Source organism: Nannobrachium achirus (assembly GCF_963921795.1).
Source record: "Nannobrachium achirus genome assembly, chromosome: 1".
In the NCBI taxonomy this organism is placed as follows: domain Eukaryota; kingdom Metazoa; phylum Chordata; class Actinopteri; order Myctophiformes; family Myctophidae; genus Nannobrachium; species Nannobrachium achirus.
In genome coordinates, this window is record NC_137810.1 from 33,268,856 (window position 1) to 33,340,944 (window position 72,089).

The window sequence follows — 72,089 nt, forward strand, 5'->3', positions numbered from 1 at the left end:
AGTGCCTTTACGCACAAGTATTTTGTCTTTTGTTGATTATGAAAGTTTCTGTCTTTCCTTTCAAAACGTAACTGCAAAATGTACTTAAAAACAAAAAGGTTTAACAAAAGTGCTTTTTATGACGCTAGACTAAATCAACATTTGAAACTTGGAGGCCTTCAAAGTACTTTTAGCTTTTCATTGTCTAAGATGGGCACAACCTATACGACCTTTTTTGAATAAACCAGTGCTATTTTGGATATGATTCAGTTATGGTGAGTCAACACTCAACAGTATATCACACAATGGGTGCTATGGCTCAGTTCCCTTGTTGCAGGTGTTGATGTGAGATACATTCACCACAATGTTTTGTACAGGAGAATAGACTCTTGCATACTAATGACTCTCCATAGAACGTTGTATATGATCGTCTCCAGGAAGTCTTGAAGTGTGCAGTATGTTTAATTTATTGAAGTAATTCTCTGATCATGATATGACTGGTATGAAAACAATTTGGCTTACTCTTAGCCATGATCTTTTGTCTTGCAAGTGATGAACTGCATAACGACAACAAACAAGCAAATGATTTCCTTTAATTTGCATGATACACAAATTGTGAATATTTTACCTATACACATGATCATGGTCATTCTCATGAGTTATAATTAAAGATAAAAAGCACATCGCTATAGTTACACATTACAGTATATTTTAATATTCGGTTTCTCAGGATATTTTAAAATGCTTAATGTAGAAAAAGCTTAATGAGGCAAAGAAAAACTAAATTGAAGATGAGTATGAATCAATGAGTATGACTATTATAGTCAGTATTAAGTACGGTACTTATTGTGGTGGAAAAGAAACAATATTAATCTGTATTCAAAAATAAATCAGCAACGATGAAAATATGAACATGAAGTTTAGCATTTTTAACCCATTACATTATTTCTGGTTTCCTTTATCGTTTTATTTCACAATCAGTTGAGGCTTAGTCTGAGGAAGGTCTCACTGCCGAAACGTTGCTCTAATACATTGTTCTCTTGAACTTGCAAGTGGCAGTGAGCGAGTCTAATCTTTTAAAGATCCATCTGCTTATATAGTACTGTCTTGTCACCAACGCACCTGCTTGAGAGAAACTGGGTATGCGGGACGTCTTATCTTCCTAAATTCAAAAGGAAATCGCAGGATATTACATATTCTTGTTTCCCTTCCACCACAGTTATTACTCAATCACATACACAGAAATACATCAATTCATGTATGCTAATGTATCATTTAATCTATTTCCACATTAAGCGTCCATTATCCAGATATCCAGTTTATCTCCTGATAAACTGCATCAGTTCAAGCCGTACTAAAGGTGTACAAGTGAAGGGAAGGGCTGACCGGAAACTGTATTGTTTAGTGGTTTTACTGTCATTTGGTAAAACATTGTTATAAGGTACCAAGTGTGGCCTGTAAATAATATCAGTCCAGACTTGATAACAGCCATAAGAGGGCCCTGTTTCACCTTATTTTTCCCCATGGCCCCAGAGAAAAGGGGCTGGACAATCATATCTGCTCTGGTTCAGGTGAATGTCCAGCAGCATACAACAGGATTTAAAGCCTGAATTATACTTGAAAATGGCAGAACTAATTGTAGTTCCGCTATTTTAAGGTGTGTGACACCTAGGGTTGGGAAACTGAACCAGAGGAACCGAAATAACCGGATCCAACATTGAGGAATGGGTTCCATCACATTTGGAACCGTTTCTGGAACCGGGTTTTATCACACTGACAGAGCTTTTATGTGGACATCACATCTGCTATACAATTACAATACTGATGGTTCTCAAACTTTTTAATTTCAAGGACCGCCATAACTCTGAGAGGGTACGAATACGGGTCCATTTGGTTCCATGTGTACACTCTCAGAGTTAAAGACGTCTAAGGGTCCATTTGGGAACCCTTAAGGAATCTGAATCGTTAAAATCCTAAAGGATCCTAACCACAGTGCGCCACTAAGTATAAATAGGGCTTCATTCTTGACATGAGACAATCTCACCAGATCATGAGCCACTTTTAGTTGAAGAATTCATGTACAGGATTATTGTTGTGTTGATATGGGAGTCGGAGCCTTATATAGCCGATACTATGTTGATGTCAAACTAGAGTTGTTGCTATTATAAAGAGTAAACCATATATTGTATTGAACCTGTCCTTTTGAAAAAAAATAGTTAGCTAAAGTGTTTGAAAAGACGTGTCGCCAACCACCGTGGCTTAATATGGTCTCAAATTTAAATGTGTCTGGACAGAAAAAAAAGCTGCCATATACTGTACTGTATCTTGTAAATGTGATTGTTCTCAATCTTCTGGTGATCGTGTTTGTCAAAGTGTAATTCGCCTCCTGTGTCGTGGACCGATGCATGAATACTAAATGGTTTTCATCTTACTTGACTGGCAGATATAATCATGGGGGAGCTGGAGGCTTTGTAGGCCATGGACATTTATAGAGATCTCAAGGGGAACGTGAGCTGTGTCCTGTTAATGTTTACTATCCCTGACACGTTCTGGAAGAGGCCATTTCCAAAGGAGTTCAAAGACAGGAACGTATAGCTATACTGGGTTTCAACTGTGAATGATACTAAAGCTCTCTCCCCTCAAGCACCCCTCATTCCCATCTACCTTTCACAATTTTCCTTTGGGTGTTAATCATTTCTGGAGCCTGTTAACTTGAGGAAAGTGCCATAATAACTATGTAAAAACCATCTTCTTTTTCTGTTATTAGACAAAGCATTAGAGGAATGGATGTGAGAGTGAGATTGCTTTTTTCGCGGTAATGATCAGTGGTGGACAAAGTACCCAACCCCAGTACTTGAGTCAAAGTGTAGATACTCCTGTCAAAGTTGCACAGACAGTATTGTACTTGAGTTAAAGTACTGGAGTACTTGCTCTTAAAGAAATACTTAAGCATTCAAACCTACATGCTTTTAAAAAATACAAAGGGACAAATTACAAAGTGCATTTTCTTTTTAATATCAATGCATGGTAAAATGTAATTTAAACGTTCACCCCCAAAATTAACAGATTTCTCAGAAAGGTTAAATAAATATGAATAGTGAAAATAGCACATAATACAAACTCACAAAACATCACGATACAAAGTGTTGTGAGCTTGTAGATGTGCTTTCACTGGGGGGGCTTAATTGGTGAATTTGTATGTACAGCATAAATATAGCCTACAATGTACTTTTTCCCCTTCCTAGAAATGTTGTGGAGTCAAAAGTAACACAATTTCTTGGAAAGTATCAAGAAAACCAAATACTCAAGTAAATGTACTTGGTTACTGTCCACCACTGGTAATGAAGATTGCCCGTTTGAATTCATCACTGGTCTGTAGTGTTAGTGATGTTAAGCGGGAACACTGAGGTCTGAATGTAGATTTATCCACTGGATACGAAAAGATCTGGAAGCGTATCTGTGTTACCTGCCTGTCTGCCAGGTTATAAGCTCATCTTTTGTTTTTATTTAATTTTATATTTCACTGCATAGTATTGTTGATGTACATATCAAAAATGTATTTTGTACATTATTGAATAATCCACATTAAATGTTTTTAACTCGTTGACTCTATGGTATTGACCCACAAAATATCTGGTTGATGTAATATTGTGTGTGTATGCTTTTAACACATTTCTGATGTCCGAACTAATAGCCTATATCGTTGTTGTTGGGTGGAAACCTTGTATGTCCAAAACCGTTAGATAGTGAAAATAGACAATCTACAAGAACACAACGCCTGGTAGATTGCTATTTTCACTGGTTTTGTGCCACAGTCTTGTATGATGAAGCAGAGCTTTACTTTACGAAAGAACGTACACATTTGAAACTTGGAGATACAAGGTTTCTGCCTGGCACTAACGATATGAACACCTATTTTAGAGGTACACATACCCCCCCCCCCCCCCAACACATGCACCTACACCTGACATGCACAAGTACACACACACGCACGCACGCACGCACGCACGCACGCATGCACGCACGCACGCACGCATGCACGCACGCACACACACACACACACACACACACACACACACACTCATGTAAGCACACACCACATATTAACCCCAAAGGTGTTCCCAAAGGAGGCCTAAGTAAGCGCACACACGCATGCGTAGTTGCGCGCACACCGGAACATTAACCACAACAAAAAAATCCTTTCATCTATGTCCCCAAAAGTGGCCTAAGTAAGCATGTGCTGTACTCACGGAGTCACAGTGACCGTACAAGGGCCTATTCATACACATAAACATCATACAAATATTAACCACAACAAAAAATCCCTTTCATGTAGTGGACCATAAGTTAGAAGGGGAAAAGATAAAAGGCAAGGAATAATGGACATGTAATGTAATGTACACATCCTTACATCCTTACATGTAAACCAGTAGGACGCCCTGAGCGCGAGAAGCGACCTCGCCCCTAAAGGGCGCGGTCACGCACATGGGCGTGTGCACGCATCCGCTTGGGTGACAGCAGAATGCTGGGCGAGAGCTGGCTCTTAGGATCAATTTTGACCAAAACAATGCACAGGCCTGATTAGATGTCATCTGACGTCATCTAATCACGCCTCAGCGTGACATGAGGTGTCACGAGGCGTGACGCACACACACAGGATCTGCAGGTTTTAAATGCATGTAAGGAACCTTACACCGCTGGTTCTCAAGCATTTTAATGTCAAGGACCCCCATATTAATGTATTTGGTCGTAGACCCCCATCAGAAAACATTTTTGTACCAAGGCCTGTGTTATTAAAAGAGATTCAAGATTTTTTGAAAATAAGATTTTGCTGGGGACCCCCTGGAACCTCCTCAATGACCCCTGGGGGTTATTCACTGGCACAGACAATGTTGAAGCACATTGAGTCTGTGCTATATGCAGTTGCCTTGACTTGAATGATTCAGATTACTATGGAGTCCTGAAAGGAACATATAAATCACAGAAACCTCGTATCTCCAGGTTTCAAATTTGCACTTTTTTCGTAGAGCAAAGCCCTACTTCACCACACAAGACTGTCGTACAAAAATAGTGAAAATAACAGATCTACAAGCACACAATGCCTCGCTGTCTATTTTCACTATTTTAAATTGTTTTGAAAATAATAACAAAAAAGGAAGGTTTAAATAGGAATGTGTTAGTTCCATCGATCATTAATAAATATGCTCTGAAAATGCACGCTACCCACGCATCCTCTTGAGTCTTATGTGGTCAGATGGGCTTTTGATCCTTTTGATATTTTCAAGTGAGCACCTGATCCAGAATAGGTTGAGGACCACTTTATTTAGTTGGTGTTAAATAATCTGGGTGTGGGTGGTGAGATAATATTGCACTGTTGCAAGAGTCACTCATTTAATTGGCCATTGTTTTCCACCACTGATAACACCAATAGACACCGTAAAAAGCCTGAGTGGTCATTTTACTCTGAGACTGTACAAATGAATGCAACCACATGGATTCCACTTTTACCGTGGGGATGTCTCTTTGCACCAGCATTTTTACAACATCGGAATAAAACCAAAGCATTTATGTATACACACTGTACAGTAGTTGTTCTAATATGAACCCCAACAGAAATAGACTACATAAAACATCACTCAAATAACCTCTATATTGAACTCTGGTTATATTGTGGTTTAAAAATTGCTCTACCCCTTAAATCCCAGACACCTTTAGTTATACAGTATACTGTGGTGGGTTGCTTACCATTTTCCCCACACACTTTTTAAGACATGAACATGGTTGTTTACATCGGTATCGACACACAACGGCATAGGAAATGTAATACTCTCACAAAAGTACTTCCTTGCGTACTTACTGCTTGGGGTCTATTTACAATACCACACAGAGACATGAAAACATCCACCTGTGGAATAAATAGTGTTTACAGTCTAGTGCTCCAGGTGTGCACTTGTGCACTGTGCAATAAGGCTGCGTGCAGAGCCATTGACAGAGAATGTGGACAAGGTCTTTCCACCAGACTGTTGGAGACAACTAGCGGTAGACATCTAACATAACGTAACATGGCCTGACATACTACAAAGGATGTGTTTTAAAAACACCAGCAGCATTGTCCAGACTCCTCCATGAATGGCACTGCTTGCGTGGAATTACAATCCATATGGTTAAAGTGTCTGTAGAAAAAAAAAACACAACAAAACGGTTCACCTGTTCTTTAGGGCCGTGCCAACATAGTTCAATCAATTTATCGGTTGATTTGGTCTTAGTCGACCAATATTTTTTCAGTCGATTATTTTGTGTGTGTGCCCCCCCCCCCCCCCCCCCCATGCACATCTCATAAATTCTAGCAATAACCCTTTAATTATGCCAGTTTATAACTTCCGCTAGCTGGTAGCCATTTTTAAATCAACATTAGAATGTTCAGTTCTCAACCTCACCAACCTGAAAAGGTTGGTCTATGCATGAGTGTTTGCAGTCAATTTTTTTTTACAGTTTTGATGATTAAACCAACTAATCGATAAGTCAAGAAATTCCTACTATTAGTCAGTAATGAATTTCATCAGTCGAGGAGAGTCCTACACTTTGTGGTAGCCAAAAACCCTATATTTGAAAACGTATTGAAACTATTAAGATTATTTATAAGGACTTTAATTATGGACAATCAGACGACCTGTGGCCTGCATGCCTTCTGTCTATGCCATTCGGACATAGCAGCAAGAATGACGAATGATTATAATAACACCCCAATCACTGAAAGTACAGTACAGTACAGTACAGTACAGTACAGTACAGTACCACTCACAGTGAGCCTCCATAAATTCATGATTTATGATGTGGTCCTTGATTTGGTCAGCACGCCATCAGAACATCAAGATTGTATTAAGACTTAAAGAACAACTAGAAGAGAGAGTGAATCAAAAAGCAAGTGGTTTGGGTTGTTTCCAGGGGTGTCACATCACATTCTGGGCCCTGGGTACAAGGATTCACTGCGGGCCCCCCATGAATGTTCTTCATAGGGGGAGGGGATTTAACCCATTTAGAATGGGAACGAAATTATTATGCATTATTTTGTGCTTTAACTATTGAAAAATAGCAGATATACAAGCTCACAGCGCGGCACCGAGTGCCACGCTGCGAGCTTGTAGATCTGCTATTTTTTTTAATCATGTTTCTTTTTGTTTGAAAAACCTATGTTTATGTCAGTGGTGCTCAAACCTTTTGAGGACCCCCAAAATGACATACTTGGCCACGGACCCCCATCTCAAAATATTTAGTTCCAGGGGACCCCCCAGAATCAAACTTTTAGTTACAAATGTTCACTTAAAACATTTTTTGCACACATTTTCATGTTCTTTTCAAAAATAGCAGATCTACAAGCTCAATCTGCTATTTTTCAATAGCTAAATCATAAAATAATTAAGGCCCCCTCCACCTTGGGCCCTAGTAACTCAATCCCAAAATGACATACTTGGTCACGGACCCCCATCTCAAAATATTTAGTTCCAGGGGACCCCCCAGAATCAAACTTTTAGTTACAAATGTTCACTTAAAACATTTTTTGCACACATTTTCACGTTCTTTTCAAAAATAGCAGATCTACAAGCTCAATCTGCTATTTTTCAATAGCTAAATCATAAAATAATTAAGGCCCCCTCCACCTTGGGCCCTAGTAACTCAATCCCACTCCCCCCCCCCCCCCCCCCCCCCTGTGACGCCCCTGGTTGTTTCTCAGACAGAGGAGACGGCATTGAGTGGAACAGTGTGTGTTTGGGGGCCAGCCTTCTCCTTGGGGCTGGGCCTGTCCAGGACGGAGATCTGTGTGACGGTGCTGCTGCTCTCTGTGAACAGTGTGCGTCGTCGCTTACTGTAACGCAGATAGTTCTGTGTTTGCCATTTCCACAGCCTCTTCTTCAGCTCCGCCTGCACCTAGCACACACACAATACATGTGTATATGCACGATTGCTTGTATGTATAAGCCCCTTTTCCACTGCAAGGTGGAACCAGAACTTTCAGGAACCTGAACCTATTTTTTTGGTTCTGGTTTTGTTTCCATTGCACACGGCCCGGTTCCAGACAAGGTTCCTGGAACCTTTTTTAGGTCCTGCTACTGAGGTAGAACTAAACTTTAGTTCTGGGAACCTATGGGTGGGGCCCATAGGTTTTTGGGACCTTCCCGGTTAGGTCTGGTTATATGGAAACGTAAGCAGAACTTGGTCCCGGAACTTCACAGGTTCTTGAAAGTTCTTGGTTCTGGAAAGTTCTGGTTCTAGTTCTGGGTTGGCCCTACAGTGGAAATGGGGCTATGTCACAGTGTTTTTGAGATTCAGTGAGATTGAGACCAGGAGCGCTCGTTTTTGGGCACGAGGTGGAGCAAGCGGTGCTTCCTTACGGGAACTGCCCATAAGTTCCGACATCTCATTAGTCCTACAGGGTTAGGTTTAGGCATAGTTTTACTGAGGTTAGGGTTATCATTCACCAGGTTAACATTCACCAGGTTAACATTCACCAGCGTCGGCAGGTTAGCATTCACCAGGTTAGGTTTAGGCATAGTTTTACTTAGGTTAGGGTTAGGATTAGGTTTAGGCATAGTAGCATTCACCAGGTTAACATTCGCTAGCGTCGGCAGGTTAGCATTCACCAGGTTAGCATTCACCAGTGTCAGCAGGTTAGCATTCACCAGGTTAGTATTCACCATCGTCGACATGTTAGCATTCACTAGGTTAGCATTCACCACCAGGTTAGCATTCACCAGTGTCAGCAGGTTAGCATTCACCAGCGTCGGACTAATGGGCCATGGCACCAGCTCCTTCCGGGGACCCATAAGGTGAACAACAAAACAAGCGCTCCGGTCCCAATCACACTGTAACATATACATTACACACACATGCACGCATGTCACACGTACGCATGCACATACACAAACAGGCAAAAACTGGCCCTTTCACAGCCATGTAATAGAAGGGCAAACGCAGAGAGCACGTTTGATTTTTCTGTACTGTACCACTTAGTCAGCACTGGCTATTGTCTGGTCTGGCTTGTTGGTAGTTGGTACACCTAGCTACATAATCAGACTCGATATTAATTTACGTAATTAGTTGCAGCTGTCTTTATACTGCTATATCATCTGTCAAAAGAGTTAATTGAAAATGAGATGTTGGTGGGGAAAAAATCCATCCTTCATGCTCCAGTCAGCTGAGCCCTCTATTGGAGTGTTGCGCCACCTCCGTTCACTTCATGGGGCCAGGTCTTCTACATACACATCTATCTGGCGAGTAGTGACAAAGCACTTACAGAATGCATTGGAATCTATGAGGGAAAAGTGACATTTCGAGTTACATGAACCACGTGACCGGCACCGTTTCTGACCCTGCATTGGCAGAACTCTCTAAGACAAGGCTCTGGCTCCAGTGTATGGTGGCTGTAGTTATTCTTTCTCTTCTCTATTTTACATTACGTTTACATTTATATAAGGTGTTTTTGTCTCGCCATCTAGCAACCGGAGGTCGGATTAGTGGGACTAAAAGTCTGTACTAGACACCAAATGCCAGGTTAATGTTTTTAACCAATTACATCGATTATACGAGGTCACGTGAGGGGGTTGGCCTTATCTTTCAAAGTTGTTGTGTTCCACTCTGCCTGGTGATTGCGATCGGATGTGTCACCAAATTACGTGGCTACATACATTGCTAGTTATTGAAGACAGGATAAAGGCTATAGCAAATGTTTTTACAAAGCGGAGAGAAAGAAAAAAGGTCACATTCAATTATAGGCTTGTTTGGGTCATGTATTCATTGTGTCAGTGACATAATGTTGTAATCATTGTGTTTATTAATTTATAATCAAACATTTGAAATAAACGTATTGAAACTTGAAAACATCCATGACAGCATGATCAGTTCTTTGTGGAACGGTCCTCACTTACCTCTCCATTCAGGAAACAATAGAGCAAAGCCACCACAAATCCCTGAGGAACAAGACACAAGGCTATTGACTAAAACTTGTTGACTCAGTCATTCTCACACACCCATCCTTTCCAATCAGGTCTCTTTTTCACTTCATCTCTATCTTAGTAATTTTTCTTGCTTCCTCTCACTAGCAGTATGTGGAAGACACTTTATATTTAAAGGACCACCTCTATATCCCTTTTATTTGAATCACTTTCTCTTTGCCTTCCATGTCATGGTAGGCAATTTACAATTTAGGCATTTTTGTAGACTTATCCAGAGTGGCCTTCAAAGTACAATAGCAATGTCAAATAAAAGGATATAATAAAATATGCAAAGGATATGCTACAAAGTAACCAGGATAATAATTCATAAAAACACTGTACCAAGGATCAATCAACATAGTAAACAAGGAAGAACTGCATAATAGTAAATATAACAATGGGATTGTCAGTGTGGTGCTAAACCCCAATTCCAGTGAGCATCTTCTAAAACATAACATGAAACATCAAAAATGTCAGGTCAAGGTTGTCATAATATTTACATTTAACAATTTTATTGGCTCACATCACATTAAAAATATGATTATGCGTTTCAGCACAGAGTCTGAAGTAGTTTTGCTGCAGAAAAACGCATAAGCATTCCTTGAATCCCTGCCCATTTTCACCCCTAGAATACGTGGCCAATCACAGTGGAATATGGGATTGACTGTTGGTTTGACCTTTTCGGAGATTCCCTGCCCATATGCACATCCAAAAAGTGGCTTTCAGAAGCCATCTGACATTCAGACCGGCTGTTCAAAGTAACCATGCAGAGGCCTTTAAGAGGCAGGGTTTTAGACAGCGGTGCAGCAGGGAGGTTATAACACAGCTTGGGAGCCAGCCAGGAAAACAGTGTAGGCTGCTTGGAGTTGTGGCCAGGTTACACATTGTTAACTTGTCATTCTGCATCACATTCACCCAGTTCCAGTGCACTTCTCCATAAAGCATGTGCATGTTACTGTAATCAAGTAGATCTCAACTCCCACACATCTCAATCACGCACGCACGCACGCACGCGTACGCACGCACGCACGCACGCACGCACGCACGCACGCACGCACGCACGCACGCACGCACGCACGCACGCACGCACGCACGCACGCACACACACACACACACACACACACACACACACCTGAAAGGAGCCCAGTCCCAGCTCTATGAAGATGCGTGCCTCTGCTCCGGTGTGTTCTGGCAGGAAGGCGAACACCATGTAATGCATCCCAAACAGAGGGATAAGAAACAGGGTGGACTTGGCCAGTCTCCTGCACACATAGCAGGGTGAAAGAGAGAGAAATATTATGTACTGTATGTGTATTGTATATCAGAGAAGAGGATGCCTGGATCTGGACAGTAACAAGGGCATTCAAGGAATGTCCTGGTAATGTGAGGACATGTTATGAATTCAGGCATTAATGCCTGACGGCGTCGCCGGTTCGATTCCCAATCTGGACGACGGACAACCTTTGCCGCATGTCACTACCTGTCTCTCCCCCAATTTCCTGTTAGTCTACTGTCCAATAAAGGCATAAAAGCCCAATAAACAAATATAAAAAAAATATTAAAAAAAAACTCCAGGGGCTTGAATTACATCAAAGTAGACTACATATCTTTTACTAAATAAAACATTACTAGATATGTAATACAAATGAAAAACAGAACAAAAGACAATAACAATATGGATAATATAACAAAGAAAAGACACAGCAAAAGTATATCGCAACAATAAAAGTCAAAGAAAGAAAAATCTTGGGGGATGGAGTGGAAAGGGCTGCCTGCATAAAGTCACCTCAGGTTTGAGGGAGGGAGAAGATGTGAAATTACACCATTAGCTCAGTCATTAGGGCCTTTGGACAATAAGGTTCTGTGTTCGATGCCAGGCACTCCAACTCATTATGTGATTAGCACGGCTTGGGTAACCAAGTCATGTGTTAAGTACTGAGATTTGATGCTACTGTAGCTAGGTGTTGTGCTCCTCCCAGGGGTCTAGTCCATATTCTGATAGTAATTATTGCTACTGTTTATTCAGTAGCAGTTTCCCCGTCTCTCTAGCTCTTTAAAACTAACAGTAAAATATATTTCCCTGTGAGTAAACAATTTCAACCAATCAGGAGAGACAACCCAGTCATCAGCTTCCAGTTCCAGTTCTGATCATTTGTCTACAATTCCTATTTCACTTTGTATATTAGACAGACATAAGGCAGCATGTAGTCAACACCAGTATAACAAAGAGTTATTTTCTGACACAAACAACAGTAAAGAGTAAATGAGACATTATGATAAAAGAGATCAAATAAGACACAACTTACACACTCTCAACCCAAGTAGAATCAGTCACACAATTAGTAGAATCAGTCACACTAGGAAATGCTAACAAATAAACAGACTTCATACTATAACATTTCAGAGACAATTGTTCAAATGTTGTTCGAGAGCCGATTTTCGCCAAATGTTCACAACACCCAACTCTCAAGCTCACAGCGCAGTTGTGTTTAAGTGATTATCTTGTTTTGGGAAGTTAGGTATTGTCAATGGAAACAATTTATCACAATAGGCAAATATATGCATCCACGAGGGTGTGTGTGTGCCGTGTGCCTATGTGTCACCATGCTTATTGTGTTTGTGGTACTTACATGAAGTGACCGGTGTCATTGCCACCAACACCTGGAGACTTGAGTTTCTGCACCAGGATACGGATCACATTTATGAAGATGACAAAGTTCACCTGCAGCACACAAATGTGGAAGTATCAGATAAACTGTAAGCCTCTGTGGGAAGTGTTACAACCCTGAGGTCCTATGTTCATTTTACGCTTGTGCGTATAGTACATAAACAAGTTTTAACCTTCTGTGTAGGTTTGTGTATGCCTCTCTCTCTCTCTGTTGGCGTGTGACTGTGTGCATGATGGGCTACTGTAACTGTGGGTGGCTGATTGGGTGGGTGAGTGAGGAAATGTTTTTGCAGGTTGTTGCTGGCAGCTTCTAAGGGCAGTCTAGACTCTAAAAAGGTCAGTTTTCTTTCCACTCCACTCGCAGTCAGCCAACCTGTCACACTTTGTATTAAGTTTGTTAGAGGTGTTCATTGGTGGCCTGGTTTTGGTTAGGGCTCCTCCTGTGTTTGATTAGGTAAGTTTAGGTTGTTTTATATTTAGTTTCCTTTAGTTTCTTATTTTGGCTGGCTCCAGCTCACTTGGAAGACACTGATTATTTTATAAAAAACCCTAGAAAGGCTGAACATTAGCTGTTGCAGGTGGTTCTTGGGAGCTGGGAAGAAGGGAGTCCCACTTTATAATGTTACACCATATGTTACCCCTAAGACAGGTCATACAGAAGCCATGATTCAATGAAAGTGCACACTGTATTTCTGTTGTACGGCTTACTAACCAGTAGTGATGCAGTTATAGGTCCTTTTATGAGCCACCATATGAAAGCCACATCTGTGTCATCCCAGCAGCTAGTGAAACAAACAAGAAAGGTATTATTTTATATATTTCAGCTCAGAATAACCACATGCTTAGATTGTCCATACCATTTATTGCTATGATATTACCATTTATGCAATGATATTGCATTTAGTTTGGCGTTGTAGCTCTGCTGTGATGATACAGATTATCTGCTCGAACATGAGACATAATCTGATATCACAGACCCCCCCAGAGCAAGCATGATATAACATGCACATAACATTGAACCTTCAGTTGCATGATTTAAGATATCACATATCATAATCCATACACAACACAGTACAATCCATAAACAAACATATTAACAAGTAACTACATTTCACAGGGAGGAGGCCGAACAGGGAACACACACTTAGAACAGGGAACTGCTTAAACAGACCGCTTGAGATGCATTGTGGGTAAGAGGCCGTATGAGAATTATATTTTAGCCAATGACAATGAACATCTCAGGTGACAGACTGCTCTTGAGGGTGTATGATGAATTAACTTGTTAACGAATGAATGAAGGGGGGTCCGGGGAGATGGCAACAACACATTATGCCTTCCATATACTGTATAAAAGAACGTCCAAATCCCTCTAAGTTGTCAAAAGGGGATGTTTTGTTAGATTTTTGTTTCACTGCAACATCTTCGAGAAGTTGCAATGGTGATCTTGGTTGACAGACACAGAAACACACAATGAGACATGATGGCACAATATCTCTCTCTGTACAGATCACACGCACCCAGCCACACAACCATGCACTTGAACTGGATTACTGTATTTCACGTGAGTGCATCCTTCCATCTATCTTTAAACAGCATTCAAGCCGTTTGAAATGAATGCAGTGGTCAAGCGGAATCCTCACCCCCTGTTATCATAGAAGTTTCGGGTTAGGACCCACACCATTATGATAGTTGTTGGGAGACCTGGAAGGGCACAGGTAGACATACACATGGCAGTTAGACCATTTCGTTGTTGTCGCGTGGAAACCTTGTATGTCCAAAACCGTTTGTTTTGTATTCATCATTTTAAAAATTATTTAAAATAGTGAAAATAGCTAATCTACATGCACACAACGCCTCGTACCGCGAGGCGTTGTGTGCTTGTAGATCTGCTATTTTCAATAGTTTTGTGCGGCAGTCTTGTATGATGAAGCAGGGCTTTACAAAAAAAAGACAAATTTGAAACTTGGAGATACAAGGTTTCTACCGGACAGTGACGAATTGCATATCATATCATATCACATTGCAGTATTGATACTTTTACTCAAGTAAAGAATTTAAGTCCTTTTTCTACCACTGCCATCTGATGACATTGTCAGTGGTGCCTGGGTAATTTCTCGTTTGTTTGGTTCATGTCTTTTTGAAGCTTACCTGTGAAAACCCTGGAGTTTCTTGTGCTCTGTATATCTCCAAAGCATTATAGTTTTACAACTAAAGTCTGTTACGTTTTTGTGACATATATAAGATTTTAAAGATTTGTCAAGATTTTCTTTATATTTTGCAAATAGAAAAAGCAAATATGTCAGATCTACAACACGTCAAGACACGTGACGTGCGATGCATCATGGCCTCGTTGTTATTTTCACTATTTGCATTATTTAACCCATTAAAACCGGGGAAAGCATCTGCGTCATTTTAGATTTTTGTGTTGGCTATTCAAAAAAATATATACTGTATATAAAGTGTCACTTTGTGCACATTTTTGAACATTTTTGAAAAGTTTTGCAAGTGTGAGAACTACAGATTTAGAAGGTATTTGATCAAATCTAACCCCTGGGTGTGTGGATGCATGCTGGTATGGTGAACAGCGGGACGCTCACCCCAGCCGATGAGAGTGTACCACCAGAAGTACTTCTTCTGGGAGACAAAGGTGAGGGCCAGCAGGGTCTGCAGATACATGCCCTCCACCAGCAGCCAGAAGTAGTTGGCCAGGATGCTGAACTGGAAGAACGCCACGGCTGACTTGCAGGACACCTGCAGGACGGCAACACAAACAACCATCATGTCAGCCTGTCCATCTTATCAAACATATCATTTTCCGAATGTCTGTCTGTCTGAGTGAGTGTCTGTCTAACACAATAACAACATGGCAGGGCTTCTGGTACATAACACTGTTATGAAGGGCTAAAATCCTTTTACAGAGAGACAGACACAGACATTTCAGTGTGTGTGTGTGTGTGTGTGTGTGTGTGTGTGTGTGTGTGTGTGCGTGCGTGCGTGCGTGCGTGCGTGCGTGCGTGCGTGCGTGCGTGCGTGCGTGCGTGCGTGCGTGCGTGCGTGCGTGCGCTTTCATGTGCGTGTGTAGGTTTTCATGTGGCTCTGACGTGGCAAAGATCTACTGTTGTGGTCTGGTAATCTGTGTCTGTGCTGCTCCCTGCTGGGTCCCAGTGATGAGCAGACGCTGGACCCTCGTGGCTACACAACGGCCATACTTATATAGCGTGACCTCAAGCGCTCCTATATATAACAGCACAAAAGTTGGATTGAGAAACACTCGTCCTTAATGCTCTCCCAACCTGAACCTTGGCTCATTCACGCCAGGAGCTTCAATCCCACTCGCTGCTCTCAACATTAATAAGCCCCCCATGTGCTACTGAGGCCTGCGCACTGCAGGCAATCTGCTCTAACTCATCATGCGCATCGTCGCTGTCGGGTGGAAACCTTGTACTGTCCAAAAAACTCATTATTATTCTTAAAACATTCAATAAAATAGTGAGAATACTGATATGGAGATACACGGTTTCTGTGTGTTAACTCTGTGGCCTTAATTGTGTATTAATTTAAGAATGAACAAACTAAAAGCATTAGCACAAAGTGTAACCACACAATGGAAGTGCACTGTAATTGTGTTGACATTGATTTGTTGTTCCCTTTTAGTTAGATTTCCAACTCCATTACTTGTCCATACGTGGCCATTAAGGCATGCCATTAAGTGTCCATTAAGTCCATTATGTGTACTCACAGTACCACTCCTTAAATAAAATCAGTATGACAAAATGACTTTAAAGCTTCAGCCTCAGTCGATGATGCCGTTATTATTTAGGTGGAGCAAATACATATGTATTGGTTATTATGATTATGATTTTTTTTCGGCAGCTTGATGCCCGACCTTCAGTGCGTCATGTACGTCAAGGTAGCGGCGGCACTGCAATTACATGTGCTCAATTTATCATAAATGCAGAATAGGGACCAACTGAGCCATACAACCTTCTTGGATAATTCTAGGCACAAGACCTCAATATCAATAAAGACTTATCCTATACATAGCCTATGAATTTACTTAGGATCAAATACAGTGCAATCATAAAAAAAACACCATGTCACCTCAATGAAAGTTAACCAAATCAATGATGTGCTAGTTGAGTGTTAATACCTTTGCTGCAGGGTGCAGCCATTATCAAGATGAAATCGTTTGAAATGCAGTGTTATTTAAGCTAGTTGGATCACTGCAGTTCAGTTCAGTTGCAGGAGATTATGAAATTGAGAAAGCTAGCATTTGTCATTTAACCCTGTTTTGTACAATGTTGCTCTTCCAAAATATTGATTGAAATGAGTCATGGTTAGAGAATGACGCACACATACCGTGGACACTAAGCAGTGGTCCATGTCCTCATCAGAGAAGAGGACGCCGTCTTTAATGAAGACGGCGCTGGCCCTCAGGATGAAGGAGGAGAACAGGTTGATGTGGATGTAGTTCCTGGTGCAGTGGAACTTCCTGCTGGGCCGAAGAGAAAAAACAATCTATTAGGAGAGTTCGACGTCTTTACGTTTTATTTTCCTGCTTGTGAATCGTCTAGGCTTGTGTTTTAATTTGACTTTACCTTTAATGGGGTCAGAAGGGGCAGTGGGGGTCAATTCTGGGGACATAAACAGCTCGTAAATCGGTTCTATCGCTTCCAGCTTGAATGCCTGAGAGGAGAGTCCCCTGACTTAACCACTTAACCCTATAATACTTTGTTGACCGGGATCCACCAGGGGTCTATACTTGGTCCTCTTCTATAGCCACTATACAAGTTGGTGGTGTAAAGTAACTAAGTACATTTACTTAAGTACTGTACTGAAGTACACTTTTGAGATATTTGTACTTTACTTGATTTACTTCTTATTTCCAATTTCCGATACTTTTACTTCTACTCTACTACATCTCAGATTCAAATATTGTACTTTTACTCCACTACATTTATTTGACAACTTACTTGACGTTACTTTGTAGATTTAGATTTTCATTACTAAACATACATTAACCACTTCAGCCTTCACTATGTTTCGGCCATTCGAAAATAGACGATGTGAGAGAAGCAGGGGGTTTACCTGAACACGGTGAACACAAAGATGGCAGAAATGAGAGAGATGAGGGAGGTGGCGTATCCAGCGGTGTACACCTGCTTGACGTTGGAGAAGTAGCTTGTCTAAAATGGGGGACAAAAAGGAATGTTTATTCACACCAACGTAATGGCTGATTTATGCTTGGTTGCACACTGTGTCGCGCACCCACAAATAGCCGACCTACAAGCTTAAAAGGTTATTTTAAATGCGTAACACAGGCACGCAATTAAGTACAAATCAGGATTTAGCCTATTGTGAGAATGTAGATCTTTTATTTGAAAAAAAGGGGGAAAAAGGGGGGGAGAAATATTTTCTTTGGTGATTACAAAAAAAAACCACAGGATTTTTAAGTTTAGGGTTAAGTGTGTCAATAGAGACAACATCATGGCAATCAGTTAGGCTACATACGTACTACAGTGCACATGAAACAGTGGAATAACAAGGTTGCAATGGACAGCACTAAAAATAGAAACATTCTGAATTGAAGTCTGTGCCTGTTCAAAGTCCACCAGGGAGCTGTAGGGCTTCTAATCACTGTCTATCCTTTCTGGGTATCTGTTCTATTTTCTCTTCCTTTCTCTCCAGTGTTCATGTGCTCTGGGGAGCAGCTACTGTAGTTGAAAATTCAACATTTATGCACCCATCCATTCTTGATTTTGACTGCTATCTTGATTGTAACCTAGACTTTTAACCTTTTTGACCCAAAACCTAATTGTCTCTTCAGGGCAGCCCCACAGATCATTTCAAACAAGTTTAAAAACATTAACTCAAGTTATCTTGCCCCACACACGCACGCACGCACGCACGCACGCACGCACGCACGCACACACACACACACACACACACACACACACACACACACACACACACACACACACACACACACACACACAGACTCAAAAGCACGCAAAAGATCTTCCTTGCCTCATGACAAATCTTTCCTCATTTCCTCACTCTAACCACTTAGCCGAAACACTTTGTCGTACCACAAATAGCAAAAATAGCCATTCTGCAAACTGGCAAAAATAATGTGTTCCAGCTGTTTTCTCTATTTCTGAATTAAATAAAAGAATGTGTAGGCCTACATTTTGAAGATGTTTGAAAATTGAGTGTAAACAAAATAGCGATGCTAGGGTTGGTTTCTTTTTTACGCAATTGTTTAATTGTGGTATAATCTAACATAAATATCAAACATATCAACCAATCTACGTTTTATTTACCCAAAATATATGCAAGCATTTAATTCAGTCTGATCAGAATCAGGGATAAAACATATCCCCACAGCACCAGTGAAACAAATGACACACACACACACGCACACGCACACGCACACACACACACACACACACACACACACACACACACACACACACACACACACACACACACAAAACCCAACCCTGATGACCACATATAATGCCTCTACCTCTGATTCGGTTTCTATGTACTCATAGTCCTCACAGGCCTCCAGGTAGCTGGGATAGATATCCGTCCAGCCGTCCTCCGTACAATTTCTGTAGATGAACCCTGGGAAACACAGCCATTGTTCATAAAGGGTTAGAGAGTCATGAGCAACAACTACTGTATCCCTAGAGAACCTTGATTTTAACATAAGATACTGTCGGAGACTGAGTAGGGTGGAAGGCATTTACTGTAAGGAAAGGAATGGGTTATAGAAGGTTCTGAAACACACGCAATGAGAAGAGAGAAATTATTAAATCAGCTAGAATGCGGGCAGTGGAACCCAAACAAACACCAAATGAGGAGAGACAGCAAATAGGTATTTGAAATGTGGTTGGTGAATAATGGGAACTAGTTTAACAAGATGTATAAGGTCCGTACAAACCTTGAGAGATTATTTTGTGTGATTAATTCGCATGAATTTAAACTACTGTTCATGTTATGAGTACATGTACACTAAGCACAATTATAACAAGGCAATGAAGCAATGTCATTATTTTTCTAAACAAGGTACGTTTTTCAGCAATAAAAGTTTGATGTGAAATAATCGTGACACATTTTAATATCGTTTATTTACGTCGCTTCTGGTGTGTAATGACCCTATGAGCAGAGGCCATGCTGCCAAAGGGTGGCGCTAGAGGGAAAGGCCTGTGGTCACCAAAATCTGCAGGATTCATCCGGTAATCTGACCATTAGAGTTTGATTGATATTTTAATTGTGTCTTTCATGAGTGTTTTTTATGTTTGTTCGGGAGCCCCTAACCAATGACAATTTTCTAACTTGTCCGACTTTCTTTCTTTCTTTCTTTCTTTCTTTCTTTCTTTCTTTCCGGATAAACGCTATTTTTCCGCTTTACTCCTCCAACAGTTTTGGTGGCACGCACTTGGTCCATGTGTCAAATCTACCGGCTTCATTGGGACTTGTCTGCTTGCATTTTGCTAAGAGATACGTTATATAGTTTAATTTATTTGTTAATACATTTTCTCCATTGACTTGAATGGGAAAATATGCATGGAGATGACTGACATCATACTGTACTGTAGATCTGACATCATAGACCACATGGGACTGACACAGTATGTCCATATACAGTGTATGGGCGTTGACATTAGGGATCTCTATATATGGGCATAAAAGGGACAAGGACGGAATGGTTAGCACAGCTCAAATTCAATGGACTGACAGATACAGAGATATCCATATATGGGCATGAAAGAGACAAACGGTAAGACGAAATACATTTCCCAGCGGATTCCTCGTGACTCGTGTCAGCAACCACACTTGCAATTTCCCAGAATTGCATCTTTCTAGTTCTTAGCTTTATTCTAGGCATATTCATGCATATTTATAAAAGCTAAATCTGTCACTTATATATATTTAAAAAGTGACAGATTATTAAAACCACAATCTTCACCTGTTGATGTTGCACTGGCTCTAATTTCTCATCATTCCCTGTAAACAGGAAACGGCATGGCAAACAAGCATCTCCCTGCTGCTACATCCCACGAGTCAAGTGTATATTGGCTCATTACTGATCATTCTGCTGGCAGTGTTACAGACTTACCGGTATGTATAAAGTGCTCCATTGCGGAAGTGGTAACAAAATACATTGCAAAGTGCAAATTGACAAAGTTACTTTAACTTTATGGCAAACCCAATTGCAAGTATTTCAGATTTTCTATACTTTTACTAGTAGCCTACTGCAAGACTTGAATTACTAGACTAGACTGATTATTATTACAAAACAGAGATGCTGGTGAATGGGTGGCCTGCGTCAATGACACACTTTACGACGCATTCATGTTAGCGTTGCTGGGTCCATGGGACGCAGTTGCTTATTGCAGATTCCATATTAAAAATAATTTGCGGTAAAAAGAAACATTTAAAAAATCCACAGACACCACTATTGTTTATGGTTGTAAACAATAAATTCCATGCAGAAATCGTCTTAGAAACACAATATAAACGAAAGAATAATAATCCAAATCCAAACGCGACCAAATTCTTTGGGGGCACATGTTTGAGTGTAACTGTGGTCTGTTCACTGAACGTGACTCCTCTGTGCCGTCTGTCGTGATGTGCGCAGACCTGACTGTAACCATTAATTTTGAGTGCTATAGTGCAGTCGCTGAAAATTTCTTAAATTAAAAATAAACTGTGATTGTCGTTATAGTGTTGTACCATTATTAAAATGCCACCAAAGAAGATTTTGAAGCTTGCTGCTGGGAAAATAGCAAGCCTATTTTCTAAACCCAAGTCAAAATGTATGTACTTCTAATGATGATGACCCATCTACCAGTGCTTCTACTTCATCTCAAGGTACTATAATAGTTTAGATTGTTTCATTAATTAATTTATTTGTATCTATTGTGTATAAACAATGTAAAGGACAACAGACACATTTCTTTCAGACACATTTTCTACATGAATATAACCATATTATAACCGTATGAGATGAAACACAAGTTAAACGCTGGACTTTGTCAAAAATGACACATTTTATTATGACTCTGTGTGGGACTCATAAAATGTCCCTAGGCTGGGACCCATCCGAAAGACCACCCTCGGGTCCTGGGACCCATTGCATTGAAAACCTAGCAACATCACTGCAAAACATACATTAACATGTATTGAACATACTGTAACCATGGAAGACAGTCAAGGATGTTAACTAAACAATGACGAAGATAAACTAAACTCATTTCCTATCACACACCAATGCACTCCTGTAACTTTCACTAGCGGGAAAAAAATGAAATGCAGTATTAAAAAAAAAAGAATCAGGTACACTTTGGTAAACTCTGGCATTTTGTTGTTGATAGAATCGATGACAACTGTTAAACCCCTACTACCCTGTACACCAGGGAGGTGCTGGGCCCCTGATTCAGCCCGGGAAAAAGAGTTGGAGAGGCCCTCTATAGCGCTGCTGCTACTCAAAGATTTGCCATTTCAGATCATGACAAGTGAGAAGCCAGTGGGCCAATTACATGAGTTATATTTTGTTGTTGTCGGGTGGAAACCTTGTATGTCCAAAACCGTTTGTTTTGTATTTATCATTTAAACAATTATTTAAACTAGTGAAAACAGCCAATCTACAAGCACACAATGCCTCGCACACCGCGAGGCGTTGTTTGCTTGTAGATCTGCTGTTTTCACTACTTTTGTGCGACGGCCTTGTATGATGAAGCAGGGCTTTACTTTGCGAAAAAAATGTACAAATTTGAAACTTGGAGATACGAGGTTTCTGCCCAACAGTGACGATTTACTTTGTTGGCTGCCCAGCCCCCAAAATGGAACGAAGGCCGACATTTTATTTTTATTTTTTCCTAATGGCCGTTTGGGAGTTGTCCCGCTTTTCCCAATGGCCAGCACGTCCCTGCTGTACACACACACATCTGCACATCTCTACAAAACATGGGCACACACACACACACACACACACACACACACACACACACACACACACACACACACACGCACACACACACACACACACACACACACACACACACACACACACACACACACACACAAACAGACGAGTTCCCACACATCATGCACACAACCAGCCAGCTGTTGAGAACAACGGGGACCTTACATCCTGTTCAGATAAAGCATATGTGTGCATATAGACATAACAATATACATTCCAGCACATGCCTATGCCTAATGCACAAACTGTGTGTTTCACAAATGGTTTTGTTGTGCTTGTGGTGGTGCACATATTGTGATTCACAATATGTGCACCACCACAAGCACAACAAAACCTTCTCTCGATACATTCTCTCGACTGTGAGAAGTCCTTTAGTAAAAGCTCTGACTCTGTCTCAGAACAGCCTGATGACTATAAGGCTGTCGGTGTTGAATATGTATGAGGGGGAGGTGGTGTCAGCACGCCACGTTCTCCCACAACATGGCCTGGAGTTAGACTGACGGAGCTCGCTCGCTCACCGTGCTCAACAGCGGCCATGACGCAGACGCAGGGTCACCCGGGCTTCTTGGCAAGCGTTTGTGTGTGTGTGTGTCCCTGTATGCGTTTGGGGAGGCTAAAAACTTGACAGTGCGTGGTAATAATAGATCTTCAGCTTCGTGCTCGCAAACATGCCTGCCTGTCCAGCGCTTCTCAGCACCGGAGCCAAGCAGTCTGTGGGCGGTTTTCTGAATATAATATTTTACACCGGCAGAGTTTTTCCGCGGTACGGGCCATGGCGTTCAGCAGCCAGTGAAGGAATCTGAGGCCCTGCAGCGATAGCGAGGGCGGGTACAGCGGTTGGCTGTGCCAGCTAGCCTTGCTCACCGGAGGTCCAAGGGTAAGGCTCCGGGGAGGGCTTTGCTGTATATCTCCTACCAGTGCTGCTAACGAGCAGCACCGACTCCTTCCCCTGTGCACGGCTCCGCGGTGAACTGTTTGATTTCCCATTAATTCATTATTTTCTCAGACCGTGGCCTTTCTGCAAGCGAGGCCACGTCGAATCACAGCTACTTATCTTAACCCGCATGTGTGGGGGAAGTGGCGCGCGAGCGCCCACCAACGTCACGGTGGGCAATGCGTATGAGCTAAACTTTCTATTCTATTTTGTTCTCTTTCAAACTTTCTGCCATTGAAAATGTGAAATCTATGATATCATCAGTCTTACAGCCACTGAGTGAGTAAAAGATGCCACCTACACATGCTCCACCACTGCTACCACAGTAGGCTATGTCCACTTTTTCTTTAATGAATGAAATGTTATTTTTAACAAATATAATACAATGTAACTACGTAACACAAATGTGGTTGTTGGAGGTGTTCTCCCTGCTCTTCATTTGAGAAATGTAGATTTTGTGGTCAGATAGGACCAATACTGACAAGAGGTACAGAATTGCATAAAGCTCAAAATGTACATTTTCACTATCATATTATGATAGTGATTATGGGTTGCAATTTTGGTGGTGGTGGTTTACTGCAGGGCACTATGTTGATACAATCTACACTGATACACAAACAGCCTTATTTAACTTTTTCTACAGTGACAGTCTAATAGTGGCATAAAACAACAAACAGTACAATTATATGAATTGCAGAATTTACATGTAGCCTATACTGTAAATTGGCATGAGCAGGACATCTTAGGATGGTCGGATTGCAGCTTTAAGTTGTGTCTGTTTGTGACATCATGGAGACTTTTGTCACTGGGGGTAACGCAAACAATTCACAAAGACCCCTTTGCCCTCACCACACACACACACACACACACACACCCATGAATGCAAACGGAACACCACTTGTCAGTCCTCAACTTTATTCTTAGTCCTCAGCCGCGTCCTTTATCTAACGACAACCATTTTATGATGAATGAGTGGCCATAGGCATGTTTGTTTTCTTTAGGTGAGCCAGCTGGACAGAGCAGGAGTTGGGAGAAGGTGGGGTCTTGTAAACAGTCTAGACTGAATTTCTGAAAGCCAAGTTCGTGTCAAGAGATGAGTGGGACGGGACCCTCTATGTAGAATAAGCCTATCGTCTATAAAACACTGTGAAATCATAACACTGTTCCTAAGAGATAGCTAAATATAACCCAGTGCTTAGCTAAACGAAAACGACAGATGCAATAGGCTTACATTCATTGTACTGTAGTGTTTGAGCCTGCAAAAAGTCCCACAGATTAATCTTCTTGATAGACAGAAAACTTGCGTAGGCTCTAGGCTGCACAAAAAAAGAAGGGGGAAAAAAACAGCAGAACTCTAGCTTCACAAACCTTATTGTGGAGTTGAGGTGTTTTTGGGGGTATTGTATATACATTCACAAATGGTTAGAGGAAGCATTTACCTTCCTGATTAGCGAAAAGCTGTGAGATGTTGGCACAGGAGACGCTGACCACCTGTCCCACCTCGGCACGGTGCCAGCAGCGAATGTGGTCCCAGAACGTCCGACATCCTATAGGAAAGGATGAGAGACAGTTAAAACAGACCCTGTTCCTACTACTTCACACAGTCGAGATGAGCAGCTCGAACCGATGAGTTCACTGTAAATATACCATACATCGTTCCGAACTGAGGAAACGCTTCAAATTCAGATACATTCAGGCCCAAATAGCGCATAATTATATAATGCAGTGAGAGCCGGAAGCGGATGGAAAGCATGAGTCCTAATAATTCACCCAGTCACCACACCAGTCATAAACTTAAAACAGAGCAGCGGCATCTGGAAAATGGTCCCGAATGTCGATGAGTGAAAGTATTCACACAGTGAACTATAGTGGCATTTACTGTACAATGACATTCTCTAACTGTTTGTGTAGATATAGAGCTTATGTGGTATGTGGCTGGACCGCTAGGCCAGTGGGCGCCCCACTGGAGCTGAATTTCAACCCACTAAAATGAATAAGTAAATAACTAGACTGCACTCTGTCGAGGTGCCAACTTGCGTCTTGTGCACAAATCTTCTTACCATTTCTGCTTCCTCAATGGCTAAAAGCTCATCCACATACTTCCTTATTGGCTAAAAGTTACTCTATAAAGTAACCCCATTGACTTGAATGGGGAAATTCCATTCCGGCACAACGAAATGGGGGACCCCTCTCAAATTAAAATAGTAAGATTAATTAACGCGATTAAAAATAAATTATGCATTTTAATCACGCTTAGTTTTTTCACCACAAAACCTTTCTCACTGGACAAGTTTCAGGCGTATCGATTTTTCATTTTTCATTTTTTTTCCTGCCTGGCATTTGGCCAGGGCACATCAAAGGGATATTTTCAATACAATCCTCTTGAATTGAAAAGGTTTGGGAACACTGTACAGTATTCTATTTTAGATAAGATTGACACTAATTAACATTTAGGTTTGATTCCTGTCCTACTAACAGTTCTGGACTGATTTTGGATGAAACTTCACAGGTTGAGAGTCAGATCATCAAGTAGTCTATATAATCTGTATTAATTTCCACTAATATTACATCTTTGATTGTGTAAATGCAGAGCTCTTCCCGCATGGGGAAGAACAGTGCTTGCAGTTTTTGTCTAAGGCTTTGCTGCATGCGTGGGTGTACAGTAAGAATCTCTCTGAGTGGCATTCTACAGTAGTTAGCTGACACACTAGGATGCCTGGATAATACGGGAATGGGCATTGCTGTTACTGTAATTACAGCCACATTGTGTGCTGCTGAGGTGGACAGAGCACTATCATGACATGCATCTATAATTGGCATACACTGTACTTGTATATGCGTGCACGCCACTTGCACTCTGACACCTAGATACGTACATGTGTGTGACTGCTCACAGAGTCTCTCTCTCTCTCTCTCTCTCTCTCTCTCTCTCTCTCTCTCTCTCTCTCTCTCTCTCTCTCTCTCTCATTATTCCATATCCATGTCAGGGTTACATATCAGTTACATGTAGGCTGAAGGTTAATAAGTAAAGCCATTGAATCCATCTGTTTGACTAATTACAAAGAAGGAATATTTGCCCAGTTCTCATCTAATACTGATTAAGAAGTCAGGGAGGTGTCTGTGAGATTAGCTCAAGCCTCAACGTCTAGACATTTAATACCAACTATAAATGAACCCAGGCGGGGTTTATTCTGTTCCATGTAAATGTCTTGCTTCTCTCGCTTTTGACACTTTTTATTTGACTTTCCATGCAACAAAGCCCTTCAAACAATTTTGAGTCCTTGTGTCAAGTTAAATGGCAAAAAGTGGATATTTTGCATTAAGGGGGACTTTAACAATATTTTCAACCAAAAGTGGAGCTTTAAGAAACGTCAAACAAAGTCGATATTTACCCGCAACCCATAGAAGTGGTTGCATGACAATTTATATCACATGCCACTGGCTGAAATTGATTGACTAATGACTTGCTTCTACTGGACCACTGATTGACAAATCTTAGTATGCAAGCTTTTTGTATTTATTTTTTAATAAAAATAAAAAATAAAATAGTTCTATGGCTATTATCTTTTGGGTCTTAAAAGGTTTGGGAACCCCTGTACTGCAGTATTATATTTTTGATCAGAAGCTCTCAGATTGAAACCCATTCATATTGTTGTCAAAAGGTGGGCATTATGGGCTTCTTCTGTACCCAACAACAGGCTACTATTCCAATATGAGTGACATCATGACACCCACAGCCACAACACAAACCCAGAATTAGAAAAAAAAAATCACCAAATAACTTTCCTCATAATATGGGGTCGTCGTGGTATAACATGTTTGAGAACCCCTGCTCTAGTGTGTACAGATTGCTTTATACAGTCTATTATGCTTTAGACTGATTATAGTTTCTTGGTTTACTTGATGATCCTAGATAACTACCGTACTTCTATGCATTTGATGTATTACCTTATGTTTATCTTGCTTACTGTAAATCACTCTGGATTAAGAGCTTCTGCTAAATGCCTGAATGGTGAATGTTAACCCTTTCAAAGCCACAGAGGTAGATTGACGATAATTATTAATTAGGCAACTAAGCCACAGACGTAGGTTGACGAGAATAGGCTATTTTTGTTATAAAACAACTCAAAATACATTATTTCTGCCGATTTAATAAACAAGGGTTCCGTACGGAACCTAAACGCTTGCCTCCAGTGAAAGATCATGTAAACAGCGTTTTCTTGTGGTCGTAAAAAAACACTGAAATGGGCTGGCATTGAAAAGGTTAACCTCTATGCCTAAACCTAACCCAAACACTAACCCTAACCTCAGTAACCCTGATGCTGGTGAGTAGCTAACCTGCCGACGCTGGTGTGTTAAATGTTAACCTCTATGCCTAAACCTAACCCAAACCCTAACCATAACCTCAGTAACCCTGACGCTGGTGAGTAGCTAACCTGCCGACCGAAAACAAGCGATCCTTCCCCCACCGTCTCCCACGGATTCCGTAATAGCACACTGCTAGGCTACTTTAGAAACTTAGGCTGACAGATAGAAGTAGCCTAATACACGCAGGCTACCACCCGCAGAAGAACATGTTATTTCTTATGTGATTTCTTATCAGACCATTTCTTATCAGACAAACTGCATTATTACGTTTAATTAGCGTACCGTAAATTGTGCTGCGACCGACTTTTTGGTGTTAGCCTTAATGTCTTACAGTACCATGTGCTGTTTACATGTCTTATTAATAAAGTATTCAATCAATCAATCCAACTCTCGACAAAGTAAGTAGGCTACCTGCCTTATGATACATCAAAGAATGTCATGTCATGTTAATTAAAACTGCAGTGCTGAGCCCCTAGGCTTCTCACTCATTAAACAGCCCTCGCCCGCAAAGTTGGACCTTCCCTCTCGCAACCATGTCCCTTGATCAGTATGACTTTGAATATGACCTCTGCATATTTGCAATTAGTTCTGCTTACTGTTTGTGCAATAATAATATTGTGGCGCTCATATCGTTCCGTGAACTGGATGTGTCACATAATTAGCCTGTTACGCTGACGGGTTCTCCAGCTAATGAAAAGCCACTCTATTAGAATACAGACTGTAGTGCTGTGAAAGTGCACGGTGCCGTTGTTTGAAGTGGAGCGTCTGAATGCAGCATTGTCGGGTGCCAACAGTTATTACCTTCATTACACTAATTGATGCATTGTACAGTGACAGGTTTGAAAGGGGGGCGGATGAATAGACTTGTGCCCTCTGGTTTTCTATCTGAGCCTCCTCTGGCCTGTTTTATACAAGTATAAATCCGGCATCAGGTGGTTAATGTCTCTATCCGAGAGCATCCCGTACTTATTGAACCCATCGAGTGCAGAAGGGCCGGTGCCTTGAAAACATAGCCTTGTAGTCGGGGAGCCACAGGCCCAAAACTCAAAGAATAGGGTTTTAACTGTGACATCATGACATCATTTTTATTTTAGTTTTTTCTATTCATTTTTTCTATTCATTAAGGTACACAGAATGAGAGGCCTGCTCTGCCGGATACATTGCGTATTTGTATATTCACTGTCCATCGACTTCACTATACAGGAAAATAATACAAAACATAAATCTGCTTTAAGTAGCATGTGAGGGGTCAAACTAGGGGTTCTTCATGACTCTGAATCCATTGCAAGTTTTTTGTTTTGTATGAAAAACATTCCTTGGGCTAGATTTCGTTCTCTCAAAACTTTTCACCTTTTTGTTTGTTTCCGGCAGAGCAGGCCTCTCATTCTGTTTACCTTATTGACCAAATTAATAGAAAAAACAAAAATAAACAGTATGTTATGACATCACAGGTCCTCTCAAATTTTGGGCCCGTGGCTCCCCGTCTATTGTTTTCCACGCTTGCGCGCTTGGACGTGTCTCTTTTCCTTTATTTCCCAGTCGTCCCATTTGGACTGGTGATGGGGTCATCCATGGACAGATTAAAGAGAAAATTGGCCCTGTGCACAACATCTTGAGGTATTTGTACTTTACTTGAGTAGGCCTATTTCCAATTTCCAAAAGCCTACTTTTAATTTTACTCCACCACATCTTAGATCCAAATATTGTAGGCACTACAATTATTTGAAAACTTTAGTTACTAGTTACTTAGTAGATTTTGATCATTATTACAAAACATACAGTAACCACTTCAGCCCTATATACTTTTTGGCCATTTGAAAATAGCCGATCTACAGGCTCACAATGTGTCACGATGCGGCACATTGTGAGCACATTTTGAATTCCGGACTTTTACTTGTAACAGAGTATTTCTACTAGTAAGACACCTCAGGGTGACATGCGACCTCGCCCTAAAGGGCGAGGTCGCGCCAATTCTTGACTATCTGGCCAACCACAGTGTTTCTCTGACGATTCTAGTTGTTATCATTCTGGGGGGAGTTTGTTCATGTTTTTGTGAGGGTATCAACCCTAGGAGACACGGGGAAACAGGAAATGTGGAGAACACTATATATGGAGATAGTCCAGTCCATCATGTCATAATGGGACTACCGTCATAGACAGTAGCCATTGTTAGGCCGGAGTCAATGGCTGTGTCTATGACGGTAGTTCCATATGACATATTGGACTAGACTATCTCCATATATAGTGTTATCCACATCTCCATGTTAGGACTCATATATGGGCATAAAAAGTATGTCATGTGACATCACTTCCTGTACAGACAGTCAGCCATTGACTCCGGATTAACAATGGCTACTGTCTATGACGGTAGTCCCATATGACATATTGGACTAGACTATCTCCATATATAGTGTTATCCACATCTCCATGTTTAGACAGCCAATGACTCCGGCCTAACAATGGCTACTTTCTATGACGGTAGTCCCATATGACATGATGGACTGGACTATCTCCATATATAGTGTTATCCACATTTCGTGTAGCCGCCCTGTACAGGAAGTGATGTCACAACTCGCTGACATCACACTGACATCACAGAGGATACGGAAGGACGGTCACGAGGATACGGAAGGAAGGAAGGAAGGACACTCAAGCGACACGATTCTTCAGAGTATATGCGACCTTCGGTCGCAAAAAACAATAAATGCAGTATTGATACTTTTACTTAAGTAAGAAAATGTAGTACCTTTTCCACCACTGCCAACAATAAACATTTTAGCCTGCTGCCTAAAGCAAGGTGCGCGTATGCGTGCACTACTATTGCTTTCAAGAACTTTCAAAGCACAAAAATTAAAAATAAATAAAATTGGATAAAACAGTATTTTAACTTCAAATATCTCCACACACCTCACTCCAACAATAAACAGGTTTTACAGCCCCTGTTGCATTTTACAGAAAGTGTGTATACAAAAATATACAATATATACGACCAGTAAGACTCCCTAATCGGGAGATAAGCGACCGTCAGGTCGCAGCGTGATTTTAGGGCAAAATGTGTAGGAGCAGTGTCCAAAAATGTGGTGGAAAAAAATCGGCCTGATGGTGGCGCTGAGTGTAGACATAGTGTGTACCGATTTGTGTGATTTTAGGGCAAAATCTGTAGGAGCAGTGTCCAAAAATGTGTTTGAAAAAAATCGGCCTGAAGGTGGCGCTATATGGGACAGATCCATGTTGATGAGATGAGTGTAGACATACTGTGTAGCGATTTGCGTGATTTTAGGGCAAAAATTGTAGGAGCAGTGTCCAAAAATGTGTATTAAAAAATCGGCCTCAAGGTGGCGCTATATGGGACAGATCCATGTTGATGACATGAGTGTAGACATACTGTGTACCGATTTGAGTGATTTTAGGGCCAAAATTGTAGGAGCAGTGTCCAAAAATGTGTTTTGCAAGAATCCGCCACATGGTGGCGCTAGAAGAGGGCCATGTGAGAAATGAGGGGTGGGGTCTCCGCGCCGCCGAGGCGGACGAATAGGTACCGGCCCCGGCTCTCCCGGCCGCTCCTAGCCCGAGTTACGGCATTTTATGTGCGCTGCAGTGGCAGGGGGTCCTCCACTGGGGGCGCCACCACTTTTGCATCCGTTCTGGATCACCAGGAGTCGGAGGTCCCCGGGAATTCCCCGTGAGCAGCCCCGTTGGGGTGGTCATTTGGTCATTTTTGCACATTTGGTCATTTTTTACATCTGGGGGTCCCCCAGGGACCTGGGGGTCCCTGGAGCTCCGGGGGTCCTTGCAGGTTGTAGTTTGGCAGGCAAGGAGTGTGTGTGCAAAATCTGGCATGGATCGGGGCAACGGTTGCGGAGATATGAGCAGGGCAAAAGTGTGACATGTGACGTGTGACAGACAGACTGACGGACTGACTGACGGACGGACTCACAGTTTGTGGAGGTTTTGATAGTAACTGCGACCTGACGGTCGCAATAATAACAAAACAAGCCTATTAAATCCAAGATCTTGTGAGCTTGTACAGTAGATTGTCTATTTTCAGTAAAGATATTTGATGTAGAAGTAAAGAGGCAGGGGGTGTAGTATGTACCCCCTGGGGTCAACAGGGTTTCATTGGTTAAAGGCTGAGACACGTAAGCACACACACACCGTCACTGTCGGGTAGAAACCTCTTATCTCTAAGTTTCACTTTTTCTTTTTTTTTTCGTAAACTAAAGCCCTGCTTCATCATACAAGACTGTTGCACAAAACTAGTGAGAATAGCCGATGTGCGCTTGTAGATCGTCTATTTTCACTAGTTTAAATCATTTTTAAAATGATAAATACAAAACGAATGGTTTTGGACATACACAGTTTCCACCTGACAACAACAGCATGTCTGCCTACAGTAGCTTTCAGCTTCAGCAGGCCCTGTGACGGCACACAGTGAGGCCGTCGTTCTTGTGGTTTGTGAGAAACGCTGTGTTCTGTGCTGAGGGGCAGAGGCGGGCCATCTCCGAGCTGCACGTTTGACTTGTATCTGTGACAACGGTGAATTAGATTGACCAGAGGTGGAGTGCATGTTTCATATTGTCACTGTCGGGCAGAAACCTTGTATCACCAAGGTTCAAATGTGTACGTTTCTTTTGTAACGTTAGGAACTCCTTCACCATACAAGACTGTCACACAAGACTAGAGAAAATAGCAGATCTGCAAGCACACAATGCCTCGTGGTGTGAGGCGTTGTGTGATTGTAGATTGTCTATTTTCTCTATTTCAAATCCTTTTTAAAATGATACTGTTTTGGACATACAAGGTTTCCACCGAACAACAATGATGTTTTTCTCGCCGTCCACCATATCCTCCTACAGGCTATATAGCCGGGGATCCAGTCATCAAAATGGGAGAGGACCTGTGATGTTCTGCCGCACTTTTTATTTCTGTTTTATCTATTAGTTTGGTCATTAAGGTCCACAGAATGAGAGGCCTGCTCTGCCGGAAACATCGCGAAAAAAAGTTATGGCCATTTGTATATTCACTGTCCCATTGACTCCACTAGAAATATTCTAGAAAAGTCGAAAAAAAGTGATGACTCATCACTTTTCACAGATTCTGCGGGCCAATATTTTGCCCAAGGAATGTTTTTCATGCAAAACAAATGCTTGCAATGGATTCAGAATGATGAAGAACCCCTAGTTTGACCCCTCACATGCTACTTAAAGCAGATTATTTTTCTTTTTTGAATATTTCTAGTGGAGTCAATGGGACAGTGAATATACAAATGGCCATAACTTTTTTTCGCGACATTTCCGGCAGAGCAGGCCTCTCATTCTGTGGACCTTAATGACCAAACTAATAGATAAAACAGAAATAAAAAGTGCGGCAGAACATCACAGGTTCAACCCTATTCCTTGAGCTTTTGGGCATGTGGATCCCCGACTAATAGTTTCTGTTGGCCAAGTGTAGCATTTGTCTTCTGTCTTTTCATGTATGAGAGAGCAATAGGCTCTGTTGTTAACATTGTTAGCAATATTGCCGTTCAAAGCGCTCTATGGGGACATACAATGTCCTCCCTCACAACAAGTGACATTATTAAGATTGAGAGGGGAGATGCAGAGTGGGAAGGAGAGACAGAGAGGGAAGGGAGAAGCTTTTGCAGTATTATTCAGTGTAATGATGTTGTTCTTATACCTACGAGGAAGAATACTGATAAGGGCAGAGCTTTGGTATACAGTACATTTCAGTATCAGACAAGTCAGACAACTGGCTCCGTAAAAGAATGCCCGGCCGTGGTTTAACCAATGGATAATGATTATAGACACCCAGAATTCTTTCAAATATTTAGACTGCATACGGTACAGCCTCCCTGGGTTCTCTCTATCTCTATCTCTGTCTGCTCTCTCTGTCTTTCTCTCCTCCGTAGCTTAGGATTAGCAAAAGCAACACCCACCACAAACTATGTTTCCACCAACCAGAATTAGATTGCTAAAAGCAATATCGCACAAGTGATGCATGCCATCTCTCTGAAATGTTGTCGTGTCGTGCATCGCAATAAACCAGTGGAAACTCGGTGGGTGTTGAGGCGGACAGGGTCGATTCAGGAAGATACGGTGGGCACAAACAATATATAATAGGTCCTGTGGAGACCACACACACGCGCACTCCCGTTGTTCAGGCACTCGCTCTGTTCTCTGCTATGCTATAATTGGATATGATAATGACAATGGTGGCCACACAGAGACGAGAGAGGGCAGGAGAGCCATGGTGACCCATGATCCATGGAAATGCCAAACCAGGAGCTTTAAAGCCACATTTAAACAAGCCCAAACACGCACGCACACATGCATGCACACAAGCACACACACACACGCACATACACACACACATACACATGCAAACTCACTTACCCTTTGGGTCTCACACACATAATAGACCCAGAAAAACGTGGGCAAAAAATCTTGATTATGCAGGCTAAAATCTTAGATTTTGCGATGAAATATTGTATGTTCAGGCCAACTGAACTCCACCGGGCTCCTCGTGCGAATGTTTTCAATCTGACGTGACTGCCCTCAAAGCCAAATGAAATGACAAAAGTAGCATTAAATCTATGTAAGAACAACACAAAACCTTTCTGCCTACACTTCCAGGAAGGAATGTAATTAATTTATTGAAGCACCCAATCACCACTTACAGTTTAGTGACTTATAATCACGCTATAATGCATGATAACAGTGATTATAATGCATAATAAATGATTAGATATTGTATACACCTACTGCTACTGCTGTTGGCAACTTCACCTCCTTTGAGCTTTTCTCATTCAATACCTTTGACTGTACTCAACATGTTTCTGGCCCTGCTCTATATTTAAATATTACTCATGGTTTCGATCCGGTAAATCTCCATTAACATGCACGCCTCTGACCATGCTGCTATCCTCTTTAATATTCCCCTAGCACCTGCGGTCTCTACAGTACCCTGAGAGGCCCCCGACACATCACTCCAGAGACATGGAGAATTTCTACTATATTTTTCTTCTCAGCAGCTTGATCTGCTATTCCTCGTGTTCTGTGGAGGAGGTGAATACTACATTTCGTCGTTGTCGGGTGAAAACCTTGTATGTCCAAAACCGTTTTTATCATTTTGAAAATGATTTAAACTAGTAAAAACAGCCGATCTACAAGCACCGCGAGGCGTTGTGTCCTTAGATCAGCTGTTTTCACTACTTTTGTGCGACGGCCTTGTATGATGAAGCAGGGCTTTGCTTGGTGAAAAAACATCCACATTTGAAACTTGGAGATACGTGGTTTCCGCCCGACAGTGAGGATTTGTTTGTTTGTTTATTTTCACTTAAGAGAATTAAAATGTGTTTATATGTTTATATGACTGCTTAAAAACCCTCCATGGGGCTCATGCTCATTCGTCGCATAAATTCATGCAACGTTGCTCTGCATCTTTAGACACTGTAGCCACCTATTAAACCACCACCATGGTTTAATGACCATGTAGAGAGAAGGGCATGCAGACATGCTGATCCTAAATGTAAAGCCACCAAATTACTTTGTTATCACACTGCCATGAAGGTGATTTTAAGAGCTGAACGGCTCTATAAAAGAAGAGAGATCAAACTATTTCTCACACCTCATTGCTGCCAAATTTCATAACCCAAATCCCCAAACTCAGCTTTTCACCAAGGTGAAATATCACACCCAATTAAAATGGCTTGCATCTCAGACTTGCTCATTTAATATATTGGGTGACTTTGACCGCTGCACTGAAATTCACACGTGACGTTTGTCCTTCATGGACTATGGAAGTGCACCGTGTCAGGGGACTCAACGTTATTTTGTATTCTAGTCTTTGTCCCTAAACCTCTCACCCTTCAGCTCTGGACAGCTGTGTGTAAACATGTATACATATTCATGTGAGGTGAGTTCATTAGCGAAGCATTACAACCAGGGGAAGAGTTTGAATGGAGGTTTAAAAAAAGAAAAAAATCATACAAGCCTACTTCAAGGTTCTTCAGCCCGCTCTGTCTTTTTTTGTCTTATTATCTGAATGCATCCCTGAGTTTCTTGTGATAATCTCACATCACATGCGTGTGCATGTCAATTTCTGTGACTGTTTGTGTGTGTGTGTGTGTGTGTGTGTGTGTGTGTGTGTGTGTGTGTGTGTGTGTGTGTGTGTGTGTGTGTGTGTGTGTGTGTGTGTGTGTGTGTGCACACACGTCTGTATGCGTGTGCGTGTGTACTGTGGGGACCAGCTGGACTAGCGGTCCCTCTGGACAGTCCCGTGTGCGGAGCCTGACACCCTCAACTCCCCTAGACCAGTTCAGGCTCCAGTGGTTTACATCATGCCTCCTGAATGCTCCTGTAATTGTCACATCTTGCTTGGAATGATCACAGCAAATGGTGACAAATGATGCAATCAATTCAGAGTGATACACAGCTGTAGTGCTCATCATCCATGCCAGGGGAAAGCAGATGACTGGATACCTTTCACTATGAACCTTCTCAGCCACACCAGAGAGGGCACCAAATTTGCCTAGGATGGGGGAGGAGGGGGTATATTTGCCTGGAATGAACCCCACTGTATGCTCCATCTCATAAATCACAGGTGGGTGCTGCAACCCCCGTGGCCCATTAAATTGCAGATTCTTGTGGGTTTGGGCTAGGTTCAAACAACAGGGCCAGGACATAAATATGGCTATTTGGGGGTCCTTGGCATGGAACATTTTGGTAAATCCTGTCAAAATTCACAAGTTCTCAACACTATAAGTTCTCGCCAAATCTCCTCAAAAAAAGTTCTCAACACTATAAGTTGTCGCCAAATCTCCTCTCAAAAGGTGTAGAGTAGAAAACAAGTCTTTGTTGTGATCATGGGGGCAACACTGCCCCTGTGATTTCCGGTGGTACTGTGCCATTTTGTCCATATCCGTAAGATTTCGTAAAAGACTTCATCTGTACCCATACACGTGTTTAATGTGAGTAGCCTAATATAAACTGGCATTTAGTGTGCCAGCTACCAAATTTTAATTATCACAATGTTTCCAGCATAATTCTACCTGCTTAACCACACATAAAGAATCAGTCCTAATTTATACCTTCGCCACACAGTCCTCCTTACGGTTGGACTGTTGCGGTGGAGGCATTGGGGAGGTGATAATGAATGAGTTTCCATTGATTCATTCAGCGGATTCGCCTGTTTCCTGAGATGAGCTGGGAGAGCTCCAGATTGAGTTAAGTACCGGACCTCACCCTGATTGGTTTTCAGTTGCTTGGCCACTGTTTCACAGGAAACTTGCAAATATGTTCATTATTTGTTCTCCGTGATTGGCAACTGATACTGCAGCTACATATGGGGCTGTGTCCACCATCCACCAAGGCATTTTCTTCCTGAGTGTAGCATATGTTTTGAATTGTTTTCCATGGGAGCTCCATGCATTTACAGTACATTATATTTTTTACTGAGCCGTGCACATTTGTGATTTTTTTTTTTATCTGGTCATCGAAGGTTGAACATTTTTAAATTCATCACTGTTAACACTGAAAAATCGCGTCCCCAGATCGCGTCCCCAGATGAGTATTTTAGAAGAGCACCTTGCATTTTCTGAAAAAAAAAAAAATGCTTTGGTGAACAGACCGCCTAAACTAAAGGAAGGATTTGTTTGCCCTTTGAGGGCTATATGGTCTTTGTATGCTTTATCCTACATTCTAAATTGTAGATTTAGTGTGTGGAACCACATGTGTTCGAACTGTACGTGGTTCCATGTGTACATTAAAAATTGTATTAACACAGAATTTTACCATGTATATTTGTGTAAGTTATACTGCCGTGTTTTTTCTTGTTGTTTATTTTTCATGTATTAGATTTTTTTTATTCCCCCCCATAAATGAAAAAACTAATTGGAAAAACATGCACCCTTACATTACCTTGCAACCCATGAATTAGGAGGGCAGTATGTGTATTAGAACCTGGCGTGTCTGATAAAATGAATATCAAATATCGAAATACTGAATCAAACAATGTCTTGGGGACTCACAAAAGCCTATTAGACGATAAAATTAAAGAAGAAATATTTTTAAAAAGTGAAATATCCCTTGAATCTGATCCTAATACGCTAAACTGAGCACACACGCACACACTGACCTGTCCTACTGCCGGAGTGGTTGCGTGCCTCCTGTCTTCGTATCTGCAGACATGCCTCCTGAGCCATCATGTGCTGCAGAACCAAAGCACAGTCTGGATGAATGGCCTCTGCCTGAGGGAGAAATACAATGACAACCTTCTCAACTCCGCTACTATACTGCACAAGGTGAAATCCTCATACATGGTACTGTACATTTAACTGCGTAAAAGAGTATAACAATGTGGCCAAACACAGCAAATAGATGGTGTTGCGTGTGCCTGTGGAAGTGTCAGAGTGTGTGTGTGTGTGTGTGTGTGTGTGTGTGCGCGCGTGCGTGCGTGCGTGCGTGTGTGTGAGTGTGGTGATGCCAATCATCAGCCTTCCTGTGAAAAAACTGTTGAAAATGGCAGGAATGATTGGGCGAATCGCAGGGCTTTTATCTAATGACACTTTGAAGGTCATATCACATAGTCTAATCTACAGTATAGTCATATACTGTAAACTACTGCTGTGCAGTCTGGGTCAATGCAGCTCAAAGGGACCTGAAGAGACTACAGATTACACTAGAGGCAGCTAGAATGATTTTAAAATGTGGATATGAATTAGGTACAAGTGAACTGCATAGCAAAATGGGATGGCCCACAGTACTGGAATGTGTTAGAAAGCCGTCTCTTGCACTGATCTCCAAAAGTCATTTGTCTAACAAACCGGTTAGCATAAAGAACAGACTGTCACTAGTTTGTGATGGATATCAGGTCAACACAAGATAAAGACACAAAGATCATTATGTTTTACCACGAATAAAAACTGTTATGGGAAGTAGATCTTTTATTTTTAGAGCAGTTAAATTATGGAACCAGGTGCGATAACTATGATGACTTTTTATTGATGATCTATCTAGTGTTTTTATTTACTCAATCAAATTGGTTGGGCTTAAAGACACCAAACAACAAACACCTTGAGATTTTGGAAGTACTTGCAGTAGTGCTGTCCCCTGCTTGCTTGCCATGCTATTTTGTTTATATCATTTGCCAACCTTACTTATGTTCAGTTAAACCTTCATTAGGCTTGCAGGTGCAAGTATTTCTGAAGGCCAAAGCTTTTGACCAAGTTTTGGGATGAGCTTGATTTTGCTATAGTTAATGGTGTATGGGTACCAGCTTTTTGCAAACTTATGGGCAGATTAATTTAGTGTAGTGAGATTGGCTTAGAATGTACTGTTATATTTAAGTTTGTTAGCTTAGGTTATAAAACTTAGGATTAGATTGATTATCTATTGATTTGCCCCATATATCATGTTTAAAATCAAGTGTTTAGAATTGTGTCATAAAACCAGACTTCACTTTCTGACCTGTGTGTGACAATCCTCTGTTGGCGAGAGAAATCAGTTTGTTAGTATTTAAAAGTTTTAGTTCAGTAGCAGGAAATGGCAGCTTTTGACTGAAAAGCATTTTATGGCTGATCCTTCACTTAATTCAGAAACAATTCAAGGTGATGGTAAAACAGGGGGATGTTAAAAGTAAACTGGGGGACATGGGGGTGGTGGGGTGGTGTTGGTCCTGCCAGAGCGGCCCGTTTTCGAAGGTGTCGGAAATTGCAGCACCTGCTGAAAAGGGGGGAGCCGATGTGGCAGTAATGGGTGGTGAGAGCACTGTCTGAAAGGGTGGATACACCTGGGACACAGCCTGGTGAGAAACAAACCTCCTGAGTCCTGGCACATCACCACCGTGCCAAGATTCCAACTTTCTGCTGGTTCTGCTAGCGCCTCACACTCGAATCAAGGGCACATGGCCTGTGTGGGAAGGCAAAAGAAAGCTTTCCATACAGAGCTCAATGACATTGAGTTGAGATCTACATTCGTGGATGCGGTGAGGAGATCTGGGGCTCCAGAGGCCTTGGGTACTACTGCTGCTGAGACCGTGCAGGCACGCTGTCCAGTAGAGTTCAATTTGAAAACACTTTGCACATTGATTTAGTGCGCCCCTTTCCGTTAGTCTGAAGTGGTTTCTATTCAGTGTAAAAATGATTAACTGCCCCATCTACATTTGTTAATGTAGTGATGTCTACTTGGTTGTGTATGTGGTGATTTTTTTCACTACTTGTTAAGTTCTTGATTATGTCAGACTTTGATGCTCTTTGATATGTGGTGGTAGTTGCTACTCTGTGTCCTGTAGTAATTACTCTTATCTTGTGTTATTATGTAATGATGTTGACTACTCTATTATGTAATGTAGAACTACCGTACCGCCACAATGTGCAGGGGCATCTAAAGATGTTTCCTCACGAGAGTAGTCGAAGCTACTTCTCAAATGATAGTAAATGGGGTGTTAGACGCAGTCCATGGGATGGTGCTCAGGGTCTGTTTTGGTTTGATTATTTGTCTAAAAGTTTAGCAACACAACATTGACATGCACCCCTCTTGAATTTATTAACCCGCAAATTTACTGTTTGATGTAAAACGTGGGGTGCTAAATGTTTAGCAACTCTCTTAAATCTGCTACGGTGACTATAAATCAGCTAAAGTGACTAGTGTACTAGAATTTCTTCAAACATACTAGACTAATATGAATAAGTTGAATTCTGAGAGGGTGGAGTGCAATGAGTACAATATTTATTACAATATAATCAAGAGTCTTCCATGTATGGACTGGTGACGTCGGAGCACGCGTGGAGCCACTGTCCCCATAGACAGCTGTTGGCTGAGTCAGTCTTTCTGTGCCAACTGAATAGTACTATTCTTAACTTACTGGGGTAAAGTGACAGACACATGACTGCACATATAAAACAAATATTACATTAAATTAGAATCTATTACACTAGTGAAAATGAAGCGTTTCGGGCAGCCTTTAGTTGACTGATAGTCAGATTACTGTCAAGCAATTTAACTCGGCTTTTGGATTTCTAACAAATGAGCGCAGGGGTGTCTTAGAAGGCGTGTTTCCTCACTAGAGTGTAGGTGAGGCTACCTCTTGAATTTTTTGAACAAGTGTCTACTTCTCGTAAATCGAGGTGAATCGCATAAATCCATTTGAGTAAATTTCGAAATCTTGTAAATTAAACTAAGTGGAAGTGTCCGTGTGTGTGGGTCTGTGAGTGTGGTGATTTCCAGGCGCTGTGGGCCAATCATCAGCCTTCCTGTGATTGGTTGGGCTTTCCTACTTAAAGACACCAAACACCTTGAGACTTTGGCAGCAGTGCTGTCCCCTGCTCGCTTGCCATGCTATTTTGTTTATATCATTTGCCAGCCTTACTAGTTCAGTTAAACCTTCATTAGGCTTGCAGGTGCAAGTATTTCTGAAGGCCAAAGTTAAGATTGTGACCAAGTTTTGGGATGATCTTGATTTTGTTAAAGTTAGTGGTGTATGGGTGCCAGCTTTTTGTGCAAACTGCAAACTTTTGAGCAGACTAGTTTAGTGTAGTGAGGTTGGATTAGAATTTACTGTGTTTTTATGTTTAAGTTTGTTAGTTTATAAAACTAAGATTAGGATTAGATTAGATTTTTTTATTGATTTGCCCCATCATGTTTAAAATCAAATGTTTAGAATTGTCATAAACTTTTTTCTTTGTAAAATCATGGAAATTTAACAAAAGAAAAAAGAAATGGTCAATAAAAACCAGACATCACTTTCCAACATGTATGTGACAATCCTTTATTCCCCTATACTTTAGGATTGTACATGGACATTGTATGTGTGTGTGTACTGTATAATCAATGTGTATACTGAATAAGTGAATAGTTCTTGATTATGCAGGCTAAAATCCTTGATTTCACGATGAAATGTGCAGGGTTTTTATGCGGGGAAGTTGCCGATATGCGCGAAATTGTTTAATGTGTGAACTGTGCGAAAAGTTGCGAAATATGAGGAAAGTTGTAAAATGTGCAGGAGGCTTGCACGGAAATATGCGATTATACTTAAAAAGATATAACCCTGCATAATCTGCTCCATTTCACCAGATTGGGAAAATATCTAACCATGTTAATAACCCTAAACCTGGCAAGACAAGAGCATATAGTGTGCAGATGAATACATGGCTAGTATGTGTTTACAGTGCATCTGTTCCATACTGTAAACACAGTAAAATCCTCAATGTTACTTTGTCCAAATATAACCAAATGTATATATACATTTGTTCATTTCAGAGTTGATTGTACACTGAGGATTTTTCTATGCATTTCCTGCCCATGTCTGACAGACGGTAACACCACAGGTGTGGGTGTGACCTTTGACTACCATTCATAGTACTGCTGAGAGAGGATGGATCATATTAGCCAGAACTGCCTAACCTCTCACAAGGAACATCAGGGGTCATCCCTATGCTGGCTTGTGGTGGACATTTTGTCAAAATTAAATTTTTGTCACAGACATAGTAACAGTAGTAAAGTTTCTCATCTGCTCCCTCGCATTACATTAACAAACCTTCGAGTTCTCACTATTTTCCCCCAAATGGTGTGATTTTGAGTCAAACAACGCACACTAATAATTTTGACTATAAAATATGACCACGAGAAACCAGGCCAAGCAGTCAAAATAGAACATTGAACAAAAAGACAGTGCCGCGGCCACCGATTCTGATGAAGCAATAAACCTGGAGGCCCTCACTAGCTTGTTGGAAGAACATTACAAGTCTATTGAGACTGCATTCAACGGGAGGCTTGATACACTGGAATCCAAATTGGATTCCAGATTCTTTCTCAATCACACTCTGTTAATCTTTGGAATCTAACGCGAACTCGGCCAGCGACCGCATCACCACCCTGGAGGCTACATGTGCAGAGCTCTCCGAGGCCAATGCTAAGCTACGTCCTAAAGCCTCGGATCTCGAGTCCCGCAGTCGCCGCTGGAACATACGTGTAGTCGGGCTAGTTGAATCAGTGGGCTCCGGCTCCAATCCGACTACCTTTTTCTCTACATTTTTAGTCCAAGTCTTGGGCGATCAGATTCGACATAATGAGAGGACATTTATATTACCAGAAACGCATAAAGAGACAGCCCTGAACGACCATAACAGGTCTGTACTGCGATTACGGGTCCATTTGGTTCCATTTGTACACACAGTGTTACGGGTGTTCTTGCTAATAAAACATTTGAGAAATGGATGTAGCCTGCGGAATGGGTTCAGCCAGCATAACTTGAGTGGGTCAATCAGTGGCAGTCTCCTCCTCCTGCCTTGCTGATTGGCAGCTGGCACTTGCTTGCCCCCACCGCCTCCCCAGCACCACCAGTAGGCTCTGCTGCTAATTCTGTTCTCCATGGGGGGTGTTTATATATATTTATATCTCCCTGCTCCTAATGGTTATTGATGTTCTTCTGTGCTGCGCTGAGCAGGGAGAGCAGAGCCTGACGCCAAAATAAATGTGACATATACACACTTGCATTACTCATTCATAATAATAAACATTGTATCAATCCTTATCGTGAGTTATCTGACTGAACCACTAGTACTGTACTAGTGGACTCCTAATGTGCCATAGAGTTGTAGTAAATAAGTGTCATACAAATTCTGAACAAAACCTGGAGACTGACATTTAGTAATTGGGTTTTAGGATGAAAATAAATGTATAATGGTGTGTAAAAAAGGAAATAGCTAATTTGCCACACATTTGTCCGTATTACATTCCAGCTGTCAAATTGCACCTACTGTACCAAAGGTAGTAGAAAAAACGAGCACTCTGTCTCTATACAAAGCAGTTTGCCGGGTGCACGGCTCACCAAGATTCACGCTAAGAAAGTAATAGCCAGCACTGCATGCTTTTAATTCATATGCGCACGGACAGTCACAGCATAGTGGTGGGAAAAGTACTAAAATTTGTTTGCTTAAGTAAAAGTATCAATACTGCAATGTAGAAGTTACAAGTAAAATTCTAAATGTACTTGAGTAAAAGTATAAAACTATTGGCATCAAAATGTATTTAAGTACTAAAAGTAATCATTATGCAGAATGTTCCATTTCAAGTTTTAAAATAATATAACAATCTTTTGAAAATAGCAGGTCTACAAGCGACGCATTGTGAGCTTGTAGATCGGCTATTTTTAAATGACCAAAATGTACATACTGTAGGGTTGAAGTGGTTGATGTACGTTTTATAATGATATGAAATAAATAGTAACTAAAGTTTTCAAATAAATGTAGTGGAGTAAAAGTACAATATTTGGATCCGAGCTGTAGTGGAGTAAAAGTATTGGAAATAGGAAATACTCAAGTAAAGTACAAATACTTCAAAATTGTACTTAAGAAAAGTACTTAAGTAAATGTACTTAGTTACTTTACACCACTGACGGACAGTCACAGCATACACAGACGCGTTTCGACTCCAAGCCTACCTCAGTGTGTATGCCTATACTGTAGGTAGACCTATGCTTGTCTGCATCTGTGTGTGTGTGCGTGCATGCATATATGTAGCCTAATGGCATTGTGGTTAGAGTGTCTGCCCTAAGACTGGGAGGTCAGGGGTTCGATTCTCCAGTTGGGTCATACCAAAGACTTTAAAAATGGGACCCAATGCCTGAATTGGTTTTAACAGCTATTAACACTATTTAACATGTCAAATTCGTTTTACACTATTCAGTTTCAGACAGCTGCATGTCTGCAAAGGACAGCAGACTCCCAGCAGCTCCCTTCCAAATGCAATTATTACACTACAGTTGTGCAAAACTGAAAAAAGCAGATGAGACTAGTCTGAGACCATCAAAATTCACACTGCAAATATAGCCTATAGATTCATACAGTATATTATATTTTGTAATTAATATAAAATTGAACATAGACCTACTGTATGTTTTTGCTGCATGGTTCTACATGTAAACGACATTTTCTTGGTATTACTTGATGTTCTTGGACGGACAGGGTGCAAAACATAGCCCTCCCTTTGCCTTTGGCCTGGCGGAGACAATAAAAGAGAGACACCAAAATCCCTATTTTTTATTGTGTGTGTGTGCGTTGTGAGTTATACTAACTCACAACGTGTTGGGGGCCATTCACTTAAGAGGAGGGTCTTGAGAGAGTTCATCTTTCTCAATCACCAAGAAACCCTGTTGTCTCTATGGGCAACAGGTTTACCTCCTCTTCCATTCTAACTTGAAGATTGGCAGCTACAATAAATACAACAGTACACAACATAGGCTGGAGAAAATGAGTGACATAATATCATAATGTAACACCTGAGTATAGGGATGGGACAATAATCGTTATTATCGTTTATCGTGATAAAAACACTCCACAATAATCGTATCGTGGAGATTTCAATTTGTCGAGAAATTATCCTCCGTCATGTACTGGGATCAATTCACCTTTTATTTGCCGAGCTGCACATCCAGTACCATTTAAACCCTCTATAATTGGTCAAATGGACCTGGAAATAATAGTCTTTTTTTCCACTCTCTACCAAATCCCTTTGCCAAAAAATAGCCGACCTACAAACTCACAATGTGTTGCGGTGTTGTGAGCCTGCAATTTTTTGGCTTAATGTTCCGCCCCAGGATAATTGTTGAGGATATTTTGATTATCGCGATAATATCGTAAATCACAATTTCTTTGGTCCCAATAATCGTGACAGGAAATTGTCATATCGTCCCATCCCTACACCTGAGTGCACTTCACGCAGCGGCAGCCTGACACCTGCGCTCTGATTGGTGTTTTATCTCAGCCTCAAACATGCAATGAAAAGATGAAGCAACAGCATATACCAGACATAACATAAGACTGCACCGTGTAATTCTGCTTCATGCTTGACAAGTTGACATTTACCTTTTATCATAGAAACGCAGGTGTAAAGTAGGGGATGCTACAATGCTTACAAGAACAAAATAAACGGGTCATTTCCAGTGGCGGAATATCTGGTGTTAATGATAGGAACGGTTAGAGAAGTTGGCGGGCTTCTCGTTGTGTCTTATCCCAAGATGACAGCTAGGAATAGACCCTGCACAATGGAATCATATCTAGAGCCAAAAGAGAGAGTGTGTGTGTGTGTGTGTGTGTGTGTGTGTGTGTGTGTGTGTGTGTGTGTGTGTGTGTGTGTGTGTGTGTGTGTGTGTGTGTGTGTTAGCGAGAGTATAATTGTTAACCCTCCAAGGGGAAAGATGTTAATGACATTAGTTTGACCTTTTCTCTTAACATGTTTTCCTCTGATTTGCAATAGGAAAGGGCTTAAGCTGCAGCAGTTTAATTTGAATCAATAGCTGTCTTAACCGTGTCATTATCATAGGCCAGTGGTGGCCCCGGGCAAACCATTTCCACTACACGTTTACGTGGATGGACAGGTAAATGGCCTCCATAAGAGTCTCCAAGTTAAATGATCATTTGGGATTTTACTGTGAAACGCAGAAGAAAGACTGAGTCTGAGTGCGCATACAATAACTCACTCTAGCTCTATTCACTCAGATGTAATTGCAATCACAGGTCAGTGTCATTAGACAACCATTTTACCATCATCAACATAGCGGGAATCGATAATGAGAGAGGATGGGGAGACGCGCGGAGATGAGGAATCCTGATACCAATCAGACACAGCGGCAGAGTCCCAGGGGGAAGTGGCTAATAAAGGAAGGCACAACACAATATCATTAGCATCTGACCTCCTGATTCTAGGTTGGAGGTAAAGCAAGGGCTTAACGCCTTATTGCTTGTTCTGTTCTTGGATTAATGACTCTTGGATTACATAACTCTGGCACTTTTGCACAAAGAAAGACTGCTGGGGTTTACACTCTAACTGTAAGAGACACCAGTTATAGGATAACTGCTGTAAATGTTTCATTGTTGATAGATTGTATGTACATGGGGCAGCCATAGCTGAGTGGGTAGAGAGGCTGTCTGGGAACTTTCCTATGGACTCATTAGTCATTACTGTTGATAGACTGTGAATACACCAATGATGTATACAGTAGGCTGACACTATATATTAGTCTCATATATCCACTGTTGATGGTCTGTGTAAATATAGTATAGGCTACAGTATTTCCATCAATAGATTATATAGATATATGCTGATATTACTGGTGATAAATTGTACATTACACTTCACCTTATATTTATTGATAGATGATTGTTGTTATGTTGTTATTCGTATCTCTCTACTCATACATCTACTGTCAGAAGCTAACTCACTGTTCAGCCACAGTGGACCCTGTGTGGATTTATACAGCTCAGAACTCAACTCGACTGCTGACAAAAACCAAAAAGAGAGAGCACATCACTCCAGTAGACCTCTTGCTCCCTGTGTCTTCCAGAGTCAATTTTGAAGTCCCTTTTATAAAGCTCTCAATGAGTTAGGGTCAGCTCACAGTCAGACTGACTGTTATTTTATGACAGTTGGAGACGCAGCTTTCTTCAATAACGCTCTATTATGACATTTTCTGTCTGTCTGTCTGTCTGTCTGTCTGTCTGTCTGTCTGTCTGTCTCTCTGCAGCTATAATTTCACAATCTACTATGTAGATTCACATCATATTTCCTGTGCAAACTGACACCAGGCCTCAATTCCTGAATGTTTTATCAATCAATATCCAACTTTGCCGTTTGTAATAGCACCGTTTTCCATTGTTCTATGTAGTGATGCACGGAAGCGAGGAATGAACCCGGGGCTCCCCCCTCGATAGGCCTACTACGCTAGACCAACACACAACCTGTCATGCCAATACTGAGCCCGATTGGCAGGGCTGTTGTGCACTGGGTCTGGCTGTATGGGGGCTACATATACTGTAAATACAATTCATGGGTTTCATTTGTAGTCCTACAACAGCCATGTTGAGGACCAACACAGGTGTTCTGATTGGCATAGATAGATAATTAGTTCTATGATTCTATCCCAATCAGACAAATTGAAACACCTGTGTTGGTCCTCAACATGGCCGTGTAGGACTACAAATGAAACCCATGAATGTATTATTTTTCAAGACACCAGTTGTAAGGCAGGGCAAAGCGTGTAAAAACCTGATTAAAGGGTGCACCAAACTTTTCTCAATTGATTCTTATATATTTTTACCTGTAGAATCCATTTCTGCAATATACATTTTTATAGTGTGCATAATTAATGAGATAATTAGCATGTTTGACTAATTATGCTAATTATCTCACTAATTATGCACAATACAACAATATACTTTGCAGAAATGGATTCTACGGGAAGAATTACATAAAGATCAACTGAGAAATGTGTGGTAAACCCTTTTATCAATTTTTGATGAATTCTTTCCCCTTCTTATGTGTCAAATTATTTGTAACATGGGTGGAAATGACAGGACAAACCCTATTTAAAAAATGATAAAAGGGTTTACCAAACTTTTCTCTGTTGATTCTTATGTATCTTTTCCTGTAGAATCCATTTCTGCAATATACATTTTTGTATTGTGCATCATTAATGAGTTAATTAGCATATTTGAAGCATATTTGACATATGAGGGGAAATAACAGGAAAAACCTATAACAATTTGATAAAAGGGTTTAACAAACTTTTCTCAGTTGATCCTTATGTATTTTTTCCTGTAGAATCCATTTCTGCAATATACATTTTTGTATTGTGTATCGTTAATGAGTTAATTAGCATATTTGACATATGAGCGGAAATAACAGGAAAAACCTATAACAAATTGATAAAAGGCTTTAACAAACATTTCTCAGTTGATCTTTATGTATTTTTTCCTGTACAATCCATTTCTGCTATGTACATTTTTGTATTGTGCATATTTAAGGAGATAATTTGCATATTTGACACATGGGCTTTAATAATTGTATAATAAATATGCGTATGGATAATTTGGCTGTAGGCAGACAAAATTATAGCAATTAGGCCACAGAATATTTACATTTGATCAAAATGAATCTATTTTTATATCCCTAGTGGAGGACCCCCGGTGTCAAATATGCAAATTATCTCATTAAATATGCACTATACAAAAATATACATAGCAGAAATGGATTGTACAGGAAAAAATACACAAGGATCAACTGAGAAAAGTTTGTTAAAGCCTTTTATCAAATTGTTATAGGTTTTTCCTGTTATTTCCCCTCATATGTCAAATATGCTTCAAATATGCTAATTAACTCATTAATGATGCACAATACAAAAATCTATATTGCAGAAATGGATTCTACAGGAAAAAATACATAAGAATCAACAGAGAAAGGTTTGGTAAACCCTTTTATCATTTTTTAAATAGGGTTTGTCCTGTCATTTCCACCCATGTAAGAATTCATCAAAAATTGATAAAAGGGTTTACCAAACTTTTCTCAGTTGATCTTTATGTAATTCTTCCCGTAGAATCCATTTCTGCAAAGTATATTGTTGTATTGTGCATAATTAATGAGATAATTAGCATAATTAGTCAAACATGCTAATTATCTCATTAATTATGCACGATATAAAAATGTATATTGCAGAAATGGATTCTACAGGAAAAAATACATAAGAATCAATTGAGAAAAGTTTGGTGCACCCTTTAATCAGGTTTTTACACGCTTTGCCCTGCCTGTGTATGTTTTTACTGCATAGTGCATGCCAATGTGAAACCGTTTATGTAGAGCCATATGTATGAGCTTTGTGCAGACATGCCCAAGTGAAGTGGACGTATATGCTGAGGTCAAAAGAGCAGAACAATAATGACTGCACTGGATTCGGGGACCCTTGAGTGGGTTGGGCTCCAGCGGTCCCCAGCAAAATGAGTTCAAACACCATCAAAATCAGTTTAACCACTTCAACCCTATTTCATTTTAAACATTTCAAACACAAATCTTATGGGGGTCTTTGACATGCAAAATGTAAAAAGAATATATAAATATATATATATAAATAAAAAACTGACTGCATTAGCATAATTTTTGGTCGACAGGGAACCCAAGCAGGGACACCAGCTGGTAACTGGTCTATGCCTGAATTATAAAAGGGCCTTTAGGCAATATAACATTGTAGTGTCATCATGTTTGTCGTAGTGATGGCAACATGCCACACTAAACTTTGTCATGCGTTTACTGTCCAAAGATTTGGCTCATATACAGCCTTTCACTCTGGTTTCATCATAAAGATGTCAATCCTAAAACCACATTGCCCTGTGCCGTTTCATACACACCCACACACAACCCCCAAACAACATTGTCATCATCATGCCCAGGCAGATGGAGGGAGGTAGGACATGCCTCCTCCTGGTGGAGGTTTGTGCTCTACTGCAGGGGGGAACATTTTAAGGACTTTCAAGATCTTTTTAACATTTCTGCATCAAAAGTAATCAACAAACTATACTATATAAATATTGTGAAAATAATCGTTCTACAAGCTCACAACGCCTCCCGTCGCGAGTAGATCTTCCATTTTCACAATATTTATCTGTGGAAACGAGTAAAACAAAATTGATTGCCTGAACTTTACATTCCAAGAGCTTGTCAGTGTGAGGGGTCACCAGTTCAAATATTGAGGGGGTCGCGGCCTGAAAAAGTTGAGATTTCCGCTCAAGACCCAATTTGTTTTCCCCCTGAGACCTCAAATATGTTATGAATTACTTAAGCCATTTACAACCCACTTAAGCCCCTTTACAAGCTCACAACGCATTGCGATGTTGTGAGGTTGTAGATCTGAAATTTTCACTATTTCTTAAGCCGTTTTTTTATATCAATATTTTTTTTAAGGATTTTTTTTAGGAAACATAAAAAAGGGTATATTTACTGACAACCTATGAAAATGGGAGTGTGACCCAAAACTGGGACTTTACCCAATGCTTTGGACACTGCTCTGAGAGTGCATTTAGTTAAATTGTATTTCTCACCTATAGATGGACAAAATGGTGCCGATGTTTGCTGTGTTTGGAGCCAAACTAGTATTGTCCATTACTAGTTTTCTCACTGAAAAGATTTGAATTTCCTGTCCTGCGTGCACAACCAGGGGCGTCACAAGGGGTAGGAAAGTGGGACTGAGTTACCGGGGCCCAAGGTGGAGGGGCCCTAGTAACTTTAGCTATTGAAAAATAGCAGATATACAAGCTCACAGCGCGGCACCGAGTGCCGCGCTGCGAGCTTGTAGATCTGCTATTTTTGAAAAGTCGTGAAAATGTGTGCAAATCTTTGAATATGTATTTTTTTAAGCGAACATTTGTAACTCAAATTTTGCTTCCGGGGGGTGGTCCCTCCCTGGAACTAAATATTTTGAGATGGGGGTCCGTGGCCAAATTCATATCATTTTGGGGGTCCTTCACATGAAAAAGTTTGAGTATCACTGACATAGAAACTTAGGTTTCTTGCACACATTTTCACAATTTTTCAAAAATAGCAGATCTACAAGCTTGCAGCGCTGTGAGCTTGTATATCTGCTATTTTTCAATAGTTAACATGGGGGGCCCGCAGTGAATCCTTGTACCCAGGGCCCAGAATTTGGTGTGACGCTCCTGTGCACAACAACACAGGAATAGACATCAAAACAAATCCTACACGGTGCAGTGCCAGCGTGGACTACCTCTTATTATTGCATAGGTTATTATTGCATTTTCAATTAATTTTAAAATGTATAATAATCAGAACATAACAAGAACAAATATATATTATAACACCTGTAAAACATCTTAAAATAATGGTGGGGTAGGGTACTACTGGCCAATCCGGACTAGGGGGGCACAAAGTCTAATCTGGATGGACATTGCCCCCCCCCCCCCCCCCCCCCCCCCCACCCCCCTTGCCCCCCCCCCCCCCCCCCCCCCCCAATGCCCCCTGTGGAGCCGCCTATGCAAATAAAGTGTAGTATTATTATTATTATTATTATTATTACCCCTATCGTTAAATCGGTCCACGAAGCCGAGGTCCTAGGGCTGGTGTACACGACAAATTTCCAAACCCCGCTGTGTGTTCCCTGGGGGCGTGAAAAATAAGGGGGTGGGCTCTACATGTCCTCTGGGACCCCATCTACGTATGGACACCACTTGTTCGCCCATCCGTCTTACGGATGCTTTTTTATTCCATTTTATTTGTTTTAGGGTCCTATCTTGCAGTTCAAGCCTATTTCCACAGGGTGGCAGGCTACTTTCCCAACCTACTGGAGGTGAACATGCAGGGGCGTCAATTGGGTATGGCAAGCTATGGCAGCTGCCATACCTTGGCTACAGGGGGGAAATAATTAAATGTACTTTTCATCGTGCCTGTTGCTAAGGTATGGCAACATGATTGGTGTCTTGCAAGACACCAGTCATGTTGCCATACCTTAGCCTTTCCTGAACTGACGCCGCTGTGAACATGTGTACACAGCCAGCATATTACTCAATGCCAAACTTTGCACACACACTCCTTGCCTGCCAATCCACAACCTCCACCCCTCCAGGGACCCCCAGGGCTTATCTCCCGATTAGGACACTTTCCAGCATAGTGACATGCAGAACAAACTGTCCATATAGTATGGTTTACATAAAAGTCAGTTGTCTTTCACACACACACACACACACACACATATATATATATATACACATATATATATATATATATATATATATATATATATATATATATTTCATTTATTTATTTCATAAATATTTTTCATCACAATTGGGTTTGTGGGGAGCCATCCCTGCTTCAAGCTGTCACAGCACGGCACCAACACTTCAAACTAGTTAAAAAACCCAATACAGCAGATCTACAAGCACCTCACAGATCTACAAGCACCTCGCACATGCCAGGGACAGAGTAGGTTGGCCTGCATAAGCCTTGCTGTCAACACACTATACTACACCACTCAGGCCACCAAGCCAGGTGTGGTCAATTAGTGCCTTCTTTTGATCAGTGGCTTCTGCTTGATGAGTGGCACCAGTCTGTCTTTGTTCCCTGGTCAGTCAAGTTCACTGGGAGAGAATGTTTCAGATCAGTGCAAGTGTATTTGTTTTCCATTTGGACTTACTGTGTTTTGTTGGTACAGTATGCGTGCGACTAACTAATATTTCTGATAATTCCAATTTGTTTGTTGTTTAATTAGCCGGATTGTGAATGCCCTGCATTTTTCTTTCATCTTTAGAACCACACGTGTGTAACAAAACAGAGTGGTGATCATTTGGTGTGGGTGAAGAGAAGAAAAACATTTCATTAAAGGAGTAGTTCACCCCCAAAGTGACTTTTTTTCTATTGAACTCAAGTCTCCATGGCGTGAGTAATACATTGAAAAAATAAGTCATTTTGGGGGTGAACTACTCCTTGAATGTCAGTTTTGTGGTGTTTTGACTGGACACCCTGAACATATTGCCAGATAGATAGACAGACAGACAGACAGACAGACAGACAGACAGACAGACAGACAGACAGACAGACAGAGAATTGTAGGCCTTGCATTTATTTGACTTGGTTCCAACAGATGGCGAAAATAGCTAATCTTCAAGCTCACAATGCCTCACTGTTTGGACAAAGAGTTGAGGCGTTACATTTTGTAAAACACGGCCTTGTGAAAATAGCAGATCTACATGCTCACAACACCTCACAACGCAGGGCGGCGTGAGCATGTAGATCTGATATTTTCACAATTTCTGCCCCTAATATTTAATTTATCATTTTAAAAGTATTAAAAAGTCCTTAAATTGTCTCTTTAGAAATGTGCAGATAGCCTCTGTATACTGTTGAGTGGAAAAACAATGTTTCACATTAAGCTAAACATTTGGGACCACCCAAGATCATTTGGAGACCCCTCTAGGGGTCCCATAGTTGAACCACTGACTTATAAGGGGAGTATATGAGGCTGGATCCGTCTGGAACACTGCACTAGGCTCTCGCCAGCTCTGTAGCTCTCCACACTTGAACAGTTGTGTCCTTAAATTCAATTATAATAATTAACCCCTGTATATACGGGCAATAGTTTTACATGACTTTGTGTACACAGCCAATAGTTTTACATGAACATGTCTAGGCTTTAGTACTGTACTGCCTCGTATAGCCCAACAGAGCCCAGCACAGAACAGCACAGCCCACCAGAGCCCAATACAGCCCCCCAGAGCCCAACAGAGTCCAGCAAACCTAAGTCCAGCCCAGCCGAGTAGGAGTATAGACCGGGGAAAGGGGGTAGTTAGATGACTCCACCAGGCCATTACTGTCCAGATCTGGCTTGAATAGGCCAGACTAGGGTAGACAGGACTGCACCAGACAACACCAGGCTGCTCCAGCCTGGTGGGACACTCAGAGACTTTGTAAACGCCTGTGTACATTTCCCATAGATTCTATGGGACTTGAACACTTGCTCCTGCCCTTCGTGTACACAATCTGTGCCGTGTCCCCTCAGAGGGACATTGTGGGCCCCCCGACCTCACTTTGAGAACCGGCCATGGACCACTTGATAAGCCCACAGTGTCCCTCTGAGGGTCCCCCGACCTCACTTTGAGAACCGACCATGGACCACTTGATAAGCCCACAGTGTCCCTCTGAGGGTTCATGTAAAACTACTGGTGACTTTGTACACGCCTGTGTACATTTCCCATAGATTCTATGGGACTTGAACACTTGCTCCTGCCCTTCGTGTACACGGTCTGTGCCGTGTCCCCTCAGAGGGACACTGTGGGCCCCCGACCTCACTTTGAGAACCGACCATGGACCACTTGATAAGCCCACAGTGTCCCTCTGAGGGTCCCCCGACCTCACTTTGAGGACCGACCATGGACCACTTGATAAGCCCACAGTGTCCCTCTGAGGGTCCCCGACCTCACTTTGAGAACCGACCATGGACCACTTGATAAGCCCACAGTGTCCCTCTGAGGGTTCATGTAAAACTACTGGTGACTTTGTACATGCCTGTGTACATTTCCCATAGATTCTATGGGACTTGAACACTTGCTCCTGCCCTTCGTGTACACGGTCTGTGCCGTGTCCCCTCAGAGGGACACTGTGGGCCCCCCGACCTCACTTTGAGAACCGGCCATGGACCACTTGATAAGCCCACAGTGTCCCTCTGAGGGTTCATGTAAAACTTAAAACTAATGCCCGTGTACACAGTGGTTAATCGCATGTGCAAGGATCTACAGAGCTGGCTGGAGCAGCCTGGTGGAGTCTGGTGCAGTCCTGTCTACCCTGGTCTGGCCTATTCAAGCCAGATCTGGACAGTAATGGCCTGGTGGAGTCATCTAACTACCCCCTTTCCCCGGTCTATACTCCTACTCGGCAGGACTGGGCTGGACTTAGGTTTGCTGGACTCTGTTGGGCTCTGGGGGGCTGTATTGGGCTCTGGTGGGCTGTGCTGTTCTGTGCTGGGCTCTGTTGGGCTATACGAGGCAGTACAGTACTAAAGCCTAGACATGTTCATGTAAAACTATTGGCCGTGTACACAAAGTCATGTAAAACTATTGCCTGTGTACACAGTGGCTTTTTCCTTGACCTTTCGAGTTAGGAGTGTCGTAGAGACACGAGACCGGGTTTGTTGGATTCAGCGTCAAAAAGTAAGTCAGAATAAGTGTCTTTTATCCGAAAGAATGTGTAATCGTGTTGGTGGCGTGCAAATTTCGTGTCTTTTTCGCAATCATAAAGGGTTCAAAGTGTCGGAGAGACACGAAACCCATTCCATCGGATCAGGCATCCTTCAAATATGAAAAGTGTTTCCTGCGTAAAACAAACAGATTTTTTTAGATTTTTTTATTGATTTTAAGGACAAAAATCCGGGTTTCGGTGTCTTTTTCGCAATCGTAAAGGGTCATGAGAACCTAAGTCCAGCCCAGCCGAGTAGGAGTATAGACCGGGGAAAGGGGGTAGTTAGATGACTCCACCAGGCCATTACTGTCCAGATCTGGCTTGAATAGGCCAGACTAGGGTAGACAGGACTGCACCAGACAACACCAGGCTGCTCCAGCCTGGTGGGACACTCAGAGACTTTGTAAACGCCTGTGTACATTTCCCATAGATTCTATGGGACTTGAACACTTGCTCCTGCCCTTCGTGTACACAATCTGTGCCGTGTCCCCTCAGAGGGACATTGTGGGCCCCCCGACCTCACTTTGAGAACCGGCCATGGACCAGATCGGGCATGCTTCAAATATGAAACGTGTGTCCTGCCTGAAACAAAACATATTTTTTTGATTTTTTTATTCATTTTAAGGACAAAGGGCCTGTTTTGACGCCTAAAACGACCCTTTTCCTTGACCTTTCGAGTTAGGAGTGCCGTGTACACAGGATCTACAGAGCTGGCTGGAGCATGGAGCAGCCTGGTGGAGTCTGGTGCAGTCATCTAACTACCCCCTTCCCTGGTCTATACTCCTATTGGGCAGGACTGGGCTGGACTTAGGTTTGCTGGAGTCTATTGGGCTCTGGTAGGCTGTATTGGGCTCTGGTGGGCCGTGTTGTGCTGTGATGGGCTCTGTTGGGCTACACGAGACAGTACAGTACTAAAGCCTGAACATGTTCATGTAAAACTATTGGCTGTGTACACAAAGTCATGTGAAACTATTGCCCGTATATACAGGGGTTAATTATTATAATTGAATTTAAGGACACAACTGTTCAAGTGTGGAGAGCTACAGAGCTGGCGAGAGCCTAGTGCAGTGTTCCAGACGGATCCAGCCTCATATACTCCCCTTATAAGTCAGTGGTTCAACTATGGGACCCCTAGAGGGGTCTCCATACTCCCCTTATAAGTCAGTGGTTCAACTATGGGACCCCTAGAGGGGTCTCCAAATGATCTTGGGTGGTCCCAAATGTTTAGCTTAATGTGAAACATTGTTTTTCCACTCAACAGTATACAGAGGCTATCTGCACATTTCTAAAGAGACAATTTAAGGACTTTTTAATACTTTTAAAATGATAAATTAAATATTAGGGGCAGAAATTGTGAAAATATCAGATCTACATGCTCACGCCGCCCTGCGTTGTGAGGTGTTGTGAGCATGTAGATCTGCTATTTTCACAAGGCCGTGTTTTACAAAATGTAACGCCTCAACTCTTTGTCCAAACAGTGAGGCATTGTGAGCTTGAAGATTAGCTATTTTCGCCATCTGTTGGAACCAAGTCAAATAAATGCAAGGCCTACAATTCTCTGTCTGTCTGTCTGTCTGTCTGTCTGTCTGTCTGTCTGTCTGTCTGTCTATCTGGCAATATCCTCAGGGTGTCCAGTCAAAACACCACAAAACTGACATTCAAGGAGTAGTTCACCCCCAAAATGACTTATTTTTTCAATGTATTACTCACGCCATGGAGACTTGAGTTCAATAGAAAAAAAGTCACTTTGGGGGTGAACTACTCCTTTAATGAAATGTTTTTCTTCTCTTCACCCACACCAAATGATCACCACTCTGTTTTGTTACACACGTGTGGTTCTAAAGATGAAAGAAAAATGCAGGGCATTCACAATCCGGCTAATTAAACAACAAACAAATTGGAATTATCAGAAATATTAGTTAGTCGCACGCATACTGTACCAACAAAACACAGTAAGTCCAAATGGAAAACAAATACACTTGCACTGATCTGAAACATTCTCTCCCGGTGAACTTGACTGACCAGGGAACAAAGACAGACTGGTGCCACTCATCAAGCAGAAGCCACTGATCAGAAGAAGGCACTAATTGACCACACCTGGCTTGGTGGCCTGATTGGTGTAGTATAGTGTGTTGACAGCAAGGCTTATACAGGCCAACCTACTCTGTCCCTGGCATGTGCGAGGTGCTTGTAGATCTGTGAGGTGCTTGTAGATCTGCTGTATTGGGTTTTTTAACTAGTTTGAAGTGTTGGTGCCATGCTGTGACAGCTTGAAGCAGGGATGGCTCCCCACAAACCCAATTGTGATGAAAAATATTTATGAAATAAATAAATGAAATATATATATATATATATATATATATATATATATATATATATGTATATATATATATATATATATATATATATATATATATATATATAATATATATATATATATATATATATATATATATATATATATATATATATATGTGTGTGTGTGTGTGTGTGTGTGTGTGTGTGTGTGTGTGTGTGAAAGACAACTGACTTTTATGTAAACCATACTATATGGACAGTTTGTTCTGCATGTCACTATGCTGGAAAGTGTCCTAATCGGGAGATAAGCCCTGGGGGTCCCTGGAGGGGTGGAGGTTGTGGATTGGCAGGCAAGGAGTGTGTGTGCAAAGTTTGGCATTGAGTAATATGCTGGCTGTGTACACATGTTCACAGCTGCGTCAGTTCAGGAAAGGCTAAGGTATGGCAACATGACTGGTGTCTTGCAAGACACCAATCATGTTGCCATACCTTAGCAACAGGCACGATGAAAAGTACATTTAATTATTTCCCCCCTGTAGCCAAGGTATGGATAAGCCCACAGTGTCCCTCTGAGGGTCCCCCGACCTCACTTTGAGAACCACCACGGACCACTTTATAAGCCCACAGTGTCCCTCTGAGGGTTCATGTACAACTACTGGTCGTGGACACCACCTAGGGCCTGTGTACATATGGCTCTCTGCTGCCCCCCAGTAAGAAACTATAGACGGCACAGACCGTGTACACGAAGGGCAGGAGCAAGTGGTCAAGTCCCATAGAATCTATGGGAAATGTACGAAGTCGTGTACAAAGTCACCGGTTGGTCCACGAGCCATAGTTTTTTCCATTGTAGCTCCCTACAGTGTACACGAATATGATTATTATTATGATTATGGTAACTGTGTAGAATAATGTAGGCTACTGGCTACTGCTACTGTTTCCGGGACATCACCTTGACTATGAAACAAAAACAAAAATATCAATGCTCATACTCTTTGCTTCTTCCCTTCTCTGAGAGTAGCTATTGGCAAAGTGTGGACAAGGTGAATTGGCCACAGTGAGGATACTCTAATGGACCCACAAGGGAGAATAGCCTATTGATCCCTCTTCCAAAGGCCATGCCAGTGTCAATCATGTAAAAAAAACAAAAAAACAACAACAACTAATGAGAACAAAATAAGACTGCAAGGGAATGGACATGTCTTCTGGACCCTTAGTGTGTGGTGCTTCCAAAAGGTCTGGCAATAGTGGCTACATGGTTCTCAAAGTGGAATGTAAATTAACATTACTTTTACTATATAAACTGGGGTCCCAGAAGTAGAAATGCCATTAAATGGGGGTCCGTAGCCTAACGCATGTCAAACTGGGGGTTCCTGAAATTAAAATGGTTGAAAATCATTGCTAGAGCTGTAAATATCTTCTCCTATATGACGAGGGTCCCTGGCATCTTTTCAAATGGGGTCCATGGGTTAATAAGTGTCAATTTGGGGGTCTCCGTTTGAGAACCACTGCAGTAGATGACACGGACGGTCCATGCAGACCTTTACAGCAGATAATTAACATTACAGTAATAAGGATAGGACTACAGCCCCCTATTACAGTAATAAGGATAGGACAACACTCCTGTAACACTATATGGACCAGAGCTAGCCTACAGCAGTTCATTTTGGGGGTGAACTAAATAGCCTACTCCTTTAATCTAACTCTGAGAGTGTAAATGGAACCAAATGGACCCATTTGGTTCCATTTGAAGGCTACACTCTCTGGGTTACAGACCTATAAGGGTCCATTTGGTTCCTAACTATCATTTAGCTGGGGACACCCTGGAGCTCCCTCAAGGACCCCTGGGGGTCCCCGGACCCCCCTTTGAACGTGTAGCTTATATCTGAATAGGTTTTCTTGGGGCTATCAATTACTTATATGGCATGTTAAGTTAGTTAACACAAGTTGGATTCAAATTAAATTACACCTTAGTTGTCCTTTAGTTAAAAGCGTTTCAATTTGCAAGCAAAAGGAGAACTTAAGAGAGCAAGTCATGAAGGTCAAACTAAATCATTATGTGTGTCCATATAGGCTAGTTTGAGGTTATTTCTCGTCAAAGCTCCTCCGTCAAATAGGCTTACAATCTGAACGTTTACTTATTTTATACTACTTTTAGTTCACGTTAAAATAAAGGAGCTAAACGTGTGTGTATTTGTTCTCCGAAGCTGTCACTCACCGTCTCCCATCTCGTCAGCTGCGTCCACAGATAAAAGTGAAACAGCCCGGCAGTCCATTTTAGCCACAAAGTTTTAGAGGTGCACATTTTGTTTCAAATAATACGTTTACTAGGCTAATTCGCGTCCGTTCTTCTTCTTGAAATAATGAATTTCCTATAGTTAAGTCCAGTCCGGTCACCGGTGTGTGTGAGGGTGTGTATATCATTCGTTACGCACGGACGAGAGGCGGCACTCCACTGAGTCTGAACACAATGAGGTGCGCCGTGCGCTCTGCCCTTTAAAGCCTGGGCTCAATGACGAGCGCACAGGCGCACACGGATAGCAGCAGTGGATGATGTTACCGTTATCGAGGCAGGCAATCTATGCATTCTTTCTTTCTTTTTTATTAATTAATTAACCCTCCCAGTTATTGTTCGCCGTTAATTGCTCTTCTTTCTTGGGGCACTTTATACCTATTAAATTGAATAAATTCGAAACAGTTTCAGATGTGATTTGTCATGAGTGTGTAGGCCTAAGTGCGCACATTCAGCGGTGGAGAGTAAGTAGGCTGTTTTTAAGTAGGCCTACAATTATGAGGTAGGCTTATATATAGCCTACTTTTTGAGTATTACCAATTTCTGATCTGAAAATAACTGATCTACAAGCTCACAATGCGTCACAAATTCACAATTTGTATACAGTTTATACATTTAAAAACGTCTGCATAGCGAGTAGGCCTATTTCTATTTTGGTAGGCTACATTGAGTAGGCCTACATTTTGATTGATACCCTAGGCAACTTTTGTATTTTTACTAATTACATTTTGAATTATGGACTTTTACTTGTAATAGAGTATTTCTACATTGAAGTATTGGTACTTAATTAATTTCTTCTAAATACTAAATGCAACTAATTCTGAGCCTACAAGGTCATAATAATCAGATCAATTATAACCCCCAGGTCACTAAACTGAACTTTCTCCCACACTGTGAGCACATAGACCACTTTAGTGGATCTTGAAATGGTCAGTAAAGTGGTGACTGGATTAAAATCTTCCACCTGCTCTCTTGACCTTTTTGTCTCCGCCAGGCCGAAAGGCATGGCCGAGACTATGTTTTCGCCCCTGTCCGTCCGCATGTGTGGACAGATAATCTCCGGCACTGTTAGCACGATGGCAGCGAAACCATATACGCACTCTCCCTGGGTACCAGAGCAGAACCTCTGCCCCCAAATTTTCACCTGGTCCTGTTATAGCGCCACCAGGTTTGTGCAAAACATATTTTTGGAGAGTACTCCTACAGATTTTGTACAAAAATCACGCAAATCGGTGCATGACCTCTATAGGTCCCATGTAGCAACATGATGGCGCTATAACAGGTCGATTCGTGTTTTCACCTATAATTAACTCTACGGATCAGTGTAAAACTTTGTATGCACACTTAGAGAAAAAAAAAAGCTTTGCCCTACATTTTTCACATCTGCTTTTATAGCACCACCTGAAGGCAGACTTATGTAAAACACATTTTTGATATTACTCCTTCAGATTTGATCCAAAAATAAGTATACAGTATCTCTATAGTCATGTGATCAAGACGTATCTGTCATATATTTCACATTCCACCCTAAATTGGCTTCAAAGTTTGCAGGATTGGTCTGTTTTGAACAAAATGCCCCAAATTTCAGGTTAAACCATTAACTTTTCTTTTCTGTCATGTGGCCCCCAACTTTAATTTTACTATTGTGGCCCCCTGCCTAACCTAGTTGAAAACCCATGGTGTAGGCTATAAGAATTACTATATTGAAATAGCCTATAGGTTTCACTGTCTCCACTATTGTTCTCTCCACTATACAGTAGTTCTGTACTAAACCTCAATCTTCTCTTATGGGGGTCCTTGGCAGAATATCTTTAAAAATATGTCCACAGCCTAATGGGTTCTTGACGTGAAAAAGTTTGAGAACCACTGACCTATTATAGATCGATAGATCTTTTTGTGTGTCCTGCACACAAGACAAAATCAACGTAGGCCTACACTAAGATACTTGACTGTTTTCTTTGTGTCCACACACTAAATCAGCTGACTTAAGTCACATTAGATAACCATCATCTGATTCTGATACATCTGATACTGTACCAGTATCAACATGATGCCTCTCACATGTTAGGAATATACCAAATAATGATGTCAACACAACTACAGGTCCCTCAGTAACTCTTAATTGAAATAATCAAAATCGCAAGCAGTTTGCATTATGTTGGCAACACACCAGCTATACAAAACATATTCTGTCTATCTTTACCAAAACCTTTACATTAGATCTTAAGCTAAGAATGACGTATAAAACGAACTTGTTCAAGACCTCTCTCTTGAACTCTAGTGGACTACAGTGTGCTTTGTTTATTAGGTTTGTTTTTCTTAACCACAAATGTTAACAGTTTAATTTAGATAGCTAACATCAGATGACAGACAGGTGCTAGGTTCATTGTTTACCTGGTATATAGTTTCATGAGGAACTACTCTGTCTTTCTGCATTCTATGTATCTGATAGCCTACAACCTTGCTTACTGTAACTCTGGTTAAGAGCACCTGCTAAATACCTAAATTGTAAATTGTGCAAATTGTAAAATGTCAAGAGTCAAGACATTTGTCACACTCAGCTCTACTGTGATACCCCGACATTACCTTGTCTTGAGACATCTTAGGACACCTCTCAACATGTCTCAAGAGTCAATAAGACACTATTTTGAAGATGTCTTGGGACATCTTAGATGTAAGTGGTGTAGGAGGTTGGTTACAGACAGGCAGTGAGTCAACAGATGCTCCTGGCATGTGATCAAGACCCCCTAAAGCAGTGATATTCAGCTGGCTGCCCGCGAGCCAAATTCGGCCCGCGGGGAGTTTTCCTGTGGCCCTGGAACACATTCCATATTATAAAATAATTATAATAATCTTGGATGGTTGGTTGTAAAGGATGACCATTTTAAATGTTTTTCATGACTTCAACCAAAACCTGTTTATGGTTAATAATTAAGGGGTAGTACAACATGATGTTCATTGATACGTTACGTTACGTTATGTCCATTTTGGTGACATCGAGTTGTGGAGCCAAGCTGACATGGTGAAAGTGTTTCCGTGTTTGAATGAAAACTCTCTGTCGAGAGTCACAGCATCATGAAATTCAGCCTGGGACGCTCTTGAGTGATTGAATGAAACATACGACTATGTGTAAAAGCTAATGGTGTACATGGAGAATTCTTTCTTTGATATGATGGTCAAAATCCACCCACAACTCAGAAATGGCTACAAATCGATGGAGATGGCGTGTTAAAAGACCTCTTCACCGATTTTCAGCCTATCTTCATATAATTGGTCCTCACTATGCTCATTATAAGATTGGACACTCTGTCTACTGTCGTCTTAGAAGGAGGGCTGTGAACAGTTCAGAGTGAGAGAGAGTGAGAGAGAGAGAGAGAAAGAGAGAGAGGGTGGAGAGAGAGAGAGAAACAGAGAGCACAAGCTCTCATGATGTGTTTCATGAACCATTAGTTGAGAGAGCATCATTTCTCTGTTTTCCCAAATCATGTGTTTGTTTTTGTCTCAGAGTCAGACAGTGCAGATATGCAAACAGCATTTCTGTTATTTGTGTGTGTGTGTGTGTGTGTGTGTGTGTGTGTGTGTGTGTGTGTGTGTGTGTGTGTGTGTGTGTGTGTGTGTGTGTGTGTGTGTGTGTGTGTGTGTGTGTGTGTGTGTGTGTGTGTGTGTGTGCACACGCGTGCGCATATGATGTTGTCCTTGTTGGCCGCCTACTGTTAGCAGCTGCAATTCCCCACACGGCTCACAGGAAAAGACACAGAAGTGATAAGGGTCACAGAACAGAGCTGGATAGATGTGAACCATATCGTGCCATCCAACTATATTTTCTGTCTGGACAAGTTCACACCCAACCACGTCTGTCTGGTGCACTATGTCTATTCATATGACTTATTCTCAGTATGATGTGACCCATTCTCTTCAGCACTGAGAATCCCTCATGGATAAATCGCCTTGAATTGTCTCGCTTGAATTATGGTAATGTTGAGAAGTTTCACTTGAGGGAGAGTGATGAGTGCTTATATCTTTGGTTCGGTTTTGGGTAGCCAACACCTGTCTTAGGTTTACTTTAGCTCATCAGGTTAGACAATATATTGTCAAAAGGGATTTGAATTTACTGACCCTAACAGGTGTCTTTCTACAGTTTCTTTTTGAGCGGTGGTCACACCGTCTCCATAGCGTGGCCGTGTGTGTAGGTATGTATGTTTGTTTGTATGTATGTATGTATGTATGTATGTATGTGGGTGGGTCTGTATGTAGCCTCAAGCCTGTGGTAGTACCTTTTCTGACCACACATGTTAAGGGAGGGGCGCTGTTGTTCAGGCCAGGCCAGAACAGGCAAGGCACACTCACACTCACACACACGCAACGCACGCACGCACGCACGCACACACACACACACACACGCGCGCGCACAGACTCCACCGCTCAGTTCACACGGGTGTGATTTTTTATGTCTATTATTATTTATGTATCTATTATTTATCTGTGTAAATGCTCAATTTATATTCTGTCATATGATGCTGTTACTTGCTGCAAATAGCAGATCTACACGATAAGATCTACTAGCTAACAACAGGAACGGGATGACCTGAAGTGAAAAGTAGAGGTGGAGAAATACAAGGAACAATACTGATGCTGAGGCTGAAGAGGGCGAGGGGGAAGAGAAGGAAGATGAAGAGGAGGAGGAGGAGCATCTGCCTGTTATAGCGCCACCAGGAGGACGACTTATGTAAAACACATTCTTTGATATCACTCCTTCAGTTTATCCCAAAATCACGCCAATCAGTACACATATCTCTAATTCTCTATAGTGATGTGATCAGGACGGATTTGTCATATTCCATCCTAATTAACTAACATTGGATTCCAAAGTTTGCAGGATTGCTCCTTTTTGAACAGGACGGAATGTGATGTCACAATGTGATGTCACAACAATGTGATGTCATAGGTCAGCTATAGACATATATGGAGATCAGGGATCTCCATATATGGGCATACAATAGGTATACAAGGGACAAGGACGGAATGTGATATCACAATGTGATGTCACAACAGTGTGACAGGTCAGCAGCTATAGACATTGAGGCGTTACTAAAGAAAGGAAGGACATACGGACACGATGTGACGGTTTCATAGTTAACTGTGACCTACGGTCACAATACAATACTTCATATCTTTAGAAGGAAGTCCTGCACATAATTTCACTAATATTTAATAGTGCAGTGGTTCTCAATCATTTTTGGCTGGAGTACCCCTTATACTGATTTCCGAGGCCAAGTACCCCCTTCCCCTGACTACAGCAAAATAGACAACAGTTAGTCCAGTTCCAATGCCAATACGTTCAAAATAAAACAGCATAATGGCAAATAAACATTGCTTTCTATTCAATAACTGTTACTGAGTCAAGGTATTGATGTAATTTGGTTTAGGAATGTACAGATGAGCAGGTTCACACAAACTCTGTCAATGTTTTATCATTCAGCATAACATAACATATTCCCATTTTCCAGTTTTCCTCAAGTACCCCCTGCAGTACCCCTGTGTACCCCTAGGGGTACAAGTACCCCCATTTGAGAAACAGTGTAATAGTGAATGTAATTTCACGTATTCTATGATTATGTAACAGTCATTTGATGCAGAACTGGCAGCTGGGTGGAGAGCGCATTAGCTGGTCTGCTGATCACAGACATGCAGCTGTAGCAGGAAACACAAAGTCACAAAGGGTTATCTTGCGGTTACCGCGGAAGTAGCTTACTGCCCCATGTCTGCCCGGCAGATTATTGCACTTCAGCCGAACTCCGTGAGCGAATACTTTCTTTTACAAATATGATGCACTGTGTTAAAGATGACGATAAGAGAGTCCACAGAGATGACAATCACTACATTTCAGGCCATATGCTGGCCTGGATAACTAAACTGAGCGTGATTAAAGGGCTGTATTTCAGGAAACAAGACTGTCATTCGCAATGCATTCTGGGAGTGTAGTTTCCGCAATTTAAAAAATAATGATGTACACAGTCTTGTACCCTGCCCTTTTTTTCAGCTTTCTAATTAATCTTTGCATTCAAAAAAATTTGAATATTGTCATGATTCCTCTCCAGCCGAGGTGGCTTTGTCCAAGGCTTAAAAACGTTTAAATAAATACTTTATGAAATGTCTATGCAAGAAATGAATGGAGAAAACGCTTCCGACACCAGAGTGAGGACGGGGTGGGGCTTCAACTGCGATGCTCTATAAGCTTATCACTTTTTAGCATTATTATTATAGACCACACATGGACAAATGACATCATCAACTTTCTTTGGGCATTGCCCCTATGGAGTGAAATAAGTAGAAAAAGTAAAACATTTAAGGTGTTTTTAATTTTACATTGTAGTTATAGGGGGCAATTATAATGTATTAAGGCATATTTGCCTTATTAGCCAGGGATCCTTTTAACACTGTTGGCTCTGATTAGGGCCTATATTTCCTTATTTGATTGTTTGCATGCCATTAATTGTCTTTTGCAACTGCAGCCTCTCCTAGTCCAGACGTTTCGGGCAGTATTTTGATGGAATCGTGCACTTTATGAAAGAAGCATGACATTTGGCACACAGTTAGAACATGCCATATGGAACATTTTTGGCTATAGGGCCATCGCAGATTTGTCTTGGGAGACTTGTGGGAGCCAATCAAAGTTGGGCTCTCATAGACTTTACTATACAGTAAAATAATACAAAAAATAAATATGCTTTAAGTAGCATGTGAGGGGTCAAACTAGGGGTTTATCGGGATTCTGAATCCAATGCAAGCATTTGTTTTGCATGAAAAACATTCCTTGGGGTAAAAATGGCACCCATAAAACCATGGTTTAGTGATGAGCAGCATGCCTAGAATTTCGTCATTTTAGGGGCAAGGCCAATTGGCCTTTGTTGTTGTCAATTTTGGGAGGGCACAAAGGCCAAATGCTAAGGCAGAAAGGCCGTCAAATAAAAAAAGGTTTAGTCCATTGAAAGAAATAATTGAATTTAAGGGTTAGGATGATTTTGAAATGTAGACTATCTGCAGTGAAATCTCATCCCTGCACAAATCAAACATACTGCTTTGGTCATGGGTCATCAACCCCTGGGCTTGTGATGGACATTTTCCTCAAAATATATTTTTGCCACGGACATACAAAAGGAGTGGTCAATAATATTACCATGAATAAAATATTAAATGTATATTAGTCCAGTAGACATGATGTGTTTTTAAAGAGGGAGAGTGGTTAGTCATCCCTTTGAACTTTATTTTATAGTAGGAAAGTAGGAAAGCTGAGAGGGAAGGTGTAGTAGATAGAGCAATTTATAATCCATTTTGAAAAGATGCTTTAAAAGTCAAGTGTATTATTGTTATTATTTCCATGGCTATCTCTGAACCTTTTACTACTTTCTTACCTCTAATTTTTCTAAAGTGATGGCTTTGAACTTTTCAAAGCACTAAAGGCAATTAGAGAAGAATTGTCATATTGACATCATCCACATTATTCATTTGCTTTAAAAACCTGGGTTCTTTATTAGAGTGTTAATGTCAAAGGTATTTTGAGAAACGCAGCTCTTAAACTGTTCAGAATGCCTTGGAAGACATGTTTTGGTATGGTTCTCTGCGATGGCGTTTCTGGGCATACTGGCACCAGTGGCCATGTGGTTCTCAAAGTTCAGGGCCCTTGAGCGGGTATTAAGAGGAGAAAGTGGTACAGTCAGCTGGGGCATTAAGGCCACTGTGGCCCAACTTTGATTGGCTCCCACAAGTTTCCCAAGACAAATCTGCGATGGCCCTATAGCCAAAAATGTTCCATATGGCATGTTCTAACTGTGTGCCAAATTTCATGCTTCTTTCATAAAGTGCACAATCTTTGCCTGAAACGCTCTGACTATCCGGCACTTGCTGCCACAAAAGAGTCACCCCTCACTTCAGAGTGACGTTGATTCACTTACCATCTCATGCATGCAGCGGCAGCCCTTTGACCAGGATAGATGTTTGTTCTTTGATGCTGCTTTGACTGGCACCTCATGAAAACAGAGTGTCATAATCTAACTGGAAGGACGATGTCTCATGTGGTGATGCAATGAGTGAGAGAAGATTATGATGTCAATGAGTTCGAAACTAAAGCTCAAAATACTGCTCATCTTAGCTTAAGTTAAATTAAGTTAGGGGCACCCGCTGGCCTAGTGGTCCAGGCGCATACCACATAGGCTCTGATGTCTGACAGCGTGTCCCGATCCTGACAAATCCGACCTATGCTGCATCTCTCTCCCCATTTCCTGTTAGTCTACTGTTCTTCAAAAAAGAAAAAAAAGAAGATAAAATAAGATTAGCCTTTATTGATTACAGAAGAGGAATTCAGTAGTCATAGTTACAACAGCAACAAGGGTGGAACACAGAAGAAACACAAGTAAAAGTCATATAGTATAGCTCTGGTACTAAATGGGTCTCTGAATGAATGTACTGTATGTAGTCTATCCAAAAATATGTATGTACAATGTATCAACATTGGACATATGAATGAATATGTGTATATAGTCAACAATATCAACAATCAATCAAATGAAAAACAACTAGAAAAATGTGCTTGGCTTCTAGGGAGTGTGTGCAAAGTTTCACACAGATTGGTCCTGTTAGAGGTCAAAATGTGAATCAGCCTGTTATTGCACCAGGATGTAGGATGGCATTTCTTCCTCGGCCTAGTGGGAATGTGCGTGCAAAGTTTCATGGCAATCAGTCGCTGCGTAAGCCTGCGTTCATGATTTGAGGCATTTTGCTCAAAACGGGCCACTCCTGCAAACTTTGGAAGCCAATCCTAGCCAATATGAAAATTCGGACAGATCTGTCTTGATCAGTGATCACATGGCTATAGAGATGTGTAGTGATTTGCGGGCAAAATCTGTAGGAGTAATATATATATATATATATATATATATATATATATATATTATAATTTGTATAAACTCCTGGTGGCGCTATAACAGGCTGATGTGATACAAGTGGTGCCGGAGATTAGCTGTACACACACACACAAACAGACAGACACACACACACACACACACACACACACACACACACACACACACACACGTGCGCGCGCGCGGACACACACGCGGACACACTGATGGACGTACAGGGTGAAAACATAATCTCGATCTAGAGGAGACAAAATCTGTTTGCAGTCTATCACAATTATGTATTAGACATGTTTCAGCTTCACCCAGCTGATGGCTTCTCAGATGGTTAAGATGAGCGCTCAGGCTATATAGGGGCAGCAAGGGGTTAAGTGTCATGCAGGGACACTTTGACACATATTGACCTTCTAATCCAAATGTATGTATATAAAACATAAATGTATATATTTATTTATGTTACATACATATACAGTTATTTTATTATCAATAAAGATGTCAAAGTCAAAGTACATAAAAATAAATGTAGGCCTATATGTATATTCTATCAACAATGATTATATGCAAGGTCTTCCCACACCCACACTTTCTGATATGAACAATAAAGCCATCACACACATACACACGCTTAGCACTCTCAATAACAAATCACACTGATCATCTGTATTGCTTCTTTGAACTCATGCTATCTGGGAGAAGATATAGAACCTCAAGTGGGAAAATATTCGTTTTAGCAGGACAAACTTCCCCATGCATTGGTAGGATGGATTTCTGTGCATAGTGGGGAGAGGACATCATGTATCATCTTGGTGTTGTGGTGTGATATGTTGTTTGTATATATGGCTATGGTTTTAGTTTTTTGTTGTTGTTGTTGAACAGACTATGAATAATGATTATTATTATTATTATCATCATCAACAGTTTTCCCCAGAATGATCTGCTCAAATGCAGGGAGGGTCAATTCTATGTTGAAAAGTTAAAAGAAATGTAATGGCCCCATCTACCTTTCTCTAATAGGCATTATGCTGCATGATTATGCATTGGCAACAACGTTTAGCGCAGTCTCTGGTTTCTACAAATAGGGCTGACAAAGCTATTTGAAGGCCAAACATGATTGTGACATTCAACTTAAATATGCTATGGGTCTGGGAAATGGGGTTGGTGCAACTTTCTGAATATGCATGCTAATTTTCAATTCACACATCCACTCCCAGTTGTCCATCCAAAGCATCATAACACAACCTCCATTAAATACAATTTAACCACAGAAACAGATAAACACACAGACAGACAGACAGACAGACAGACAGACAGACAGACAGACAGACAGACAGACAGACAGACAGACAGACAGACAGACAGACAGACAAGCCCTGCCGTCAGCATGGCAGATATAATAAGGGTCAGTTGTTGTTACTGTCCATTATGGTAATCTGTCAGTAGCTTTGTTCACAAGTGAGGTATCTTCTAAGAGGGAATTCAGTCATGTATAAGGAAAAGCTTGGCTTCATCATAGATGGCACACAGATTAAAGGAGTGTGGGGGATGGGAGACAAGGTCATTAGAATATGGGCTACAGTATACCACCTTAATAATACATCACAGATTAAAGGATTTCTGTCTCATAGCAGCCGGATTTACATTTGTTGTTGAAATGGGCTATACAAATAAAGTTGCCTTGCCTTTCCTATATGCTCTTGGCTTGCTGGCAATCAAAACCAAATGCTGATAGTAATAGTTATAGCACTACACATTCTCTGCCTGATAACCACATCTGGGATCACTCCCACAGCAATGGCATCATTAAAAAAGGAAACACGCTTCTCCATATTTACCAGGACCCAATGGGAGCAAGAGCACAAGAGACTTGCCCCCAAGAGCAGAGCACAAGCACTGACAGAATGTTAAGTCTCTGCCCATTTGTTTCCCATGAAGGCTGTCTTCAAGATGGACAGACAGATGGGCGGACAGACAGACACCAATCAGACAGACAGACAGACAGACAGACAGACAGACAGACAGACAGACAGACAGACAGACAGACAGACAGACAGGCAGATAGATCATGTATACAGTAGAATAGATTAACAAAAGGACACAGGGAATGAAATGAAATGATGTCCTATTCAACAGACCAGTGTGTTTACATACTGTACACTATATCATGTTTTCCTTTTACTGTAGGTCAGATCTCTAAGCTTTAATGAGTATATCAGCTGGAGTCACACAAGCAGCAGTTAATACACTCTTTCAAAGTTTGACTTGTTTGACATTTGCAACAGTCTCACTGATCCTCTCTCGCCTGTTGACTCAATGTTCCGCACACTTTTCTTTGTTTGGTGGCTCTATATGGCTGCCAAAGAGTTACGTATAAGTCTGAGTTAATTGGATAGAAAGAGCCAAACTGTCTGCACTTCCCCTCTAATGATGCCTTGTAATTGAACAATTCCAGCCTTGCATTAATCACCATTATCGCTGGACTGCAAAATGTATTCACAAACAGTCTATTAGGGCTTTGGCTTTCATTAGGGTGCTTTTCCCAGCTCATTGTAATATTATATTCAAGTGCAGGGTTCATGCATATGTTACTCTGTAATATCAATTTATATTCCAGCACAAGGTATATGCCCTATTGTACATTTGAGAATACATGTTTTGTGTTTTGGATGTTACACAGTAAAATCCTCAGTTTTCATTTAAAGGTATAGGGAAACAGATAAGGGGCAACTTCTGATAATTAAATAGTACATTTCCAAACAACAATATATAGATTTTTTTCATATACTTATATAGAAATTACTTAAATTAATCATTTGATGACATCACCACCAGTGGAGAAAGCAGAAAGTAGTAGTTCAATATTGGCCTATAAATGAACATTGGAAATGTAGAACATCTTTTGAATGAATTTTCAACAAAGTGCTCAATCAATCAAGTGCAATCAATCAATCAATCAATCAATCAATCAATCAATCAATCAATCAATCAATCAATGGGTGGGCCACAAACACTTTTGAGATTCTCAAGTGGTTCCTGATCCAGAAAAGGTTGAGAACCACACTGCTGTAACCTGACCATTAGAAGCTCATGAGTTCTTTGGAGGAACCAGTCTGTTGGGGATCACCGGATGATTGCTTTGTAAAAAAGA

The 72,089-nt window shown here is 41.3% G+C and overlaps 1 protein-coding gene across 1 annotated transcript; it reads right to left on the reverse strand.

The window, feature by feature from the left end:
- Nucleotides 1-7,707: 7,707 nt before the first annotated feature.
- ghrhrb (growth hormone releasing hormone receptor b) lies at nt 7,708-45,120 on the reverse strand (the record flags this gene model as incomplete). Its single annotated transcript, XM_080728349.1, has 13 exons — nt 7,708-7,905; nt 9,903-9,944; nt 11,101-11,230; nt 12,599-12,690; nt 13,349-13,418; nt 14,277-14,337; nt 15,234-15,387; nt 16,996-17,128; nt 17,725-17,822; nt 19,166-19,266; nt 25,007-25,114; nt 38,070-38,181; nt 45,109-45,120. The coding sequence occupies 13 exons, from the start codon at nt 45,118-45,120 to the stop codon at nt 7,708-7,710; spliced, it is 1,311 nt and encodes a 436-aa protein (XP_080584475.1).
- Nucleotides 45,121-72,089: the final 26,969 nt, after the last annotated feature.